General features: G+C 35.9%; 2 protein-coding genes across 8 annotated transcripts; one reads left to right on the top strand and one right to left on the bottom strand.

Annotated features, from left to right (window-relative positions):
• Window positions 1-6,092: 6,092 nt before the first annotated feature.
• LOC131149007 (probable ribosome biogenesis protein RLP24) lies at window positions 6,093-13,700 on the bottom strand. Of its 7 annotated transcripts, none has more exons than XM_058099038.1 (6): window positions 13,401-13,700; window positions 13,198-13,264; window positions 7,753-7,863; window positions 6,839-6,952; window positions 6,593-6,729; window positions 6,093-6,507 (listed from the first exon to the last, which is right to left on the bottom strand). In XM_058099038.1, exons 3-6 carry the CDS (start codon window positions 7,831-7,833, stop codon window positions 6,333-6,335), a joined length of 507 nt encoding a protein of 168 aa, XP_057955021.1. In that variant the 5' UTR covers window positions 7,834-7,863; window positions 13,198-13,264; window positions 13,401-13,700; the 3' UTR covers window positions 6,093-6,332. The 7 variants fall into 7 exon arrangements, with proteins under 7 accessions (XP_057955021.1, XP_057955018.1, XP_057955019.1 ...); XM_058099035.1 differs by having other exon boundaries at window positions 13,198-13,284; window positions 13,401-13,654; XM_058099036.1 differs by having other exon boundaries at window positions 13,237-13,284; window positions 13,401-13,634.
• An 11,764-nt stretch (window positions 13,701-25,464) lies between these two features.
• Window positions 25,465-67,479, top strand: LOC131148949 (nucleobase-ascorbate transporter 12). The gene is made up of 10 exons (XM_058098926.1): window positions 25,465-26,285; window positions 26,397-26,494; window positions 26,584-26,754; window positions 28,055-28,155; window positions 41,853-41,988; window positions 42,123-42,173; window positions 42,359-42,646; window positions 50,589-50,823; window positions 66,249-66,535; window positions 66,855-67,479. Exons 1-10 carry the CDS (start codon window positions 25,769-25,771, stop codon window positions 67,074-67,076), a joined length of 2,106 nt encoding a protein of 701 aa, XP_057954909.1. The 5' UTR covers window positions 25,465-25,768; the 3' UTR covers window positions 67,077-67,479.
• Window positions 67,480-72,089: the final 4,610 nt, after the last annotated feature.

Raw genomic sequence — 72,089 nt, 5'->3', positions numbered from 1 at the left:
GATATTTTTGAGATATTGTTTGGGTTCTTAAAGATATTTTGATAATACACTTAGTGAACATCATATCCTGAATCAAAGATCATATTCTCACACCCATATATATATACTTTGTTTGAGAGTTGTCATATAAACTACAAAATTTCTATTGAGCTTAATCTCTCATCATACTAGAGTGTATTGTGCTTATTGTTGTACATCATTTTCTTGTTGTGGAAGCACTTCATTTGTACACAAAACTTTTATCATCTTTGTATTCCCGACGTGTGGTCGGACGAGGAAGGCACTAACCTGTAAGGTGCACTAGTTTGGCTCTAGCCCGGTTAGGTGAGCTAGGAAGCACCATCATCTAAGTGAACCGAGGAGACTTCACCTCATAAGGAGTAGTGTAAACAGCGTCGCTCCACCCAGTTAGGTAAGCATTTAGTGAATCCTGTTACTGGTTAGCTTAAGGCGGGGACGTAGGCACTATGGCCGAACCTTGATAACAAACCATGTGTCACTCTTACCTTATACTCTTTACATTCCAGTATTTACATGCTTACATTTATCTGCTGATATTATCTCTAGTGCGTTTTGAATATTAATCAATGTCTGATTGGGAATATACTAAAAATTGTGTTAATTGTGTAAATTGTTTAAGCGATCATTTATCTACTAGATATATATATATGTACATATATTTGATTAGAAAGACCTTACATTGAGAAATACTTATTACTGTGGTATTTTAACCTAGGAATTTTAAAATATCCAATTCACCCTCCCCCCCTCCTCTTGGGATTACACCAAAAATTACATTTGGTATTAGAGTCTCGTTGCATAGACTTAAACATTTTTATAAAAGATCGCAATGACTCACACTGGTGTAACCCCTTTTGGTGAGGGACAGTCTTCCACAAGTCCTCCAATTTTCATTAGTGTTAACTACACCTTTTGGAAACAAAGGATGTGCATTTTTTTTCAAAATATTGATTGGAAGGTGTGGAGGGTTGTCTCCAAAGGAGATTTTATCCCAATGAAAACTGTAGAGGGTAAGAGAGAACCTAAAATGGAGGAAGAATATATCGATGATGATATAAAGGGAGTTAATGTAAATGCTACTGCAATGAATGCCCTGTACTGAGCTATAGATGTTAATGAATTTAATAAGATTATGGCATGTACATCTGGGAAAGAAATATGGGATAAACTAGAGGTTATGTATGAAGGCAGTAGAGATGTTAAGGATAGTTGCATTGACATGTAACTAGTGAATACGAGGTGTTGGAAGTCCCAACCCGAAGTATATAGTCTAGAGGGGGGTGAATAGACTCTTTTCGCGGAATACGTATTTTTCTACAAAATAAAAACTCTTGGCAAGATGCAAGAAATTATATCGCAATATAAATATAAATCATGCACAAGATATAAAATAAAGAGTGTAAGGGAGAGAAAGAATAACACCGGTATTTTTACGTGGTTCGGCACCAAGCCTACGTCCACGCCTTAGCACCAAGCCAAGGATTCCACAATCCACTAAAGATACTCCTTCACCGGTGGAGAAGTCTTACAACTCGAGAAAAAATCCCTACACTTGGGAACAAACCCCTACCGCGCTCACCAAGAGTCTTTGCTTCGGTTCACAAAGAACCTTACAACAATGGTTCACAAAGAACCTTACAAGAGATTGGAAATACAATTTAATGCTCCTTAAATGAGCCAATATGAAACATAACCAAATTCTCACTCTATTCTCTCAAGGAATGAATCTTACAAGATAAGTGAGCAAGAGAGGACTGAACACTTGTGAAGAATAACTAAAATGCAAAGTGCAAAGTGCTTAGGTTTTGGATAAAATGATATTTTTCACAAATATGATCAAAAATGCTCAAAACCATATTAATACAAGTCTAAAAGCTTGTATTTATAGCCCAAGAATCTTAGGAGCCATTGGGGGGAAGAAAAAATACTTTATTTGGCAAACTAGCCGTTTTCCGCCCGTTGGGGCGCTTCCCAGAATTCGTCGACGAGGTCCCTGAATCAGAAAAAGTCACCAAAATGAAAGTTGTGGAATTTTGTCTTAGCTTTCCAGGGACACCAAGATTGTCCCATTTGGACTTTTTTAGAAAAAGTTATGCCCAAAATACCGTAAGATATTCAGGACTCAAGACTGCACTACAACAGTGACGATTACTTTGTTTTTCCTTGTCAAAAAGTATTTTAACGACTCAAAACATTCTTGAACAAAATTATATGAAATATATTGAGTATAATGAAGATTAAAACTTGTCCGAATGAGTTTACTTTTGAATATAAGATATTTTAATTAATAAAGCACGTTTGAAAACCCAATATGCTTAGTATGTCCTTTTTTAAATATACTTGACTTTCTTTGAACCTTTAGGACATTAAACTTGTTTTAACACAATCGGGACTAAGTATAAAAATGTTCTTAAAATTAGGATGTTAAAAAACTTGTCCCTTTGAAAACATATTTGAGTTTTAGGATTCATTTGACAAACTCTTATTTTAACTTAGAAAGCCATGAAAGGTGAGTTTGTGTTTATGTCTTTAGTGCAATCCTATAAACTCATGTGTCCTAGTATGCTTATGCAATGGCTCAACTCTTACTCAGAAATCATGCAAGATACACACCGCAAGAGTTATAATACGCACTCACTCACACAACCCTTATTACAATTAATTTATACACAATAAAAACTTCAGGATGTGCTTTGGTGCTTCTGAGTTAGCGTCCTTCCGATCTTTTCTATTTGATGTCTACTAGGTCCGATCTTTGCTTCTGATTTGGTACCTCTGTGTATCTGACACTTTGTACCTATACGAGATAAGATCTGCAAGGATGGAAAATACTAGAAACAACAAATAGGTTAATATCATCAAAACATATGAACCAAGATAGTGTAGCTAACAGACCTAACATTCTCCCCCTTTTTGATGATGTCTAACCTATTAAGAATCTACTTAATCTTTGCATTTGTGTTTGTTCTTACTAAGGCTTATTGTGCAAAGATAATCCTACTTAGAACCACTAATGGGTTGTTATCATCAAAACAAGACAATTAAGCTTACGTAGCCTCTAAGGCTAACATGAGGCATTTAAGATGAATTCTAGTGAATCCATAGAAAGCATGTACACTCGGTTCACACATATCACCAACTCTCTACGTGCACTTGGTAAGACTTACCCAACATATGAAATGATTAGGAAAATACTTAGGGGTCTACCTCCAATTTGGGAGGCAAAAGCCACTGCCTTAGCTGAGGGGAGAAACCTAGAGGAAATAACCCTGGATGAGCTCATTGGACCGCTCATCACATATGAAATGGCAGTAGATGATAGGTTGAGCGAGCACAACAAAGCAAAGAAGATGACTGCTCTAAAAGAATTACTTCACCTGACTTCCACTTCCTTATCTATTAACTCATGCTTCTTTGAACATTCAGTTATATCCTTTGCAGCCTGGAGTTCAACTTTCCCAGAAGAATCCTTCTTATTATTACTTCCATCTTTTATAATCCATTTTTTGTGTTCATTACAACTTATGGTTGAATGACAGAAAAAAAAAAAAAAAAACCTTACAGCAATCACATTTGAGAATTAAGAGTCCAAGGATATTCAAGATCAACTGTTAGCAAATCACCATTTGGAATTCTAATGTCTATACATTGAGGGCAATCATCATTTAAATCTATCTCAACACAGATCTTGGCATAAGTTGGGTTTTCCATTTGTTAGGTAACAAAATCAAAGTATAAAGGATTTCCAATCACAAACATGTAATGGCTGTAACGCAAACCATCCTATGTCTAATACACAAGGAATTCTGAAATTTTGGGCCACAATGGGAATTTTATGAACCTTCAATTTGCTCATTTCAGATACAAGACTCCAACGCAAAAGAAATATAGGTTTATGACCAATAAAGTCCATTCTCAATAATCCAGTTCTTGTCTTCCATAATGGCAAATTTGAACAAAATATATCAAGAGGGAAGAGAGAATATTTCAACCTGATCAATCCTTCACCGAACTTTATTGATAAATGATCGAATATATGTAAATGAAGGGGCCTTTCCAATAAACTTCTCTATAATTGCATTGTTCCATTTAAAGAACCAATAGAAAACATATTGTTTGGAAGATCAACAAGAATTTGTCCATTTATAGTATTTAGCCTATAATATTGTAAGTCGTTAACGAAGAAATAATCAGAATAGAAGAATTAAAAAATGAAGACAAAAATCCTCAAATTGATCGAAAATCAAGAAATCTTGGGAATCCTTCAATTGAGGTGCACAATATTCAAAGGAGATAACTTGCGTCGAGAAAACAACTAGCTTTTCCTGTTTTCTCTAAACGATCTGGTTTTAAAATAGGAATATTTCTATTTCTATACTATAACATAGCATTGATAGCTTTTTGTGTTGTTACTTGCTTTATGGTAATAATATATATTTTTATTAGCTATCAAATGCTTTTGTGGCATCCACTTTTCCTAAGAATAGGCATTAAGCAAACCAAACTTTAGAAATTGCATTATTTCATTCAACATAAAATAAAATAGAAAGACATGGTGTGTCTTATGGTAAAATTTTGAAATAGCCAATCATTATCTATTCCATATTATGAAACAATATTTTTTTTTTTTTTTTTTTTTTTTTTTTGTCATCTGGCTTATAATGCCATATAATTATCAAATTCTTATATTATAATCACTATACTACCAAAAAGACATTTTATGAACCAAATACACCTTTAATAGCTATCTAACTCAACACAAATAATTATCTTAGGCATTTTTTACCATAATTTTTTAAGAAATTCCAAACAAATGTTAATGATTAACTTTAACCTTACATTTGGAAGCACAAATTTTGAACCTTAAATTTGAATTTATGTGAATTTACACAAAATATAGTATAACATATATTGAGTTTTTTCCAAATCCACACAAATCTAAATCTAAAACTTGAAATTCATACTTTCAAAAATTATCTAAGGCTCTTTTAAATCAAAAAATTTTAAAAATAAGAGTAAAAATTACTTTCCATTATATTTTCTCTCCATATCATATATTATTAAAATTAAAATTTTTAATTTTAATATAATTAAATTTAAAAAAATATTAAAATTTTATAAAATCAAATTTTCATCAATGATTTACCACATTTTTCCTCACTTTCTTTGAGAACCACAAACGAAAAAACAACCTTTGCTTTCCTTTTTTTTATTTGGAACTCCAAATGGGTGTAAATGTTGAAAAGGAGCCCAAGTTCAAGTTGGCAAGATTCTCAAAGGCATAATTCCAAAATAAAGTGTCGACCAAAGTTCACACTAAAGTCAGAAAACAACTTTTTCAAAATTATCTATAGAACTTCCAACTAATCTAACTTCAATGTTTTGATCGACTTGCCTCCACAACACCATCAGCTAGTTGAAGCCAAATGTCACTAATAATAATAATAATAATAATAATAAATGATGGCAAAAAATAATATGCAAAATAGTCTTTCATACGACACACTTTTATAAACAAAAATATCAAAATATAACAACAATAATAAGCATAAGGCTCAAGTCCCACTAGGTGAGATCGACTACATTAATCCTTTTCCGCCAATTCACTCGAAACGTTTTCCTCTTTTATTTTAAGAGTTACCAAATCCTTTCTCATTATCTCATTCCAAGTTATTTTGATCTACCCCAACCCCTTTTCAAGCTAAAAATAATTACCCACTCTTTCTCACAAATGCTCCACTAGGCCTATGTCTATTCAAATGTCCAAACCATCCAAGTCATCCCTTTCTTATCTTGTCATCAAACAATGCTATGCCTAAATTATTACATATATACTTGTTTCTTTGTCTTTTAATGTAATGTCACTCAACCACCTTAACATTCATATTTTAGAAATTACTACATGTTTTTTAATTGTCAAACACTCTGAATCATAAAACATAATGGCCTTATAATTGTCTTATAAAACTTTCCTTTTAATTTTTAAGGTATTCAACCTGTTTTAATTCCATGTACTATCTTCTTCAATTTCTCCTTCTACTTGCATAATTGATCCAAGATATCTAAATCTATTAGTGCAATTAATCTCTTTATTATCAAGTTTAATCTTCTCTCCACTGCTACATTACTGATAGCGCCAATTCTCAATGTGTCCACACAACACAAGCCGAAACATTGGTGTCACAAGACATACAAAAAGGAAAAACAGATGGAAGCTATTGTCCATGGAGATTACACTACAGCAAATAGTAAAAACATTTGTTTTGAAAAAATAGAAAATGGTGAGTCAACGGCTCTGCTGTGGAGAAAACTCACTCTTCCATTATACGAATACCCTCCGATTGCAGCTGGGAAACCTTGACTTTGATCTTCGGTAAAGTGAGAGATTGATCTTGTTGGAGTACAGGAGGAGCTTTTACCATGTGGATACTCTGCTCCAACTCCTTCACTGCCTCCCTGCGCTCCTTGGCCATCTTTCCTTTCATCCTGCACAAATAATTAAAATCAACATTACCATGCAAAAATTCATTACAATGCTCTATAACCCAAAGAGCAGTGGAGGAATAAGAACCTCAATTTGATGTGCCTGGCCTCCCTATCAGCTCTGACTTTAACTATCTTCTTCATGGCCTTCAGGGTGTTCTCTGCAACATTTCTGTCATATCTCTCTGGCCTATTCCTCTTCCTTTCAAATTCGAAAGTTGAATCCTTGGAAAGAGAAAAATTAAAACATTATCAGAAGTATACTGTGGCCTAATACAGTACTAATATATTTAAAATGACAAAAAGAAAATTTGCTTATAGCAACTTCACATACCTGTGTCATGTCCTTTCCGTGCAACCGCCTGTAGGCCTTGGTCCATTTTACTTTGCGTGGGTTTCTCTTCATCTTAAAGTTCTTGTGGCATTTGGATCTACAAAAACGGAAAATCTGCAACCACAATGTTGTCAGGGATCTTCCAATTGAAAATAGTTAATAACTATTGTACCTAATAGGTAAACCATACTTCAAATTGCTGCATAACAGACACCATCCTAGCCATGGACTGAAATCTAACTGGGCAATGATCACAAATTTTATTTTATTTTATTTAAAAAAAATTAAAATAAATGAAATTAAAAAAAAAAAACAAGTGGTTGCTCCTTGATATCTGGATTCAGGAGTACAAGTTAGCTTGTCAAAGAAAGACACAACTAGCCACACCAGCCAGACCGTTGATCAGTTTGGATTAAGCTTTTCCAGCTATATGGTTTTGCTTAGGAAAAGCAAAAACCAGTTTGAAAACAACAATCACTGAGTTGAGGCATCAAGGAAAAAGAATCCACCCCTAACCAACCAACATATAGGAATATACATTTTATTGCTATTGATGTACTCTTTTTTGGGACCACTTGTGCAGCCACAAAAAACTGACCTCTAATCCAAGCCAAAATTGATACAAACCAAAGGCGAAATCAGAAGAACAAAAACTTTTAAGGTGATTTGGGTTCTCGATAGGATAAAGAAGCTTAGTTTGGTTGAATCAGGTCAAAAGACTCAAAATGCACCAGCATTGAGACTTTGCTTGCAACAGTAAAACGCCTCCACAAACCAGAGTGTGTGAGAATATATATTGCAACAGTTCTCTGCTTAGTAAAAACTCCTTCAAAAACCAGGTAGTGTGTATCAAACCATGGCACGGCAGAGTATAATCTAAAGTAAAAAATAGCAAGCAAGGCATGAGCAGTAACCTTAGCATCGTTACGAACAAACTGAATACCGTGTCCAGGGTATATAGTTGATGAGCAGAACCAACATTTTTCCAATCTCATTGTACCGCAAGGTTAGAATAGAAATAGGCCCTAGTTTTTTGCAAGAAACAGTATGTCAAAATAACAACAACAACAACAACAACAATAATAATAATAATAATAATAATAAGCAAACATAACATTTAGCACTCATTACATCTATGAAATAATTCATTTAATACTGGCAAATATCACTCTTCATTTGACATATATTCACTCTTCATTTGACATATATTCCACCAAGTAAAAAAAAAAAAAGAACTACACCAAATTTCTAACACAAGGAACATTCAAAAGATTTTGTAGAAAAAAAAAAAGTAAGGTAAAGAGTAATATACTAAGCACAGGAGGAAAAAGTACAATCAAACACAAGATCAGCACTTAGAACAGCCCGCCATAACCAGAAAAATAGGCCAGCATAAGAGACAACATTCAACAACATAACAACAATTTTTGCATGCATGTTCATCTAAAAAAATGTCAGCAATGACCATCACTATAACATTCAGACAACTATCTTTGATGTTCTACAGCTCTGGCAAGAGATTAATAAAACAAATCAAATAGAAAACCTTAAGAAAGAGTTGCATCACACACTTGAACATGGGGGTCAGTAAAAACAACACAACAAAATAAGTGCTAACTTTTCATATCAAATCTTAATATTGTACGCCAATGAATTAACTTAGACAATCACGGAAGAAACCTTGTGAATTGGTGGCAGTTGAGTGGGAAAGACAAGTGGGCAGGAACTGGAAATGAGTTGACCGCAACCTTGTATCTAGGGGAAAGAGAATCTGGAGTTGCTCATTCTTAAAGCCCTCGAAGGCTAGCAGGTAAGTCGAAATACCTCAGAAATTGGATTTTATTTTGTTTTATAGTAAACAAAAAAGTGGTTTTGTGTGAGTAACAGAAATTTAATCAATTCCGCATGGGCAATTTTATTGCCACATCAACAACTTTCATGGCACCATCACACTGGTTTCCTGTGATCAATAGCTGGCATTGTAGGACTACGACTATGATGTAATCTTTGATTTGTGTGACACCCTTCACGGTGCTTGATTTACTGTAACATGGGCTGGCATCCCCTTGATGCCTCTTCAATAAAATTTCCTTTACTAATCTTAAAAAAAAAAACTAATAGTACTAGCAGTGCCTCGTGCTATGCACGAATTTTATATAATGGACAAGGTTTCTAGAATAATAAATCAATGATTTTTAGATACTGTCAATATTTGACAACATATCCTCTCTTGTTTTTTTTTTTTTTTTGGGTTATTGAATTCAACCTATAAAAATCCAGAAAAAATTCTTTGTACAAACTATAATATTAAGTATCATATCAAAATCAACAGTTTCTAAGCAGCCAATCAAGTCCTACCTAGTATCATAAGTACATACCAAAACAAAAGTACACCTACTTTTTATCACACAAACAAAAATTTCCTAACTGAAATCAACATATATAAACAAAAGAATATTCACAACTATTTAGATGCTATCAAAAATCCGGCAGCATCTCCTCTGTTTTTCAAACATTCTACATTTTTAACCTATAAAACGAAGGGGCGCACCCAGGCCACAAAGCTCCTTGCTTTGCAAGGATAAGGGAAGGTTCGTCACAGTGTACGCAGCCTTACCCCTGCTTTCATGCAGAGAAACTGTTTATTTGGCTTGAACTCATGACCAACCGGCCACAAAGGAGTAACCTTACTGTTGATCTAAGGCCCACCCTCATTTTTAACCTATAAAAATCCAAATAAAATCTCTATGAATGAACAACAATATTCCATCCACATCTATATCAACCAGTGTTCTAAAAGGCTCAACCAAGGCTCGCCTCAAGACGAGGCATGCCTAAAATGCCTTGAGGCTTAATCTAAAATACCAAATTTCAAAAAGGCTAATGCATTACATGCTGAGGCTTATGCATTTTTACAAAAGGCACACCTTTTTGCCCCTTTTTAGTTGAGGCTTACGCATTTTGGGTGTGATTCTTAAAAATTTTAACTACATGTTTATATAAAAGGAATGTCATAACATGAGTTGATTTCTAGAACTCTTGAACCTCAACCTTTCCAAAATAACTAAGAGTTGTATCTCAGATCGTGAAATGGACTTTGAAATGGTATAGCTATCTCTTGTCATGATTTATGTCATGTATTCAAGTTAGCAATTTTTGAATGGTGAACAAATAGTTTGCAAAGTATATTTAGTTTTTTTCTTTTTTACATTATATTTGTGATTTTATTAATTTTTTTATTTATTTTAAATATATATATAATTTATTTAACATATTTTTATCTTTAAAACAAATTCTAAAAATGCTTACGTCCCAATACTTTAAGGCTTAAGCCTTGCCTATTAAGGGTTAAAATGCCTCGTCTTACACCTTCGCCTTTTTTAAACATTGATATCAACAATCACTGAGCAATCAACCAAGTCCAAGTTTAGCAATAGGGCTTACATTATATTATCATTGATTCAACCTTAAAGCAATGTTTTTATATGAAAATTGACAGTGGAACCATACTACCCATGACTCAAATGCCTCAATATTCAAGGTCTTGATTTCTGATAACCAAATCATATTTGTTATACAAATTAGGTTATAATTTGATTTTCGAAGACATTGACCTGTCTAGAATATATTAGGCCTTCAGTCTATTCATTCACAACTGTTAACGAAGGTTGTTTGACACCCTTTTTCTCCTACCAATTTAGTAGTAGTAATTGAAGCCATTGAGCTTATTCCAGCAAAAGAATTATCTTAGTTTATTAAGGCAGCATGCAGCCTGCACATATTCTTTGTCAATGGGCATGTGCAGGTGTGTATAATTTTTGTGTCGTCATTTAGTAAAATGCTTCCTTTGGCTTGGTCACACACTTGTCCATGGCTATGCAACAAGCAGAAAATGAATCTTAACTTTGAGCACATGCCACAAAAGGTTGGGCTTTGGTTGTTTATTTCAGTAAGCGTTCCATTTCTCCATTGATGAAATGGAACATATTCATATTATTTTAATAAGGGTTCAGGTCACATATATGGAACACATTCTCTATGGATTTGTAAATGATGAAAATTAAGATTTATATGCATTTTTAGCTCAAACAGGGGTAAAATGTGGTTGAATATGTTCTCCCAGGGTATATAAGAAAAATCAAAATTTGAAGGGCCAAAAGTCTTGGTAAAAAATATTTAAAAAATCAGTGCATCCACTAAGAAGCACTGAGGTTGATAGCAATTTGTCAGAAGGAACAGAAATGCTAAAAATAGCTTTACCCCTCAGCGTCCTATCTGAAACAAAATATTGGTTTAACAAATTGTAAAAGTAAATTGAGAGCTTGGGTCAAACCATTGTTATCTAGCAGCCTGACAAGGTCTTTGGTTGGGGCATTTTCAATATTCATGGAGCTGTAGTGTCCATGCCATCTCATTCCTGGGATTTTTTAGGCTAGACTCAGATATGGCATATAACAGTCCCTAGGAATAAAAGATTCCAACTAAGCATGAAAATCCATTCCCATGCTCTCTCATGGGAAAGTTTCATATGAATCCCATTCCCATGGGAAATTGGAATCCTATTTTGGGACTAAATTATCCCCTCAGTTTTGGCTTGTTGGCCGTGAGAAAAAATTTTATTACACGTTATTATATTTATAATAATAAATTATTATAATTGAAGGAACAAGAGTATTATTTTTATAATGTTATAATAATATAAAATGACGGTTGAAATTTTTAGACTATTGCACCCTCTTATTTTGGTCAATTGGGTTATTGTTTTGTTGAATATTTTTATTTATAATGGTTGAAATTTTTAGGACATGGATTTAATTTATTACATACTCTCAGTAGGTTTCTCTTGCAGAGAAATGATTGTAATTCATATATTGTTTGTACATGCGTCAAGTGTATAAATGGCAATCAATTAAAATGCAATTCCCATGCTCAACCAAATACTAACATGACCATCTTATGTACATTCCTAAGAACCTTACAACATGAACCAAACAAACATATTCCAAGGCAGGCATCACATTCCCAAAAATGAGATTCCTAAGAATGTCATCATAATGTTGTGATTCCACGAACCAAAGCCACCTTAGTTGCCAAAATAGTTTTCGTTACTATGTAGTATGTTGTTGGGCTATTTTTGGAACTGTGCCTATAATTTATGCATGGAGTAATATAAATATGTGCATAACAGACACACTCAATGGATAAAATAATTGAGTCAACTGTCTTATGTGGTTTAGTTGTCAAAGGAATTTGATTCTCATTTGCACATGCATTTATGTATAAACACAGACATAAAGACTCCTAGGGCACAACAATTTATTGAACTATCTTATGTGTATCATTGGTGTCTTGCGCACAACTATTCATACAAGCCTAAAAGTTTAAAGAAACAGCAGAATACAGTAGCATAGAAAAATAAAAAAGTTGCCTACGGAATGCTTCGCTGACTCTATTTTTGGAAAACAGATCAATAAAATCATCCAAGAATTTCCATATTTTCTTAGCTATCCATCATTCTAAATTAAAATTAAACCATAAATATAAACAAAGAAAAACAATTATAAGTACATCACAAACTTCAGAAAAGCGTAGATGAAAAACATCAATTAATGCTTCTAAATCTTTAACTTCTTCCAAATTATGCTCACTTTATCTTTGTTCTCTTGCGGCGATAATATGCAGTTGTAGCATATAATTCACCACTCTTTTTCAATTTTTATTGCTTTTCTAGGTGTCCTTTTTAAGCCCATAACTTTGTCTGGACTGACTCCAGAGTTATAATTCCTTACCTTGAGTGACCGGCCCCACCTTCATTTGTCTTGAATGGCAGTTTTAACCCAACAAGAGCAATTCCAGATTAATTCGGGGTAGACCCGGAGTTGAGGCTCAGTCCAGAGCCAGTGCATACCCAAGGTTTGTTTGACGTAATTTCCTATTTGAGCCCAAGGCTGAATCCAAGTTCATCCATCTGTCAACTAGTGTCTACCCACATTCTTGTCCTCTACGCTTTTTTAGTCACATTTCCATTTGGACTTCCAATACATCATATAACAAAATCAAATTGGGGAAAAAAAAAACTTCATTCTAAGATTTAATCAAACATTTGATGTGTCAGTTTTAGTTCATTAAAATGTCTCGAGCAGCCACATCATCATAATACTAAAAAAAAATTTACTAATCATGCTTCGCAGGACGCAAAATACAATGGAATATATCACCATATAGAATAATTCAATGGAGTTGCAAAGCAATTCAATAGACATTTGTAACCCAACTAAGCAGTGAACACCTCTTGCTTCAATATGCCTTCCAATCATACTTAAGCAAAATATGGAATCAAGGAAAGTAGGTTGGAATACCCCAAAGGTATGTCACTATGGATTCCGCAATGCACCTACCCGACAGTCAAATCACGTCTTTATGCTTCTACAACATTTGGAGAAGTTCTGTGAGGAAATATTGAGAAGTACTAAAATTCCGACAGTGAATATCTTGCAACTCTGTTTGTGCGTGCATGAGAGAGAGAGAGAGAGACGCGGCTAAGAAAAAGAGGAGAGCTTGCCTGCACGTAAGGGAGGAATTGGACCCAAATGGAACAACGTCCGATTGTTGAGGCCAACGAGAAGCAATCGCCTATTGCAGCGGCATCTCCCAAAACGTTGTCGCCTGAGAATGGGAAAGCGTCGTCGATTTTGAGGCAGAACAGAGAGAGAGCTGGCGCCGGAGCAAAGGAAGGAAAGCGACGCATCCAACTTGAAATAATTTTTAGGGTTTTCGTTCGTGAAAGCGCCCTGTAGTCTGTAGATAGGGGTGTGGCAAAATAGGTTGACGGGTCGGATTCAGTGGGTCGTAAACGAATTCGGGTTCAGGTTGATTGGGTGAAGAAGGTATAAACCTAAATTGTCCGTTTAGGGCGTATGTATCACTAAAAAACAAAAATCTAAAATAAAAATAAAAATAAGAAATGAAAACAAAAATTAGAAACAAAAACTAAAAATTAGAAATCATTAACCTGTTTATTTAATATTTATAAAACTAACAAATATTTAAATTTTAATTAAGAAATATTTATTTTCATCTTTAAATTAAAATATGATAAAAATATAATTAACGTAATAAAATTGTAAATAATCTACATTAAAAAATTACTATAATAAAAATAAAATTTATTATAATTATTTTACTTAATTGTTCTACTTTTAAATTTTACTTTTTATTAAAAAATTTATTCAACATAACAATTGAAAAATAGTAAAAGTATTTTTTAATTGGCTTCATTATTATTTTAAAAAAATTTATGTATATTTTTCTTTTAATTATATTTAAATTTATATGATCATTTAATTTTGATTTTAATTTAAAAGTATATAAAATTAATAATTTAATCTAAAAAAGTTATTTCTTAATATTAAAATTTCTATCAACAAGTAGCCAAAACAACTAAAAATCAATATGATTTTCAGTTTTTTGGAAAATAATAAATAAAAAAAACAAGTAACAGAAATAGAAAACTGACAACAAAAACAAACGTATTTTTATAATATTTTTTTTTTACTGTGGAGAAATAGAAACAAAAATAGAAAATGGCAACGATACCAAACAGACCCTTAATAAACGGGTAGTCGTTAAAAATACATCATATTTTTATTGTAAATCTTTTTCATTAAATTTAACCAAAATTGAGTTAGAATGTATTAAAAAAAATAAATAAACAACAACAACACTCTTTTAAATTGATGAACATGAATTGTTTTCCCTAGAGTTAATTTTTTATGGAAAAATGAATTAAAGTGTTGATGTTCTCTCTAGTTTCCAAGCATTTGCACAAAAAAATTAAATATTCTCATTTTATGATTTCCAAATATTTGGTCTACAGATTAGACAATAATAAACTAATTTTTGTTCTACTAATATAGAGGGCAAAAGGCATTCACTTCCTTAGGATTTGGTAAAAAGACAGAAACTTCTTATAAGATTTTAAAAATTCCTTCGACCTCCCTTGAGATTTTAAAAGTGTTATAGACCCCACTTGAGATTTGTTAAAATTAGGAGAAAAAGTTAATTTTTCTTTATTGATTCTCCTATTACAAGGATTACAAGGGTATATATATACATGAGATAATTGAAAAAAAAAATGGGAAGTGTATATTTGTCTAAGATGGTAAGTATATATTTCTCTAATACTCTCCCTCAAGTTGGAGCATGAAGATCATGCCCAACTTGCGTGATAAGTTTTGGAAATGTTCACGACCCAAAGCTTTGGTGAAGATATCGGCAAGCTGACTGTGAGTAGGAATATGCTTAGTGAAGAAGAGGTCAACCTATAACTTTTCACAAACAATATGACAATCAATTTCTATATGTTTTGTACGTTCGTGGAAAACTGAATTCTGGGCAATGTGAAGAGTTGTTTGGTTGTCACAATATAAGAGCATAAGCTGGGAATGTGGTACTTCAAGATCATATAAAAGTGTTTTGAGTCATGTAAGTCCACAAGTAGTGGAAGCAAGTGCCCAGTACTCAACTTCGGCGGAGGAGCGAAACACTGTAGTTTGTTTCTTAGTGCGTCAGGAAATCGGACTAGTGCCCAACTGAATGAAAAAACCAGTGGTGAAGCGACGAGTGAGGGGACAACTAGCCCAATCTGAATCAGAATAGGCTGAGACTTGAAGAGTGTTGGCAATAGGAAAAAATAAGCCCTGTCCTAGAGAAGTCTTAATGTATTGAAGAACACGTACAGTAGGATCATAATGTGGCTGTCTAGGTTGGTGCATAAATTGATTGAGAATGTTAACCGGAAATACAATGTTGGGACAAGTGATGGTAAGATATGTCAAACGTCCAACAAGTCACCAAAATGATCTTAGATCGGAGAGAAGATCAACATCAGTATTATTGAGCTTGAGATTTTGTTCCATAGGAAAGTGGGTAGGACAAGCACCAAGATGACCGCTATAAGTGAGGATGTCAAGAGCATATTTGCGTTGATTAAGAAATATGCCAATGGGAGAGCAAGTAACTTCGAGGCCAAGGAAATATTTCAATTTGCCAAGATCCTTTAGTTTGATTTTCTGAGCAAGCATAACTTTCAAAGTGCTAATATCGGAGAGATCATTACCTGACATGAGAATGTCATCAACATAAACAAGCATGAGTATTAAAAGACTGACCTCGAGAATGGGTGAAAAGAGAATGATCGGCCTGAGATTGGGTGAAACCCGCAGCAAGTAAAGTAGAAGATAATTTAGAGAACCAATTGCGAGAGACTTGCTTAAGACCATAAAGGGATTTCTGAAGATGACAAACACGAGTCTCCCTCTATTTGCAATAACCCGGTGAAGGGAGCATATAAACCTCCTCATTGAGGTCACCATGGAGAAAAGCGTTGTTGACGTCCAATTGAAGGAGAAGTCAATTCCGAGCTGAAGCCACTACAAGAACACACCTAACAATAACGAGTTTAGCAATAGGAACAAAAGTGTCATGATAATCAAAACCTTCTACCTGAGTGTAGCCCTTGGTCACCAAGCGAGCTTTGTGTCGCTCTATGGATCCATCGGCCTAAAGTTTTGTTTTGAACACCCATTTACAGCCAGTTGGTTTTTTTTCCAGGTGGAAGGTGTTGAAGAACTCATGTATTATTAATTTCTAAGGCTTGAATTTCAGAAGTCATGGCATCACGCCAATGTGGGTGCAGCACAACCTGAGAATATAAGGTGGGTTCGAGATATTGGGACATGACAAATAGAAAAGCCAAATGTTGATTAGAGAAACGATGATAAGATAAAAAAAAAAAAAAAAATATTGAACCGTACCTGAGGAACATTTTGAAACTTGTGAAGTCATGGAAGACTTTGGTAAAGTAGGGCAGATATGATCAACTAAGTAAGAGGGACGTGTGACAGCTTGTTTGGGTCGTGATGAGGTGGGTGGAGGGGGTGGTGGGGAAGCGGGTGAGGGTGGGCGTGGCGAGGAGAAGACCAAGGGAGAAGGAGGGAGAGATGAGGGGCTAGGGTTAGGTGTGGTTGGTGCAGGAAGTAAAGTGTAGGAAGGATGTATATCAGGAATAGGAAGAGGAAGGACTGGAGAAGATGTAGGAGTTGGAAAGATGAGATGATAAGGCAAAACATTTTCTTCAAAAGTGACATCACGGGAGATGTCATAGACACGATAAGCCTTATGATGAGCAGGATAACCCAAGAAAACACATCGAAGAGCAACGAAAGAGAATTTATCGCAATGTTGACGAACAGTTTGGGTATAGCACAAGCACCCAAACACTAGCAAGTGTATATATGATGGTGATTTCTGAAAAGAAGTTCATAAGGGGACTTATGATTGAGGCTGGGTGAAGGAGTGTAGTTAATTAAATAAGTGGTTGTGAGAATGCATTCACCTCAAAAAGAGATGGGAAGATTAGCTTGAAAACATTAACACCGAGCCACATTAAGAAGATGGCGATATTTACGCTCGGCAACACCATTCTGTTGAGGTGTATCCACACATGTGCGATCATGAAAAATTCCTTGATCATGGAAAAAGGTTTGAAGTGGAGTGAATAGAAATTCTTGACCATTATCAGTGCTCACGTGCTTAACAGTGCAATTGAACTAATTTTTAACCATGACGCAAAAATTCTTAAGGCAAGTAAAAGTATCAGATTTCATGCGCATAAGATAGACCCATGTAGCATGCGAATAATCATCAACGATTGTTAAAAAATGATGTGTACCAGAAAATGAAGCTGTAGAATAATCACCCCATATATCACAATAAATTCGATTAAAATAAAATGTGCTCTTATTTGTGTTCGAAGAAAAAGGTAAACAAGTGTGCTTTGCTTTAGCACAAACAATCCAAGGCAAATGAGAAGAAGAAATATTTAAGGTTTTCGGAATACATGAAATAGAAGGGTGACCAAGATGTTGGTGCCAAAGAGTAGTGTCAAAAACACGCTGAGAGTGGAAAATTGAGGTGGAGGGAGGTTTATAGTGGTAAAGCCCATCTCGTACTTCACACGTTCCAATCGGCCTCCTAGTTGATAGGTCCTGAATGACACAAAAGGTAGGAAAAAATACAGCTACACAATTGAGATTAGTGGTAAGTTTGCTAATGGACAATAAATTAAATTTGAATGAAGGCACATAAAGAACATTAGAAAGAGATAAATTAGGAGAAAATTGCATAGTGTCGGTATGAGTTACAGGAACAATGTCACCATTGGGAAGCTTAATGGGGCACGACGGATTAAAATGTTGAATATTATCAAGAGAAGACGAATTTGAAGTCATATGATCGAATGCACCTGAATCAAAAATCCATTCAGTATTAGAAAGAGAAGCAGAATGGTAAGAGGCAAGGTTACCGGCAAAATTGGTAGAGTTGGTGTTCAAGGGCGATAAAAGATCTAAGAGTTGACGGTATTGTTCGCTGGTGAGACCAATGATAGCAATCTCAGAAGAGGTTGAAGAACCTGTGACAATATTTGAAGCCATTGAAGAATCAGATGCTTCCATAACGGTAGATCAGTTTAAGAGAATCAAACCACCGAATCAGGTCAAATCTGATTTTACGGCAATCAAAAATAAACCTTCGATTTGATAATTTCGCCATAAGAACTTGTAACTGAGAGATGAGAGAGAGCTAGAGGCTGGATATCTGCTGCACTGACTATTGATTTGCTGGACTGAGAAAGACAATTGAGATGATACTTCGCCGGACTGAGATAATGCCGGAGATGATGACGCCGGAGAACTGAACTAATACGGGATCGTCAGAGAAGACGGCTGGAGTAGTTGGTTGCAGAGATGGGCAGAGATGGAGGGATGGTTGCTGGAGATGATAGAGAGAACTAGTATGACGCCAAGGTGGGTGCAGATGGAGATTTAAGAATAAGAGGAGGGAGATCGAAGAGCCCTGAATCGTGTGCGTGTGTCTCCCTGTGTGTGGAACTAAAATGAAGAATCCCCTCTCTGCTTTCTACCTTGTGCAAGTGGCCATTTAGCTATGACTATTAGAAATAAAGAGCACTATTTAGCGATTCTTAACTATCTTTTAGAAATTATATAATGAATCCAAATAGACTTTTAACTAGATCGCCAGCAGGTCATCCATCATAAATCTGAAGGATTGCTTTTCCTTTTCTCAAGGATTGATGAGCTTGGCTGCAAAGGCTAGGCCTTGCTTTGATAAAGGAGTAGGCATGTATTGGATAATATAAAATGAATGCAAATTTTTTTTCATTCACTTATATAGCTTATTGCCTCCTTGACCATGTCAAATTAGTTCAAGATAAGGATGAATTGTTTGTAATTGAAGGTTATTTGTGAAAGTGCGGTATGTTTGGATACCACTTATCGGCTCAGGAGTATATAGAGTCAGAGGGAGGGTGAATGGACTCTTTCGCGTATTTACGACTTTCTCTACAAAATAAAAAATCTTAGCAAGATGCAAGCAATTATATCACAGTATATAAAATAAAATCATGCATAAGATAAATAATCAAGAGAAGGGTAGAGAAGCTTAACACTGGAGTTTTTATGTGATTCGGCACCAAGCATTTTCAAAGAATTATAAATTTATTTTTTCTAAATTCTTATTTTGAAAATATTTTGGTAAACTACAAATGACTTGATTCCTCTCTAGAAGATATATAGGTAGTCTACATTGGTAGATTTAGCTATGACTATTAGAAAACCAAAAAGTTTTTCTTTTTGTTCCTTCCTCTTTCTTATTCGTTTTTGTGTGAATGCTAGATGTCTTTGGAAAGGCTCTAAAGTAATAAGGTCTCCATGAGATTATTATTATTTTTTTTTTGTATGGACCTTATGAAAGTCTTTTCAAATGAGCTTTGGGTAATGAAATCATTTTTTGAAAGAAAAAATAATGATGTTTTCTACAGGCGGTTAATCGCCCCCCAGAAGATGGTAGACCAACCTTACTAGAGAGTAAGACAAGTTGATTAGCCTCCGAAGGTGGTTGAATGACCCCTTACTTCTCCATTTTTTCATGAATTTCAACATTTTTTTTATAGCAAAAAATTGGTTTTTCTTGAGGGAGAAACACACACACACAGACACAAGGTAAGCATAGTAACCATTTATAGATTGGGTTCTTTAGGGTGCTAGTCTTTTAATTCCATTGAAAAAGGAACATGGATTATCTTCCCTATTCACTATTGTACTCTCGAACCTTAAACTCTTTCATAAGGTTTTCCTTTATTTTGCCTTTTCTAAAACCAAAATAAAGTGGTGACTCCATTTTCTAAAATAAAAGCATAAATTAGATAATCATTGATATGATTATATGTACTTAATTTCAAATGGTCACCAAAGTTGTTAACAACCAAATGGGTTACTTGAGCCCCATGTCAATAGCTTTGGCGAATTTTGTGGGGATTTGTGAGAGTAAGGCTATCTCTTGTGTGTTTGTGTGCGTTTGTTTATATGCATGTTGTTCTTATGTTTGTGAGTCAAGTTGCCTTTTGTGTGCTTGTATGTGTTTGTTTATGTGTATGTTGTATGTTTACATCTTGTTCTTATGTTTGTGTTGTGTATGCATATTTGAAAGCTTATGTCATGCCATGCCTTGCATGCCTTTCTATGCTTATCCATCTTGTATTTCATTTTGCTCCAATTCACACACATTTCACTACATCACATACATCCAACACTTCAACTCCTATCTTTTTTGGATGTAGGATAGGGAAGAGGTAATGAGGCCTTCGTGGGGCTTTGTCTTCCATATGGGTCTCACGAAAATACATCACTCGATTTATTATTTTCAAAGACAATTCAAGAGGCTTTAGAAGTTATGTGTTGAATAGAGCTTTACTATGTACTAGAAAACTTTATCCTACACCCAATGATAGAGCCTTACTCATCATTTGGAGATGAACAACATAATAAGACACATGCAGTTGTAGACATGATCCTTAACTACATGCTAACCTTTCATATTACATGTATTTATTTTAACTTGTATTAGAATTCAATTACATAGGTATACAATATGACAATGAGAAAATTTAGAGTTATAGAGGAGGCATACCATTTAGAAAAGTGTTATGCAAATGAGAGAGATGCCACTCCTTTAGATTATTATAGTACATTACCATATTTAATAAAGCTTTGGGTAAAGAAGCAGAATATTGTTGGGGTTCTAAACTGTTGGAATTGTTTGTTTAAGGATGATTAGTGGAGATTTATAGTTGAGTATGGTTGTATTATAGATGTGTTGTGGATAAATGTTGACTGCTAGGTCTTAGACTTCACAATTCTACATTGGGTTCCTCTATACCGATGGTTTACCTTCAGATTGATTAACATGGTCTTACTTATTAAGAAGTATGATGAGTTGCTATAAATGCAAAAGTTAGCTCATGATCAATTCTTCACCTTTGGTCTAAGTCAAAGAGCTCATAATTGAGTCTTCACCTTTAGCTATTGGCTTTAGCTTTATATGGCTTTGTTATACTTTTTTCAGCTGCACATGTTGCGGACCATGGAGCTGCCATGGTATTTGCTAAGATAGAGCATAAGGGGTAAGCACTGGTTCTTGCTGTCATTGTCGAGACACTCCTTTTTCAACTTTTGTTGAGAGAAAAGGAAGGGTCATTGATATGCTGCACTCAATTGGTTTATGTTTGATTATTTGGGCACATGACACCTCACTTGTTCAAAAGTGCATTAACGGGAGGAAGAAATGCTTTGCTGGATTGTGTTATTGGGCATCAAAGGTTTGATTCAACTAAGTCACTACTTGGAAATCAAGATAGTTAGATGGTTGGCCAAATGGATGCCCATTCAGTCTATTTTGTTAAGATGTGGTGGCTTACCTTAGATTGTATGATTTGAAGCTAAGGAGTATATTAGCTATGCACAAATCTTAGTTCCATGTCGTCGACTTAGTTATTTCAATTTCATGCATAGTACTATGGATATTCATCAGTTTCAGTGCCATTATTAAGATGACACACCCTTTCAAATGATTTAGTAGACTAAGTTGGAATAGTTAAGTCTAGAGGTTTTTAAGAAAGAAGGAAGCACTACCTAAACTTCATTGGGATATCTGACTTGGCATTTAAGTAGTGGACATGGCTATAAGGTTCCACGTGTTCAAGGACCTGATAGAAATATGCCTCATTCCAATAAGCAAGAGGATTATTATTGTAACGCCCTGCCTATTTTACCATATATTTATTTTATATTTTTTTTCTACATAACAACATACATAATAACTCTGATATCCTACTAATTCTGATTTGATCATGATCAACCCAGACCCGTGGGTACCGAGGATATACTTGTCATACATCTCTGATACCTAAGCAGCAGAAAACATAAATTACATACATGCTATACAACAACGGGCACAATACCAGAGTTCTACTGAATCTATCATACATATATACAAACATCTACAAATGGACCCAAAAAATATCCTAGGGTCATAACCTAAAAACCAACCTGACCCCAACTCAACTACTTACCCCATTGACGGGGTAGTTCGGTTAACCTCTACTGCTGCGGAACTCTATCCGCCCTTCTACCTCGATTTCCTGAAATGTTTGTAATGTTGGGGTGAGACATCTCTCAATAAGGGAAATAAACTAATATTAGTGTGTGGCAATATGAGTATTATCGTGCTTAACATGAACTATACATAATATGTATATCTGATAAAAACTGGCCGTATAAACTCTGAACAAAACATGATTCACCAAATCATAATAAATATCATAATAAATATCGTACTAATTTCTGTAATCATGTAAAACATCTTTTATATTTGTACAATATTAAAATAATACCCAGGATAGATAGTTAGCTAATGCCATGTCTTACCCCCTATATGACAGGGTTGTGCGGCCCAAATGCAGGACCTAGCAATGGCTGACCAACCATGCTAAGTCAAACATATGTTTGTAAGTATGATGGGCTTGCCCCACTTGGTCCGGACTGCTAGGGGAACACCTACACTACACTGAAGCTACATCGACTGCCATTTCCACACTCTATCTGAGATGTGTAGTAGCACTAACATAAACTTGAACTTATATGTATAGCTACGGTACCGTGCTCTGAAAGACTAAACTAAGTTATCCTGGTTCTGATAACATATAGTACATTTCATATTACTGATACATAATTGTTTCGTATTTCTGAGTAATATTTGACATGAACATATTTTCATGGATTCTGACATAACATACATAATTACGACATTTACACCGACTATAAATCACGACATCTACGCCGACCATATCATAACATATAAATCACGACATCTACACCGGCCATATCATAGCATATAAATCACGGCATTTACGCCGGCCATATCATAACATACTCAACATGAATTTTCTGCACTGTTTAACATAATATTCTAAACCATAGTTTCTGTACTATTTTTATGGTTTTTTTGAAAACGGTTATAACATGCTTATTCTGGAAAATCATAATATTCTAGTATAACATAATTTTCATGAAAATTTATACTCATGACACACAAATATGAATAATACTCTAAACATAAAATCTGATATGAAATCATATTTTCTGATAAAATGTATTAAATCTATTTTCCTGTTCAATAGCGGTATTTTCAAACACTGTACTATACACATATATTTTTTGAAAATAAATGTTGTATATTAATATATAATTTCATGAAAAGTGTTGACTTAATTTATCCCCTTACTTGGCTTACTAAGAAGCCTACAAATTTAAAAAAACCCTACTCCTGTGTGTGTTCCCAGTTCAACACCCTGAAATTCATATTTCCCAACAAATCATCATATACCAATATAACACCTTCCAAAACATTCCCTTCGTCCACAAATACCCAATAACTTATAAAACTTAAAATAACAAACTTATCCAAATTTTTGGGATGGTGCCCAAATGCTCAAAATCAAAATTTTGATCTAGTAATATTGTGGAGAATCTTCCTAGGAGTAATGTGGTAGCTTCCGATCGTCGAATCAACGAGAATCGAAGCCGGAATTCTAGAGAAAAGGCGAGAAAGACGAATTCTAGAGAGAGAGAGAGGGCTTTGCATGCAAATTTCTCACTGAATCCCGACTTTAGGATATTTATAGAACACTGCCTTGTTGACGAACCCCAAGAAGGGGGTTCGTCTCTTGGGGTTCGTCGCCGATATTATAACCTTTGTCGACAAACTTCAGGTCTTGAAATGAGCCCTCTCGGTTTCTTTTCGTCGACGAGACACGTGTCCTCGTCGACGTTCCCAAAAAGCCACTCGTCGATGAGTCCCTACTGAGCCCCCTTGGAAAAATCCTTTTTCTCTCTTTTCCTTTATTATTTAATTGCTTTAATTCTCGGGGTTTCTACAATTATGAGGAGTTTCGGGCAAGGTAGTAGTTTTATCATCAAGAGTGGAAGAGAAAGGTAGCCAAGTTGAAGATTCAAATAGGAAGTTGATTGGTATGTTAAGGAAGGAAGTAGAGGATAGTGAACTTGAGAGCTCGAATCTTTTAATTGGATATTCTTCCTCATGACTTAGAGAAGGAATAGGGAGAAGCTACAAAGAAGAAGTTGAAGTACAAGGCAATAAATAAGAGACTTTAGATTGAGGTAAATGAGTTGACTGAGGCAAATAAGGAGCTGAAGAGGCACATGGTTGAGGTAGAAGGTGAGAGCTGAGTTGGCAAAGAAGGCATCGTAGGTAGATAATTTAAAGAGATAGGTACAAAGGCTTTTAGCTATGAACCAAGAGTTGGGAGCAAAGCTATGGGAGTCTAAAGTGTAGGTTGATAGACAACAAGAAGAGATGATAATGAGCTTCAATTTGTAGAGTTGTTGACACATAAGGAGAAGTCATTAGACGAGCTACAAATTATCATATATGTCTTCCACACTATGTAGGAGAGGCTCGTAGCCTTGAATCGCATTTTATAGTAGGATGACATATCACTTAGGCATTGTGGCCTTTGGTTTGAGATGTTGACCACATGATCCCATCCAAGTCTATTAATTTGTATAATTTGATGTCTCATGTTTTAGCCTACTTTGAGAAGACTATTTTTTTAATTATAATACAACACACAATTAAATGTATCAATAACATTTCACCAGTCAAAAAATTATCCAATCAAAATTTAGTTATACATTTAAAAGACTAAAAAAATTAAGAAAATTAAAATTGACATTTGGATGCATTGAGTGATATTTTCTAAATGCAAAAACAATTGAGAGATCAATTTTTATACATTTGTTTACTCATTTATTTAATTACACAAATATAAATAATTAGAATCTTATTTAGGTGAGTTTGATTCCATCTACCTCATTTCATCTCTCATTAGTTTGCCTTAATTGTAATAATAAAAACTAAAAATAAAATAAAATGTAAAATTTGCAGGCAAATGCATTTCATGCATTACTACTCTAATTACATAAAAAAAAGATTCCCATAAGAATTTGCTCAATGATTTTTAAAATTGGGGTGGCAATCATTGAACCCCAACTCATTAATCATGTTCTATAAAATAAAAAATTGCATTTGGTCCCCACTAAGTTTCCGTTACATTACATTTTCGGACTATTAAGGAAATGTAATATAAAATATAAAAAAGGAATTATAATAAATTAAAATAAAAAAATAACGCGGTTTCCTCTCGTCCACCCTTCCTTCCCCAGTCCTCAGTCCTCAGTCTCTGAGTTAGCTCTCGCGAGGCGTCGTCTTTCAAAACTCTCTCTCTTCGGTATCCAACACTCACTACTCGCGACTCAAAACGCACTGACTCACTGCTCACAACTCAGATCTCTCTCTCTCTCCAGTAGCGAACCTAGGACTCCATTTCTTCTTCGTCTGCCAGTTCAGAAACCCTAACTGGAGATCAGATCTATGCGAGTTTGTGTACGTGTGAACCAGTGATGATATACTTCTAGAGTTCCGCCGCAGGGAATGACGAGCTCCGATGAGACGAAGCGTTCGCGGCCCCCGGCACGGCCGGGTCCGTGGCCGCCGGCGCAGGAATCTGGTTCAGTGCCGCCGTCGTCATGGGCGAAGAGGACTGGATTCAAGCCGAAGTTTTCTGGTGAGGCCAATGCCAGCGACTCCGGGCAGATTGTTCCAGCGCCGAAACCGAAAGAGGCTGATTCTCAGCCGGATCTTGAAGCCGGGCGTGCTAGAGTGCCTTCGGCTGCACCTGCAAATGGTTTGCAGGAAGGGGAGAAGGTCTTGGTCCCGTCGGACAAAGATCAGACGGTGAAGAGGAGGCGGGACTCGGATGGGGGAGCACCGAAGGGTTCAACTCCCGGCGTGAATGGGCAAGCCCCGGCTGCACCAGCAGAGCCACATCCAAGGAGACCGGTGCGGACTGAGGAGGTTGTTGATGTTTTGCCCCAAACAGTTGTCGATGATGGGTTTGTGGGTCGACACTCGCATATGAAGTACGAGCTTAGAGATACTCCTGGGCTTGGTGAGATTTATGCTTATGTTGTTGAGAATTTAAATGTTACGAGTGAATAATTTGTGAGTTTTGGTATAAAATTCTTCAAGTGGGTTTATTTTTGTTCGTGAAATGTTGCAGTGCCTATTGGTCTATATGGGTTGCAGCATTATATTTCGATGTTGGGTTCGTTGATTCTCATTCCGCTTGTCATAGTTCCAGCAATGGGGGGCACTTATGTAAGAATTCACAACTCTTTTTTATTCCTTTAAAGTATGCACTTGTTACCCTATGGGTTAATTGATCTGATGGGAGTTAGTGGGTGTAGGAGGATACTGCGATGTTGGTCTCTACGGTGCTGTTTGTGTCGGGAGTGACAACACTATTACACACGTCCTTCGGATCAAGGTTACCCCTGATACAGGGTCCATCTTTTGTTTATCTGGCACCGGCACTTGCAATAATCAACTCCACCGAGTTCCAAGGACTGAATGGAAATGTATGCTTTTGAGTCTCATATGTGATATGTGTGTGTGTGTGTCTATATATATATATATATATACACACACACATACATATGCATATATTTGTTTTATTTAAATTATTTTACTACATTTAGAACCTGGGGTTTCATCTTTTCTCATCGCTGGCCTTTCTTCCATTTAGTATTTCATAATCCAAACAATCTGTTGGCGTAATCCAAACAATCTGTTGGCGTAACATTGCATGACATATCTCCGCAGCATTTATTTTATCTGCTGTCTATACCATTTACTGATTTCACAATATGGATCATGCATTCTCTTGGTTGGCATATCATTCTGTAAACTTCCATGGAGACAGTAACTTCCCTTCCATCCTATGGAAATAGTTCTCTTGGATAAGCTTTTGTCTGGGTAAAGTTAAAAAAGGTTATGGCAGTCATGTAATTATCTTCTCTGTTTTTATTTGTTCTTCTTCATTGTCAAATCTTAGAATGATCTACTTGGTCACTAGAAAGTGCAGTATCTAGACGTGGATTTCTGATTTATTGATTCTGAAGACAAAAACCATTAGGATAATTTTTTATGGCATTTATATGTCACAAATCTTGAAATCAGGAGCTATTGTTCAATGCAGTGAACTACTATACATATGATTATTTTTTGATTAAAAAGAAGACACACTAAGGAGATAGAAATTACATTCTTGGACTTTGGGGAGGACACAAGATCCTCAAAAGAATAAAATAAAATACCAAGAAGAATAATAGAAAAAATAAAAATAAAAACTAACAGTAATCATCCAAGAAGACCCCTTTTAAACCTTTTCCACCATAATTCACCAAACACTTAAGTTGGAGAATGTCCTCTTACCCTTTTCTCCACTTAGTTTTATCAACATCTAACAGAATTTTGTTTCCTTCACAATCGGACTTGTGTAAACCCAACCAACAAATGCAGGGTCCCAGAAAGTTGTACAGGGATGGGAAAGCTACCCTCCCTATCCATTTGCTTTGAACCCAAACAATCATTTTCAAAAATGTTAATCTCGTCCAATCTTTTCATTGGAGGTGGTGGCACATACGTCAAATCTCCAAGCATATATATGAATAGAAATCATACCCCTTACTGGTCTTGAATCTTGTCCAAAAGAAAACCCCCATGATAATGAAAATAACTAAAGTCAATACTATTATTGTTCCGAGATGTCCCCGAATGAAAATTTACTAATTTAGTTATTTGATCTCATGTACTCCTTTAGTTTTAATTGTTTTTTTTTGGTTCTTAGCATAACTTGTGAGAAATAATAAATTGTAGAATTTCAAGCATATTATGAAGGAGCTGCAAGGTGCTATTATCATAGCTTCAGCTTTTCAAGCAATACTAGGATACAGTGGACTGATGTCAGTACTTTTGAGGTATGGATTTGGCATCCTCACCTCTCTTTCTGTTTAAGAGTAATTACTTTATCATCATTTTTTTCTTCTGTTTTCATGTGGGAATTAAAACAATGCTTGGATGGGTTGGTGGAATATTAAGTTCGTGGGTGTGTTGTATTGTTGCAGAGTTGAGTGCTTAAAGATATTGGAGTCAACTGTTTGTTGATGCATGCCATTAAGAACTTAAATGTTTATATTCTGCGATCTTGTTTATCACTTTTATAGTATAGATACTTGGATTTTTTATTTTTTATTTTAAATGTGAGCATACTTCTTTCAGACAATCATGATCTCCTTAACAACCCTTCCATTCCATTTTATTGCATTCCAATCTTAAATGTTCCTTTATGCTGGTGCATGAAGTGTTCACAAGAATTGTTTTCTTATTTAATACTAGGCTTGCGACTAGGATGAATTCCAGGCTATCCATATATCTAATTGAGAAATCCATTCATGTCATTACTTAAGATTTTTATCTTGGTTTGGTGTCATGGGGTCTGGTTTTAGTTAGTTAATGGGTCATGTCACACTTCTGAATGGTTTTCGTTGTTTTATTTTTTTGATTTTAGTATATATGGAATTCATTTAGGTTTACCTGTGTATCTATATTAATTTATGGATAACTTCTTTACTTCTCCAAATCATGGCTTCTCATGGTTGAAAGGATGCGATGAATGTCAAATTTATTAAAGTATTTTTAGGTTACTGAAATTGCTTTGTTGCAAAGCTGCTTTGGATGCTTTAGGCTTGCAAAGCTGCTTTGGTTAGATCTTATTGATTCTAAATTAGTGGGTTTGTTCAACTTAAAATTTTGATTGTTAGTGGGTGAAGCTTAAATTTTTAGTCATTGTATTTTTCATGTTGACCTGAAAGTTAAATTTACCCAGCAGACTTTCTTCACTTAAGTTTGGTTCCATGTCTCAGATTGAGTTTACTGTCTGGGCCTGAAATGATGAGATGGCTTGGTCATCTCAGTTTTGATCAAATGAGCTGAGTGGGGTTTAATTTAGTGTGTTAACTAGTGAGAACTTCAAGAAATCTGAAGTGGTTGATAAACTCAGTCTAGTGCTAACTGATCTATGAGTCTACATGGAAGTTGGATTAAGCGGCCTTGGTTTTGATCAGGTGCAATTCCTTGGAGTTTGAGTAGCTACTTGTTTGTCAAACGCTCAAACTAGTTAGCTGATGAAATCAGCTTTGCCTAATGCCCATTTTGTCAAGTTATTGATTTAATTTGCTTAATAGCTCTTACTTTGTTCTGGTGACTGACTCAATCACATTTGGCTTTAATTTAGTGGCTTCACTCGGATTAGACTTTGATATTCTTAATAGCTAGTTCCCTTGAAAGTTATGGCTTGTAAATCCAGCTGTCATAGTGAACCATTAGATAACTGCTATCGTATTATTTTTAAATACATCTTGTACTCTGAAATGAAATTAAAACTGAAACTGTGGTGTTGGTTGGTGGTTAGATCACCAGTTAGATCCTTGGAGTTTGAGTAGCTACTTGTTTGTCAAACGCTCAAGCTAGTTAGCTGATGAATTCAGCTTTGCCTAATGGCCATTTTGTCAAGTTATTGATTTAATTTGCTTAATAGCTCTTACTTTGTTCTGGTGACTGACTCAATCACATTTGGCTTTAATTTAGTGGCTTCACTCGGATTAGGCTTTGATATTCTTGATGGCCAGTTCCCTTGAAAGTTATGGGTTGTAAATCCAGCTGTCGTAGTGGACCATTAGATAACTGCTATCTTGATATTTTTAAATACATCTTGTACTCTGAAATGAAATTAAAACTGAAACTGTGGTGTTGGTTGGTGGTTAGATCACCAGTTAGATCCTTGGAGTTTGAGTAGCTACTTGTTTGTCAAACGCTCAAACTAGTTAGCTGATGAATGCAGCTTTGCCTAATGCCCATTTTGTCAAGTTATTGATTTAATTTGCTTAATAGCTCTTACTTTCATCTGGTGACTGACTCAATCTCATTTGGCTTTAATTTAGTAGCTTCACTCGGATTAGACTTTGATATTCTTAATAGCTAGTTCCCTTGAAAGTTATGGGTTGTAAATCCAGCTGTCATAGTGGACCATTAGATAACTGCTATCTTGATATTTTTAAATACATCTTGTACTCTGAAATGAAACTAAAACTGAAACTGTGGTGTTGGTTGATGGTTAGATCACCAGTTGGATGAGTTGAAGCAGCATTTATATGTAATTGGGCTTGAGGGAGTTTCAACCACCCTTCACATAAAGGCCCAAACAACACTTGTAGCTTAGTCAGTTTATATTGGGTCCACTCTTATCATTTAACTCGATGAGTAATGCTTGAAATGTTGGAGTTGAACTGACTGTTTTTATTGTCTGTTCAAGCCCATAATTCTTATGAATAGCATACTTCTCAATTCTGGATAAAATGAAGGCATTTGTATTGATGATTGTGGTGTAGATTGTGTCTAATTAGATCGTGTGCTAAAACCAAAAAATTTCAATCTGGTGGAAATGGTGAATTAATCGTCTTAGGCTATGTAAGGAGTAGGGATTATATGGTAACATGATTTGCCACCCGTAAGCAGATTGGGTTAGTTAGATAAGGTGTTTGACGGTAATTGTGACCAACAAAAATTTTATTCCCAAATCCCAAGTCTTTGAGTGAGAGTCTCATGCTAGTATTTATTTATTTATTTATTTTTCTGCTGTTGGGCTCAAGTCTGTTATGTGATTATATCCCACGTTGTTAATGTGTTTAGAATGAAGTTTGTTGGGGTGATTAGATGTTTGGCAAGAGTACTGTAAGCACATTCAAAAGGTCACATCCACATTGAGCAGATTAAAGGCTTATTGTTATTTTCTGTGGTGGCTGATTTCACATTGCTTCGCCAAGAGGTTTGAATAGAACTTCCATTCTCAATTTCGACTGAAGTCTTTCCTCATTTTTCCCATTTTTAAAATTTGATTTTTTATTTTTCTTTATTTTCATTTAGGGCAAAAGACACCCACCTCTCTTGAGGTTTAGCAAAAAAGAGAGACCTCCCCTGAGGTTTCAAAAATGACACAAACCTCCCCTAAGGTTTTAAAAATATTACATACCTCCCTTGAGATTTTCCAAAAAGACATATTCCTCCCTTTAAAGAACTTGTCTTTTTGCAAAATACAAGTGGAGGTTTGTGTCTTTTCGACAAATCTCAGGGGAGGTTTTAGAAATTTGTGAAACCTTAGGGGAGATCATTGTCATTTTGCCAAGTCTCAGGGGAGGTTAGTGTCTTTTGCCCTTTCATTTATAGTTTTGAGGACTTCTTGTCCTCCTTTTGCTGGTGATTCTGTCTTTTTTTTCCTTTTTTTCTTTTTTTTCTTTTTAAATTTTCTTTAGCTATCATAAAAGAGAAATGATTGGAATGATTTTTGTTAGATTCTTGTGGAGCCTAGCTCAATTAAGTGTTAGGCTGATCAAGCTTGACTTGGTTATACTGGATTGAGCTTGATCTTGAACTTTTCCTTGTGCTAATTTATGTTGTTAAAAGGTTCATATTGTTTGGCAAAGATTCAGCTTGGTCATGGGCCTAACCAAGTAGGAATCACAATGGGGTGGGTCTGGAATGGAGGCTTCTTAAGTGTCTATGCCGTACTATGTGTGGCTCCATGGGGAGGCTTTTTAGTCTGTTTCACAGCCAAAACATGAATTTTCACTTGAAGTTTGAGATTTTTCATTCTTGCCAACAATTTGACATGAATTTTTCAATATGCTAAGTTTCTGGCAAAATTCTCTTTCCACTTGCTAAAGTATTCGTAAAATTTCATAGTGCCCTCTGGAACTTTCAGTTGTTTCAATGTCTCTTAATTTTTTTCATTGTCAGTTGACCATCAGTTCTGTTAATAGAACATGTAATTACATTGAGGTTGCAATTTGTAAGATAATCATTTTTTGTCCTATATTTACCCACATGCTTCTCAAATTTGATTTGTGAGATAAATTAACTATTTGATGAGAATATTGCAGTTTGATAATTGTATATCCAATTTCTAGAATTAAAAGTCACAGAAAACAAATGCAGTTATCAAAGACAAAAAAATTGAATCCATTATTTAGGGATTCTATTATTGGAGATTGATGTTGGAGAGAGACTGAATCAAATTAAAAAGTTGAGACGGGACACTGAAATGTTTGAAAATCCAGGGGTGAAAGGTGTATTTTGTGCAAATTTTTTTTGCTTGAATAAAATATTTCCCTCTTCTTGAGCATTCCTAACCCAACCTTTTTTCCGCTACACTTGCCCAAAAGTGGTGTGTTTTTAATTGCTTTTAATTTTCTGGGATGTTTAAGCTTTTGAAACATGTTTGGCTTGTAATGCAAATGGATCCTTGTGATGGCGAGCCTTGTTAACTAATCAAAAGCACCCTATTATGTAGTTTATATTTTAAATATTTTTTCCCCTCATTTTAGTTACGGGGACACAGATACTTCTATTGGAAAAGTTGTTGCTTTGCATTCTTGGGATTTGTATTTCAAAGTTTTATTTTTTTGAAACTAAATTTTCCTAAAAGTTTTGGGATAGCTGCTTGTGCAGTTCAATTTTGACCTTTGCTTTCCCTTGGTTTTTGTTTTGTGTATAGTCTTAAATTTTAGTTTAATTTAATTTATTTTTGTTTTAATAAATGATTGGATACCAAGAGAGTGGGTGGTGTTTAGACTTTAGAGGGTTGGAAGAGAGCCTATATCTACTGGGGGGTGTGGGACTCATGTTGCTATTTCTTTCTTCTTGCTGTTTGTGTATTCTTTATCTATGTTCTTATTTAGGATTCTTGTTGCTGCTGTGGAGAAAATTGAGAAAATGATAATGAATTTTTTTTTAAATAAATTTTTTGTTGTTTATTATGGTAACTGTTGATGAGTGAAGAAGTCATTTTTTGGATTGGGAGATAGTTAGCAGGCCTAAAACCAAGGTTTGGGGGGGGGGGGGGTTGTTTAGCAAATAGGTCTTCGTAATTTGGTTTCCATAGAATTTCCCTTTTTCTGTAAATGGTTGTGGGGATGGGAGATATCTATTAAGAGTCGGATTCCTTGTGGGAGAAGGTTGAGGAGTAATTTTGGTGCTTAGTTGAATGTGCGGGATATTAAAGGAGCTGCCTATGCCTTGCATATGTGCCATTTGAAGCATAGTAGTCAAAGGCGCAAGGCGCAAAGTGTACTTGGGGCTGAGGCGCAAGGTGTGAGACGAAGGTGTGTGCCTCACATTTATTAAAATTGTGTACAATGCCTTTTTGATGGGTAATTGATATATGAACACATCAATAGTAATCTTAATTTTAAAATGCCAAAATATTCAATACCAAAACATAAATGCATAGAAATTATGACAACCAAAAGATTAAATATTAATTATAAACTTGCATTAAACTACATAATTAATTGCATATTATATAATATTAACTTAGTGGCTTAATGCAATTTAGTCTATAACTTGCCTAGGGCAGGGCGGCCTGCCAGCCACCAGCAGCAGGCAGCTGCAAAATACTGATGACTTGAAGACTTGAAGATGAAGGGCTCCTGCTCATTTCGTGCTGGTTCGAAGGCTTGAAGGGCTCCTTCTGGTTCGAGTCGAAGGCTTGAAGACGAAGGGCTAGGGCTGGTTTGAAAGCTTGGCTCTGAAGTCTAGCTACGTTTTCTTTCTTTTAACAGGTTTTAAAAAAAAAAGTTGAAAGGTAAAAAATTTCAATGTTTGACTCACTGGGCCTGGAGCCTCAGTGCGCCTAGCCGCGCCTCTTGAAGGTTGCCTTGCCTCAACCCTGATGAGGCATTTGCCTTGTTGTCCCACTGCGCCTCGCGCCTATGCGCACTTTTGACTACCATGCTTTGAAGTATATATATTATGTTTGACTCACTACGCCTGGAGCCTCAGTGCGCCTAGCTGCGCCTCTTGAAGGTTGCCTGGTTCGAAAGCTTGGCTCTAGAGTCTCTGGCTACATTTTCTTTCTTAACAGGTTTTAAAAAAAAGAAAAAGTTAAGAGGTAAAAAATTTCAATGTTCGACTCACTGCACCTGGAGCCTCAGTGCGCTTCAGTGTGCCTAGCTGCGCCTCTTGAAGGTTGCCTGTTGAGGCATCAGCCTCGTCGTCCCACTGCGCCTCGCGCCTAGGTGCGCTTTTGACTACTATGCTTTGAAGTATACATATTATGTTTGACTCACTGCGCCTAGAGCCTCAGTCCGCGTAGCTGCGCCTCTTGAAGGTTGCCTCGCCTCAACCCTGATGAGGCATTAGCCTCGTCGTCCCACTGCGCCTCGTGCCTAGGCGTGCTTTTGACTACTATGCTTTGAAGTATATATATTAGATCTCCATTCTTTTTTCCACTTACTATTTATGGATCATTGTCTGTTTTCAGTATGATATTTGGGTCGGGACTTGGGGATGCTCCTTTGAGTTCTTTCTCCTCTTCTATTTCCTCAGCTTTGTAGATTTTTGTTTCTTTATAATGATCCTATTTGATCTTTTTGCCTATTCGAGGAGGGGATCTATTTCATGGGATTTCTACTTCTTTAGTGGCCGTTTTTATCACTGTCAAAAATTTGAATATGAAAATTAGAAACAAAAACTAGCAGCTGGAAATAGAAACTGAAAACTGGTGGCCAGCCTGGTCTTTTTCTTGAAATTGAAACAAAAAACCCAAAACATCATTAAACACATGCTCATTTTTTTTTTCTTTGATAAAATTACAGTTCATCTTCATACCCCCCTTTAGTCACCATAAAATTATTTGCGCTCAGATCCTAAACAATTTAGTGGTACCATGGGTAAAATTTTGGAAGTGCAGTATTTAGGAATACATCTGAAGCCCTGAGTCAATTAAAATTTAATTAGAATGATGAAAAGGAAAACAAAGATGCTTTTTTTTTTGGTTGTAAAAGAAGTATATTAAGAGAAAATGTGCAAGGAGGATAAGAAATCCAAAGAAAAATAACAGAAAAAAGTATGAATTAACAATAAAGCTAATACTATAGGAAAGTTAAGAAAAAAAGAAGCTAATAAAACCAATCAATTGAACGATGAATATCCAAAAAATCATGCTGAAAACTGTTCTGTCCCATAACAGATCAAGTGTTGAGGCAGGGTCTCCTAATATCTGAGCATCTCTCTCCAGCCAAAGTCCCCAGTTAACAGTGAAAATTGCATTCCTTAACAAAATCTTTGCAGTCTTTTGCTTCCTGAAAGGCTAACAGCTGTAAAACCAGTCAACGACAATGCCCCCAAAGAATGAGGTCATACCCTTCACTCTCCCACCAAACTGAAAAGTTTGCTCCATCAAGACCAGTCCATGGAGCAGTGAAGAAATAGATTAGCATTGTCCTGACTATTAGCATAGCACATAATTCACATCAGGAGAAAAGAGTCATAAATGGGCCTTCTACTCTGCAGCAGCTTGGTAGTGTCAACTGTTTACTCTATATAGAGTACAGAGGCCTTTAAATTAAAGGATGTTTTATCTTTTCCGAATCAATTAGAAAAAGGAAAAGAGTAAGAAGTTTGGAAAGGTGAGAATGAATAAATTTTGCAAGAGAAAGGCCAGAAATATCCAAACACTACATACTAACATCTTCACAATAAGAATACTGATGAGGCCTCAGGACTGAAGAGAGTTCCTCACAAAAATTCAAATCAAAATAGATTATAATGATATAATATAAATTGCACGATTTATGCCTTTGACTTTGCCCTCTAGGGAGGATTTTTTGGAAGATTTGTGTTATTATAAAGAGATTTTTGGAAAGATTTTTGCATGTGGTCACATTGGATGATGTGTATGTGTGTGTATATGGGCCTTATTAGACCTCAAGTCCTCAAGTGCCATCTGCTGTCAGGTGGTGTTTGGTGGTGCACTATTCAACAGTTCAATGCGTAGCCCAGAAGTATCTCACTGTCACATGATATGTCACTGTACAATTGTACGCGGTCTTGCAATTTTATTTTAATTTTCCTTGATAAAAAATTATGCGCACAACATATCTATAGTCTACTGAATTTTTAGAAATGAATGTATTATGGAAGTAGATTGTCACAACAATTCAGAACAATTGAAGCTTGCAACAGATACAAAAATTGGCAATGCAAACAAAAGTGTTGTGGTTATCTCTTGCAACAGATACCAAAAATTGGCAATGCAAACAAATGTTGTGGTGACCTATTCTTCTACTGTACAGCAATGAAACTGAAAATCAGAAATAGAAATGATACCAATCAATACCTTAAAAATAGATGGAAGTATATAAGCATTGCTGTTAAAGGTGTAACCAGTACTATGGAGCAAAAAACACTTTCCAAGGCACAAAGCCTGATGAAAGGTTTACACAAATTCTTAAAAATGCGTATAAAATTCTCATAGCCTCATATGATAAATAGTTAGTTTGTAGATAAATTATCACTAATATCTATATAAATGGTAAATGTGAACTTTGCTAGATACTCTAGTAAAATTTCTTTACTTGATGTGGCACAATTTCATGGTTTTTTAGTATGAAGGTATGCATTATGGGGTTGTCCAGGTGTTTTAATTTTGTTATTGTTTGTGTAGTCCATATACTTGGCCATACTTTGACCAAGACTTTCTGTGGATTTTTCATTTTAGAACTTGTTGATATTTTGATTTCTTATTATTTCTAGGCTAAATTAATTTTTTTAGAGCCTGTATTGTGTGGGGGATATCTTCAATCTTGAAATTGGGGGAGCCAAGGACTGTTCAGTTGTGGAAATCATTTTTCATTTTTATTTCCAGTTTTCCAACATTTACATGGGCAGCTTGGATTCTTGGAAAACAATGAACAGACTTTTACTATGTTTCCTATACAAATATTGGAAAACAGGAAAATGAACTGGCATTTTTGTAATTATTTGGCAAAGTAAAAATGAAACAGGAACTGTTTGGTTGATTGTTCCTTTGTTCATTTTGTATCATTTTTCTTCTCATCATAATGATTAGATGTCCTCCCTAATTTCGACTCCTTTTCTTGGAATTTTCCTTACTTTATGGGGTTTGAATGATAGGGAGTTGGAGGAGCTTTCATCTTTGCTTCTTGTGCTGGAGAGTAGTCATGATCATATCTCTAGTAGGAGTGATGGAAGTAGGTAGTGGGTTTTGTATTCTTCAGGGCATTATTTCTGTTAGTCCTTTTTTGTCTCACCTGGTTATTGCTGATCTGTTGTTTCTTCTCCATCGGTGCATATGGGAGGCTATAGTTCCTTCTAAGATAAAGGCATTTGTTTGAGGAGGATGCCTTTTTTGGTGGCTTTGTCTCCAGATGTGTCCTTTTTGTCTTGGAGTAGCTCAAAGAATGTTCCCATTTGTTTTTCCACTTGTTCATTTTCTTGGGGTTTGTGGAATATATTAGTTTGAGACTTTGGTGAAGTTTGGGCATGTACAAGTGTTGGAGGAGATCTAAAGTATTTCTTTTGTTGGTTTTGGCTTTGAAAAGGAAAAGGATGTTCGGAAGTTGTGGAGGTGTCCTCTTTTTGCTGTTTCATGTGGAATTTGGTTGGAACAAAACACTCAAAATTTTTCTGAAAAGTGAATGACTTTGTAATTACTTTGGGACAGTGTGCAGTTTTTGGCATCTCTTTTGGCTTATAGCGCAGTTGTCTTGAGGGCTGTTGCTTTGAGGAGGTCAACTGCAATTGTGTGGCACTATTGCTGATCGTGATTATTCTTCTCTCTCTTTATTTTTTGAGCACTCCTTGTCCTCCTTTTTGTCATCCTTTTTCCTTGCTGTTTCTCATAAAGTTTCTTTTTCTGTAAAAAATAAATTAATAAAAAAGGACTGTTTTCCCCAACTAAACTGGCTTCAAGCTTATAATTTTGTTTTTGGGAGTGAGAGCTGACTTTTTCTTCTCTGGGAATTTGATTTTTCAGGTGTTCTCATTGAATTTGATTGAGACATTTCCTTCATTTCAATTAAATGGAAAACAAAAATGACTTTTACTGGAACAATTTTCGCTGTAAATATGTTGTTGATGTCATGTAAAAAGGTCATTAGGTGTTGCTTCTGTTGAAAAGAAGACAATATGCACCATATCCCAAGGTGCATGCCTGGGCGCCTAGGGTGTGCCTAGTGTAGTCACTGTTCCTGATGCTAGGTGCAAATCTTGTGCCTGAGTGAGCCTTGTGTATAGACATGCCTGAGATGTTCCTTTAACAAATATGCTTGTGATTGATGTGAACTTGCCGTTTTTGGCAGAGGCTCTGCCGCTCTAGCAACCTTTACCTTGATTAAATAAAGCCTTGGAAAAAAGGGCCAACTCAAGTTATTTTCTTATAAATATTTCTTATTACACTTGTTGAAAGGCTCTCATTTTCCTTTCTTTTGGAAAAATTTACTTGGAATGTTACTTTGGACTTTGGTGGAGGGGTTGGTTTGCTTTTCTAAAGGTTCTGTGGAATGGAAGAAACCAGGAATTTTAGAATTAGTTAGTTCCTCCACCTTTTCTATGGATAAGGGTGCTTTCTAAGCTTTGCTTTGGATTTTTTCCCAAGTGTTTCTTGGGATATTTATTTGAGAGATTTGCAACACAATTGCATGGCCTTTTGCCATTTCTCTATAGAGAGGAAGTTGCATCATCCCTTTTTAGCTGCATTTTTCTCTTTAAGAAAGTATTATTATTTTTATATCTAGGAAGGAAAAAAAAACATTTTCTTATAAATTTTTCTGGTCTAGGCTATTGCATATTAGTTGCCTAACTAAATCTAATGCAAAAATAGGTTAGGCATAGGCTTTAAACAACCATTTTTGAGACCTTTCTCTGGATAAAGGAGTGATCTGATTTGACTGACTTAAGCTTTGACGTGGCTACTTTTATAGTTTGCATGAATCTGCTATGTGGGCTTGGCACTGAACAACGTGGGGCAGGCCCATTTAAGTTTCTTCTTCGAAGACCATATCCGCAATTCACATATTTGACATATTATGGTTTCTCTACCATGTAAGAACTATATTTTTAATGGGGTCATGCTTTGATTTTTTTTTTTTTGGGATGTAAAAGAAGATATATTAAGAAAGGAAGAGAATACAAGCAATAGAAGGCAAGGGGGTCCCCTAGAAAGAAAGCTAAAAACAAAGAAAGAAAAACAACCCCAAAGCCTTACTGCCCACCAACCCGAAGACCTCACAAGCACTTCCGAAGAAATCCTCCTCTTGGATCCTTTCCATCGTAATAGAGCATTGCAAATTTGCCAATTCCCTTGGACCCTTCTTAGCCTTGCTCTTACCGCCATCCAAGCAGATTTCCTGCTCCTTTGAATTAGCTAACCCAGACCCATTTTATCCAGCAAATGCTGAAATTAAGAGCCAGGAACAGGCTCAGTCTGCTCATCCTTGCCTGTTCCATCCTTCTCTGAATCTGGAAGTCCCTCAGAAAAATTTGACCTGAACAAAGTTGTTCATGAACCTCATTGATAAGTAGCCCCTCCATCATAATCAAAATCATCGTCCAGCTCACCCTCCTCGTCTGAAATATCATCCATTACAACTTAAAATGTCCAGTTTGGATGCTTTGCTTGAGGCAGTTTAAAGTTCTTACTGATGACGGCCAGGAAGATTGATAGCCTCAGAAAAAGCTTTAATGAGTGACCATAGCAGTCAAAGGTGCAAGGGGCAGTGAGGTGCATAAGGTACCTGGCACCTAGGCACAATTCAAAAGCACATATATTAAAATTGTCTTTGAAATTCTCTATATAATGGATTCTTGATTGCAAACACATTAGCACTGATAATTGAATTTTAAATATCAAAATATTCAATACTAAGTACATAACTGATTACTATAATACAAATTTTCAATAATATTCAACGTTCATGCCATAAATTCCCCAAAGTAGAAGCAGGATTTAAAAAAAAAAAAAAAGCAGAAGCAGCCACAGAGCAGCTCTGATAAAAAAATTCCACAAAACAGCCCTCAGTGTTCATGCCAGATATTGCAGATGACAGAAGCAGAAATGCAAAGAAGAGGCAGCATTTCCAGAAAGAAAATAGCAGAGTTTCCATTTTCCAAATAAAACAGTGAAAAAGAGAGAAGGAAAAAGAGAGAACATCAAAAGGGGACTCAGAGAAGTTTTGACTGAGAGCAGCAGAGCAGTCCAGAAGAAGAGGAAGGAGAAGAAAGATGAAGACTGAGAGCAGTAGAGCAGAAGTTTCGGGAAAAAGGAGCAGAAATTTCAAAAAAAAAAAGCAGGAAAATGAAAGAAAAAATCAGAAAGGGGGTCACATCTCTGACTGAGGGCAGCAGAGTAGGCCAGAAGAAGAAAAGAAAGAAGTCCAAGAGCAGCAGGGCAGAAATGTCAGTAAAAAGTAGCAAAATTCCATAAAACAGCAAAAGAATAAAGAAAAATAAAAGGGAGTCTCAGCAGCTCTAACTGAGAGCAACAGGGCAACAGAGTCACTTATTTTTCGTCAATGAAGGAGCAGAAGGAAACAATAACCGAGAGCATGAGAGTATCACTGATTTTGGTGGCCTTCAAATCAAAGCTTGAAAGTTGGCCTTGGGAATTTAGGGTTCCTTTATCTCTTTTGTTTTGTTTTTTCTTTTTCTGTTGAGAGAATGCTGACTTTCTGAGAGTTTAAAGACAGTGGATGCAAGATACAGTAACATATTGTCTTGTGTGTTTCACCTTTCTTTATAATCATGCACACAAATCAGATGACTGTTATTAAAAGCGCAGGTAAAAAAAATAAAGAAAGAATAAGTCAAATATTTATGGCATGAGCCTCAGAGCACCTCACACCTCAGTGCGCCTCTTGAAGGTTGCCTTGCCTTGACACTTAGGTGTAAGCCTCATCGCTGCAGTGTGCCTTGCGCCTAGGTGTGCCTTTGAACACTACATAGGTGATGATTGATAATACTGTCTCTTGTTTGCTTTTAAGTGCATTATTTGGTATGTGCAATGCTATTAATTGTAATGCTTTTAGTAAGTCCGTTTCTGTGAGGCAATGGATTTATATGATGAGATGCGATCTTCTTTGGACTTATGGCATCCAAGATGATAACATTGTTGATTAGTATAGGTAGGTGTACAATAAAAATAGCAGTGTGCCAGTGTGGCTAACCTTTGAAGAAACATGCCTGCTTGGAACAAGGCTGAAACTTTTTAAGGAAACAGTCTCTTTCTCTCTCTCTCTCTCTCTCTCTCTCTTATTGTGACTGACAGTTTGCTTGTATGCTGGTGATGTCCTTCCAAGTTCACTAGCTGTTTTCTCTGTTCCTACCCCAATATGAGAGTATGTTGTCTTGGGTAGAATTAATTTTAAAATATGTAGCAGTGGGGCGGTGATTATTAAAAGTTCAATTGATGTCTCCTTGGTTTTACTTTATTTCATAAGTGTGTGCAAGTTTCAGATGCCAACCCTTCTCTATGAAGATTTGGATGCATTCTGTTTCTTAAGTCTGTATCTGAGTTTGCATTTGAGAATGTACAAACAAATTTCAGTCTTCTTCTCAATAACGAATTTTTTCATGGAATGCTTGCTCCTTCCTGATCCAAGCTATTATGTTTATTGAGAAAGGGAGTAAGATATTTCATTAGTATAATTTGTTTCTGCAGCATTTGCCTGATGGTACATTTTATTATAGCTGCAAAAAAAAGTGGTGCTCATGAAAAATTATGCATTAATTCACCCCCTGTTCATTTGCCTTTCCTTTTCAGGTTGATTAATCCTGTGGTTGTAGCCCCCACAATTGCTGCAGTTGGACTTTCCTTTTATAGTTATGGCTTCCCACGGGTGGGCACTTGTCTTGAGATTGGTGCAGTGCAGATATTATTGGTTATAATTTTTTCTCTTGTAAGTCTGATGAATTTAGAGCAGAATTATTTCAGTCATACGTGGATTTCTTTTGCAATCAATTTTAACTGTTGAAAATGTGTTATGTATTGTGTACCAGAATGTCTAACACATTTGCTTCCTACATTCTGCAGTACCTTCGTAAGATATCTCTTTTTGGTCATCGTATATTTTTAATTTATGCGGTGAGTCCTAATTTACAGATTCCTTTTTTTATTTTTTTGCTGTGGGCTGTGACCTGTGTTAGTCCTAGTTTACTAATTCCTGTTCATTGTGGTTGATTTTCTAATGTCCACTGTATATTTTGTTGTGCTAGATCACAAATACCTTCTAGGATTGTAATTTTTTCTGTTTTTTGTTCAACTTCCAGGTTCCATTGGGTCTGGCAATCACTTGGGCTGCTGCTTTCCTTCTGACCGAAGCAGGTGCCTACAGCTACAAAGGTTGTGATGTAAATGTGCCTGCCTCAAATATAATATCTGAGCACTGCAGAAAGAACATTCCGAGGATGAAACACTGTCGGGTTGATACTTCTCATGCATTAAAAAGTTCTCCGTGGTTTAGATTTCCTTATCCATTGCAATGGGGCACTCCTGTTTTTCACTGGAAAATGGCTGTTGTGATGTGTGTGGTATCCATAGTCTCTTCAGTGGATTCGGTGAGTTTCATGTCATTTAGTATTCACTTTTCCTCAGACTTATAAAAAATTGTTCATGATCCCAGAAATATATATATATTTTTATTTACTTTCTTTGATATTCATATTTTTCCTTTAATTTAGACCTTTATTATGTTTGAAAGGTATGAAGTTTGATTTATTGTGAAAAACTAGGTTTCTTCATATTAATGGAGTGCTATGGTACGAACTAGGTCTCTTCATATTAATGAAGTGCTATGGTCTTGTTGAAATAGATAGTAACCTTGTTGGACATTTCTCAAAATGGACACCGGCACATACATGTGACGGCACAAATATTTTTAAGGCACAAACGGTGAGACTATCAAATTTCGAGTTTGTGGAGGTCCTTGCAATTTTGTCTAATTGCTTGAATGATGAATATGAAGCATACAGGAGATGCAAACACCTTGATTATGCTGAGTATATTGTTTTACATTTTCCCAAAGAGATGTTATTGCACTGAAGAAAGACTCAGACTACTTCTGCAAGATTGAAGAGATTGTTGAAAAAATAGTTAATCATTGGGAGAATGAAGATCAATTTCCAATTAGGGAAGTGAATAAATATGTAATTTAAGTGAAAATTTCAAGTATTAGTGATTCTTTGACTCTAAATAATTACAGTAACAAAAAATTCTTGTGGAATGCACTACATTGAAAAAAGAGCTAGGCTTGGCTAGTATTCATTATTATTTCTACAAGTCATTTAATTTAAAATTCCTATTTAATTTGACCTAGAAGTTAATTATCAGAAAAATATAAGTTTAAAATGTGATTTTTTGATTCAAAAGAAGAATAATAAAAAATCTTGTGAAATGCACTATACTGAGAAATGCTAGGCTTGGGTTATTTATTTAATATCCTTCTTACGGGTTATTTATTTTAAAATCCTGTTTAAGTTGACCTATAAGTTAAAAATCTATCATGGACGTAAATTCAGTCATTATATGCATATACTTACATGCATAGTCATTATATGTGACATGCATGCATGTGTATATATATATTGTATTATACTTTCTTAATTGCCTCTACATGGTCTCAACAATTTTTTTTTTTTTGGAGTTATTGGAGGCCCAAACTGGGCCTGGGCTACACAATGGGAGGCAGCCCATTCTATGCTCCTTTGCATCCCTCCCAAGTCCTAGGTTTCGAACTTGAGACCTCCAACATGGATGTTTAAAGTTTTGACTACTGGGATGTCTTATTAGATATCAGTTAAAGTGAAACAAATCCCCTGGGGTTGGGATGATATGGTATGCTACTATGTTTCCTTTTTTCCCCAGTCATTAATGTTGGGCTGTTACTGGACCTCTCCTTTGTCGGCAAACTCCTATTAATCATCATCGAATCGTCCGTCTCTTTGCTTTTATTTATTTATTTATTGTTTTTGAATGGAGAGGAATGCTACAATATTTATGAACTATTTTTTGCCTGAATCTTCATCATTTCATTGCCTCAAGGAGTGTTTTAGAGTTTTTTTATGGTGTTTTCTTCTGGAGTTCCCAGAGCTCTTTCATTGGCTCTAAAGCTAAGTGGGTATGGAAGGCTAACATGTTCTTACATATCCTGCTTTTATTGTTTCTTTGTTTTTTCAGATGGGGATGCCTTATTATCTCCGTACTCTTTTTCTTCTCTCTTCCAGTGAAAGTCCATATTTTATCAGAAAGATAGTTTGGGTCATGACACTAAAATTGCTTCCCAGTTTAGTCTCTCTGTCTTATGCTATCTCTTGAAGATGCTTTTTCTTATTTTTCATCCAACACCATATTTAGCCTTACTATAGTTTGGGATCGTCGGCTGCATCAAAGTACTTGCCACTGTGTCATTGATTTCTATCTCTCATCAAACCCTATTAATTTATCTTAAGAACCTCATGGTACGACCAGTAGCGTCTGTTCTTAATGGGAACTCTTTTCTTTTGGTCACTGCAACATTTCTTGCACTTTGTTGCTTGTCTTGACTACTTTGTTCTTTGAAAAGACCAGCATCACTGTCTTTTGCAAAATTCTGTTAATTTATTTAAAAGGAAAGAATCCATTTTAGCTGAGGCCAAGTAGTTGATATGAAGGTTCTACCTTTTTTTTTTTGTATCTGTGTGCATTGTTAGCAGCAGAGAGTACATACTGTCAGGCTAGCACTGCAGTATGAAATAATGATTGCATATGAGCTCACATATATAATTTTATGTCCAAAGCTGGCCTATTTTCTCCTTGCAGGAGTTTAGCAGGTTTCTTTTGTGTATCTCCGAATTTTGAAGCCCCAATCATTGTTATATTCAATGTATAGTCTTTGTGGATGTCATCTCAAATGTTACAGCTTTAACAATCTGTTTTGTTGTTATTTTTATATTTGCATTTAATCCTCTGGCATGGATCATCTGTAAACGACATGCATGCTTGAGTCTACTCTTGTATATGGACAAGTGTCCTTTTGATGAATTTGATCCTTCATGAATTGGACTGGTATTCCTTCAAGACCTTCACCCATTTTATTTGAGCTAGTTCTTTTTTCTCTTTTGGACTTAAATTCCCTTATCTTGTGTTCATTTCCATGTGCAGCCATTTGCTCTCCCAATTCTCTTTATTTTTTCTCCTGAAATGATGGTGTCCGAGAGGTCCTTTGGACACTCGACTAATCCACCGGGATAATGGGTCCACCCCTCTACCCCTCTTCACTTAAATACTAAGGTATTAATCTCAAATGGAAAGCCATAGTTCCGAAGACTCGAACCTTGGCATTTTAACTAGGAGTGCCTTGAGTTTACCACCTAACCCACCCTTAGGGAGCAATTCTCTTTAATTTTTTAGGACACTCATTCTTGTTTCTCTGTGTTTGTGGAAATAAAGTTTGTATAAACGGGCGAATTGTACACTTCTTGCGTCTTATTAAAGCTTTGGGTCCTCCATTAAATGTAGTCTCATCTAAGGGTGTGCTATCGGTTAGTTTGGCCAATTCGGCCAATTAACCGAATTAACCAAATTATTTCGGTTAACTCCACCCCATAACTGAACCGACTGAATTGGTCTATTTAACTGAACCGTACCCGACCGAACCGAATTGTTGGGTAATTCGGTTAATTGAATTTAACTGAATAAAAATAAAGTTAATTATGAGTAATTCTCCCTTAAAACAACTAAGTAATTCTCAAAAAAATTTCATCCTCCATCCTTTTTATCTTCTTTTGGTCTTTTATTTTATGCTTTTGTACTCGTAGAGAAATTTGCATCCACTAATGAAGACAACTCATCAGACAAATTCTCAACACCAAAAAACTTTTCCATGATACCCAAACAAGGGTTATTGGTAAGAGCAGGGAAGAAATGAAGAAGAAGAGAACTGGGCACTGGACTTTGGGTACAACAAAAGTAAGAAAACACAATAAAAAATTTTAAAAGGAATAAAACTCAAATTCAAAGAACATTCAAACAAATATAAACAAATAACACAAAGAAACCCATTTTAAAGAGGGAGACTGATCAACATGAATATAATAATTTGGAGGAAATATTCTCTCATACATTTAATCAAACGCATTGTGCTCATCGTAGGGTATTGTAAAATTTCAATAAACATCAAACTGCAAAGACTTTTGAGTTTTGAACACAACGGAAAAATGAAAAACCTGAAGGACGGAAGGTTTGAAGGAGTACTGGGAGTCTGCGAGAGTGCGAGCTGTGAAGTTGGGAAGGTGGAAGCCGAAGTCCGAAGGGGAAGACTGGATTTGCCGATTTGGAGCAGGAGGTTCGAACTCGCCGTCGCCGACTGTGTGCGAACTGAGAAGTGGGAAGGGAAGGTGAAGCTGAAGGGAATTGGGACTGGGAGTCGGGGAGTGCCGGCTGCCGGCGAAGTTGCGACTTGCGAACTGCTAACTTGGGAAGGGAAGAGCTGAAGAGGGTAGAGAAGAGGGAAGACTGTAAGAGGCAAATGGAAATTTGGGATTTAGGAATGGCTGAATCCTGAATGCAACCCTAGCGGCCAACCTAGCCTAAAAATTAAAATCATAAATAAAATAATTTAATAATTTATATTTAATTATTTATTAATTAAAAATTTGGGTAAGTTAGTTAACTGAAATACAAATTACCCATAACTGAACCGAAAACCGACTACCTGAAATTACCCTATTCTAAAACCGAACCAAACCGAACTATAAATTACCCGAACCGAACCGACCGAGTTCGGTCGGTTAATTCAGTTAAAACCAAATTATGTTCACTCCTAGTCTCATCTCTCTTGCTTCTTTTGTTATTAAAATAACACTCTTGATTTATAAAAGGACAAAAGAATACTATGGAATAGATTCTTATTCCTACTAGTGACAGAACTTGTCATTTATCAAAGGATGGTTGCCTTGGGGTATGTTAACATCATATTGGATCAGCCTCTTAATAACAGCTGCCTTCCAAATTTAATCAAGGGTCTCGATCCTATATAGTTTGTCATTTGATCGAGAGGTTTGCCTCACCTTATTGGTGGTTTCCAGCACTTTAGAAGGCTGCCTAATAGATTCATCTATCCCTTTATCAATAGGATGTACGTGTTTTAGTATTAAGGAGATCTTGGCCATATAATAATGGTTTAGGCTTCAACCTTGTGAGGCGCTTTTTGTGGGACAAAACTGTGAGGCCCAATTGGTCAAAGCAGACAGTATCTCACGAGAGTTGGGCCTACACCATTAAAAGACAGTTTTCAAAAAAATTTAGGACTTCGGCAATTTGTTCATTGAGTTGCTCAAATTTTTGGTCTATCATATCCAAGTGAAGTTGGGCCTGCATCAATTTGTTCATTAAGTTGCTCAAATTTTTGGTTTATCATATCCGAGAGTCTGGGTGTCAGATGGTGACATCTCATGTGCAGCGGAGTCCATATTTTTGTTGTTGGCCATGATGCAGAAAGAGGAAAATAAAGGGCAAACGTGGGGGACTACTGTGATGCTTACACAAAAGCTATCAAATTTAATGCAAACAAAGAGTCAAAGCTCTACTAGGCACAACCGGGAAAATGCAAGAAAAGAAAATATAAAAATATTGAGCAATTTTTTATATATATATATATATATTGTTTTATTAGTTTTTTCAATGGGTAATCAAGAAAATTTTGGAATTACACAAGTTTACTGATTTCTTATGCAAATAAGCGATAGTCAAGCTTCAGTGTAATTAGTTCTACCTTACCAAGTGCCTGCAAGCTTGCTTTGACTCGAGAACAACTTATTCTGCAATATCTCAGAATTCCAATCAATTTCTTATATAAAAGTTATATCTTATAGTTAGACTCCAAAATATCACAGTGGAAAGTTAGAAACCTGAAAAATGCTGGCAGGAACAATTTCTCTTTTGAATTCTGAATATGTCTCAAGAGTAAACAGTAAATTTCTTGCAGTACAATGCTGTTTCTATTCATTTTCTTCAAAATCTTGCACTAGTATTCAAAATCTTGCTGCAACAATCAGTTTTGCACAGGGCGTTCTCTTCATTTTCTTCAAAATCTGGCACTAGCAGCAACATTTGCAGCAAATCAGTTTCTTTTCACTTGGGTTTGACTGAAGTATATATGGGATGAAGGCTTCAGGCTCCTTCAGGTAGCAGAGATTAGATGGCTACAGTGGTGGGGAGTTGTGGCGATGTGAAGGATCTGCAACAACTCTAGAAGGACTGTGATGATGGAGGGGTTGTGTTGGTGAAAGGATTCTGGTAAGATATATTACAATGTGGCAAAGGAGTGTGATTACAGGTTTATAAGCAGTGAGAATTGGTTTGGACAACAGTCAAGAGTGGATTCTGGTGAGAGTTCCAGTAGCATTTTGATGAAGAAAATCCTTTTTGGCAACAAAACTTTGACGGAGAGGCAAATTAGTTTTTTTATTTTATTTTGATTTTAATGTTCTCCTCTTGCCGCTTCCTCTATGTTTTGGCTGCAGCATTGGTTTTTTGTTTTCTAATCAAAGGGGCTTTGCTGAGTTTGGGGGATTTTCTGGAGGGAGAAAAATAATTATGGGGCTGTTTTCATATCATTTCCGCATACAATTTTCTGTCTTCATCACTGTACAGTCAAGAAAGACAGCACGTATATATATTTTGGTTTTGGTTTTTAGCTGTTGTGGCAAAAACTAAAAACCAGATTTTATGATTTTCAGGTGTTGTGACAGCCTATTACCATAGTATAACATCCAGAAATCACTTTTGTGTCAAATCATTCTATACACAATTTTAATGAAAAACTAAATAAAATGACCATGTGAATTGAAAATATAATTAATATACAATAATCTTAAGATTTCTTAAAATTAGAAAAAACAATAAAAGCCAATCCTAAAAATATTTTTTGATCATTTTCAATTGTCATATTCAAGAGGATTGTTCTTGGTGCACCAAAAAGTGAGTTTGAAATTATAATAATTAAGTAAAATAATTATAACTAATTTTAATTTTTGTTATAATATTTTCTAATCTGCATTTTGTTGATTCAACTTCTTTATCTCAACTTGTCTATTAGAATCATATATTCTGGATACTAACTAATCACATAATATCCTCTTTTTTATCTCTTTAGTAACTGATTTCATAAATCGATGGCGTTCCTGAAATAATTTTTTTATCTCTATTTGAGAGAATCTTGAGGAAAAAAATTGTTTCTACCAAACTAAAACCATATGTCGATGTTTCTAGTACACCAAAGTCATCATTTAATAGCTATTTTGTTTCAATCTCATCTATACAAATCAAGAATTGAAGATTTAGTTACGATTAGAAATCCAATTTTCTATCTTCATCCATGTGTCCTTTACTCATACTCATTCAATTGAAAGTATGATCTAGTTCAAAAAAAATTATGTTTTGTTTTTTTGTTTGTTATTTGATTAAGGAGAAAAATAAATATGCGATGAATTAAGTTTTTAATCTGTTGTAGTTTTAAAAATATGAACCAAACTTTTTGGTTAAAATGAAAGTTCACTAGAATACAGATTAGAAAATATTATTACAAAAATGAAAATTAGTTATAATTATTTTTAGTTTGGATGTACATTTCTCAAAATTTTTGACGATGACACCAAATGGCTCCTAAGGGATTTGGGAGTTTTGTGGATGGCTCAGCTACCGTTCTACACTTTATGGACGTGTGGGGTTGAACATTACTGGTAGATGGTTGGTTGATTGATGCGGTGGTTTTATACCAATTGATGTAGGAGAGGAAGAGCAGAGGTCAATTTAAGGAGATAGAGATATAGAGGAAGAAAGGAAGAGAAGAGAGAGAAGGAAAGGGAGAAAAAGGGGAAGTGGGGAGAGAGAGAGAGATTAAATGTGTCATCCAAATTGGTTCCTTAAATTCTTAATCCTTTTAGGCAAATAAGAAACCGTAAAGAGAAAATATTCAAAAATCATAAAATAAGCCTTAAATAATCAAAATTAATAAATTAATCTGAAATGATTAAATTTCCTAAAATATGCTAATGTCCCAAATGAAATATAAAATGCCTAAATTTCTAGACATGTGCTTCTTACAATAATTTTTAAAATGCTGCAACAGCTGTACTCTGTCAACCAAAATTTCATTTTGCAGTGTATTGTGCTGCAGAAAGCTCTGTTTATTTTTGATTTATATGAGGCAACTGTGAGTCATTGGTGAATTCCTGATTGTGCTTACAGTGGCAAAACCCAAGCATCATCTTCGTGGTGACTGTCTCGTTGTGCTTTTCTCTGTTTGGGTATGCGTGATGCTATGGACAGAAATGCTGAGGGAAAAATGTGTCTGTCTAGGCCTGCTTGATTTGACATGCTGTGGACAGAAAAATTTCATTTCTAGTTGCGTTGTGTTGCATAAAGCCTGCTTATTTAAGTTATTAATTAATGTTGTAATGTTGAATGATTGGCCAAGTCTTGATTGTATTAACTATTAAGTAATGTTGTTCGTGAACTTAGGTCGGCTCATACCATGCATCAGCATTATTGGTGGCATCCAGACCTCCAACGCCAGGTGTTCTCAGCCGAGGTATTGGCCTTGAAGGTCTTTCCGGTGTCTTGGCTGGTCTGTGGGGAACAGGAACCGGTTCCGCGACTCTGACTGAAAATGTGCACACTATTGCTGTGACTAAAATGGGGAGCCGCAGAGCAGTTGAATTAGGAGCATGCATTTTAATTGTGTTGTCCCTTGTAGGTAAGTGTTTACCAAGTGTGTATTTTCAATTTTATTTGCATGAATTCTTACCAATTTAGAGGTGGATTTTTATAAATTGTTGGTTTAAGAGTGATGCTGTGTCTTCTTCTCATATGTGCTATGCTATAGACCAGTGCCTGATGTTGTCCCTGCAAATCTTGGGAGGGATGAGTTGAACTGACCTGCAAGCATTTCTGCACTAGGTTTTTACTATCAAGACTTGGACTTGGGCCTTCAAACTTTACATTTAAAATGCCTATTTTGCCATTGACCTTGAAGATGGTTTCTTTGGTATATTCCCAATAGTCCCTCCTTATTTTTAAGCATAGCTCAAATAACTAAATGGTGTTTTATTTTGTTTTTCTGCACTCGGTTGAAATGAAAAGAAGAATGGACTTCTAGTGGCCGTTGGGGGACTCAATAGCTTTTCTAGGGTCTGTCTTCTCTGAAACTATTTTTCTATGATTCTAGCAATTGCTATCTATGCTTTTGCAATTCTTTGGACTGCACCTTAGTGGTAGCTTCCTCCCAAGGTATTTTGGGTTCGAATGGGCTGTCTATAGTTGCCCTTCTTTTTCAGTGAATTCAATGTAGCTCTTCTGTTAGGGGATAATGACTCTTCCCCCTTATATCTTTTGCTTTACCTCTATAAATAACTCTTTGGCATGAATTTTGCGCACTTTTTTGCCCATCTGCAAATCCTATAAACATTTCCCATTCTCATGGAAACATGTCCTACGAAAGACAGGAGTGTCAAGCTGCAAGGGATTTGAAGCAGACAAGGAAATTTGTTGGTCCATCTGTTAGGTTTAGCTGTCCAATCCTTAATAACTGATCTTGCATTCTGTACTGGTCAACCAGTTCATCTAGAACTGTGATTTTTTCACCTGCACAGGGTAAACAAAAGTCATTACCAATTGTTGTAATTTCTTCCATATTCATGGAGATTCTGAGGGGACTAAGAAGTGTATATTAAAGATTCCTTCAATGGTCTACCAATGATAAAGAGGAAAAAAGGCATTATGAAAGTATTTCCTTCTCCTCTAGAATGGAATTCATGGCCTCAGTCGTCAGTTCCTTTTTGCATGTTAAACTTCATATCTGAATAGGTTTAGACGTGCTTCTCTTTTGAACCTCTTGCCGTGCATATTGGGTTGAGCGTATTGACACAATGCAATGATTCTAAAGCTCTCGTCTCGCTAATCTGAATTTGAGAATGTCTGTAAATTATTACGAAGAGAGGGGAGAGAATATTGCTCTGGAGATGTCGGTGTCCACCATTACTGCTGTAGTTCCATGCCATAGCATGCCATTCTGTGAGTGATGATAGGGGGAGAGAGCAAAAAGAGTGAATTGATTCAGCAGTGGGTGTTTAGGGTTGGCTTGTAATTTTTTGTGTTTCTGTGCATGTACGTGAAATATGTTATATTTTTCATTACACATCCAGGCCAGGTTAGGCTTAGTTTTTTAAATAATCCTAGCCTGGCCTTGAAATTTTTTTGGCCAGCTGAGACCTGGGCATGAGCCTACCAGACAAGATATCATGATCGTGCCTGTTCAACTATGGGACTCAGGTCTTTCAATCTGCAGCCTGCTTAATCCAAGCAAGACCCCAACCATTATGCTGATGAAGCTCACTGACTTTTTTGGGGAAGACCTCGAAACAAATTTAACCCAGTAGGAATTCTCCTAACTCATGTCTGAAATTGAAATTCCAAAACACACTGTGCATGTCAATTCCAGCAAAGAAACATTGAGGTTTCAAGTTTCAACCAACTAGGCCAGTTCAGGTAACCTTACTATTCTTTTTATCATAATCTTTTACCCATCGACATGTGGTTTCCTCGGCTTACTCAAGATTAAACTCCACGATTCCCCATCCTAGGACATTGTCACACCACCTAAAAAACTATGTACTATAATAGTCAATGCAAACATTCAGCTCAAAGAAGAGTATCATTCTCTATAGAAGGGAGGACATGTCCGCGGTATTTATGCTTCTTCCCTCCTAAGATCATTATTATGTCTATTGGCTTTAAATCTTTCATTGAATAAAAAATCGGTCCAAACTTTGTGGAAGTGCCAGTATAACAACTACAACTAGGAATTACTACATTGCAACCAGAGCCCATTGGAACTTACTTTCTTGTGTATTCACGATCTCAAGAAAACTCTAATTAAACCAACATGCTTAGTATTCCAGCTCTAGTACTGCACCATAACCGTTCTTCTGTGAAAGGCCTGCCCCATTAAGAGTTGTGCCTCACTAGGAGAGTTACAGTCATATTGCTGAATCAAGCGTTGCATGATTCATCACTCTCATGCTAAAATGTCCATCTGACTGCACCTTGAAACCATATTCTTGTTGGTTGTGCACTAACCAAAGTTAGAGATTCTACTCTACTGTAACTAAATCTAACCATTTGGGAGTGACCCCACTCTAGTCAACCACTAGGCAATGCAAGTCACTATCACAACCATATTTGATGTAACAGATGTGTCACTGCCTGCTCTTGTTGAACTTTAAACATGACCTTGTTATGCAAGACGAAGCTATAATGATGCCTATTGCTCTGTTCTGAACATCAGACAATGTTTTGGTTTAGAGAATGAAATCACATTGTCAGTGACAAGACAATAAACATATACACAACTACACAAGATGTTTAACATGGTTTGTTGCAACTTACGTTCATCCATGGAGAGGAAACTTGTTTTTTTCAGTATGTGGGATCCGCGGTACAAGAACTATGAGTAAAAATAATCAGAATCCATGCGTCGAATCCCTTTCTACACCCTCTCTAATAACTTCAAGAAAACTTAGGGTGTTTGGTGTCATTGTCAAAATTTATAAGAAAGAAAACTAGAAACAAAAACTAAAAACCAAAAAAATAAAATAAAAACCTAAAACTAGTATTTGTGAAACTAACACAAATTAGAAACTTGATTGAACAAATGCTCTTATTTTTGTCCTTGAACCAAAATTAAAAAGGCATGGTTTAAATAATAAAAGTACAAAAGACAATATAGTTTAAAGATATAACAGTAAAAACTACAAATTATTACAATTATTTTATTTAATTATTATATTTCAAAACTCACTTTATTGTGCTACAAGAAAACAATATTATTAAAAATTGAAAAAGAGAGAATGCTTTAAAAATAATTTATTATTTTTGAAAAAAAATTAGAAGTTTTATGGATGCTTTTATTTTAATTATATTTTAAATTTGTTGAAATTTTTGATTAAATGAATGGCCTAACTCAAAGATACGTCTCTCCTATTTATAATACATATCGAAGACATTCTACTGACTATAATACTGTTACTAATTATCACTAATTGACATAACACTAACACACTCAATAATACTAAAAGACTAAAATAACCATTAACACTTCCCCTCAAGCTAGAGCATAGATATCATATGCTCTTAGCTTGTTATTAATAAATTTAACATGAGCACCCCCAAAGCTTTGGTGAACAGATCAACAAACTATGTATCAGACTTCACATAAGTGGTAGTAATGAGCTTCTGCACAAGTTTCTCTCGAACAAAATGGCAACCAACTTCAATGTGTTATGTTCAATCATGTAAGATCGGTTTGGAGGCAATATGAAAGCATCTTGATTATCACACATCAACTCTATAGATTGAGAATGTGGAAAAAACCTAATTCTTCCAACATGTTTCTCAACAATACAAGTTCACTATTAGTGTGAGCCATAACCCTATATTCTGATTCAACACTTGATTTGGTCAGTGGCCACTATAGATTCTTATTGTTCCAAGAAACTAATTTGCACCATCCAAGATTTAGCACCCAGTTGTGGATCTTCAGTCTGAAGGTGACTTGGCCCAATCTCCACCTGTATATCTCCTTATTATAAGTGACCCTGATTTTGATATAAGAGATCTCTCTTAGGTGTACCTTTGGGATATCTCAAGATGCTAATTATCGCATCCCAATGACTTGTCCTTGGAGAATGCAGGAATTGATTCACAACACTTGTTGTGAAAGATATGTTTGGTTGAGTGACTGTGATATAATTCAACTTTCCAACAAATCTCCAGTATTATCCATGATTAGGCAACAAATCACCCATATCCGACACTCACTTGCTATTAGGATTCTTGGGTGTCTTAACCAGTTTGGATCCCAACGGCCCAATTTCATCCAACAAATCAAGAACATACTTCCTTGTGACAAAGTAGTTCCCATACAAGACCTAGATACTTCTATACCTAAGAAGTATTTCAATGGTCCCAAATCTTTGGTTTGAAACTTAGTCTATAGAAAATGTTTAAGGCTTTGAATACCTTGATCACCATCACCTGTAATTATAATATCATCCACATACACAATAAGAAGGATACTATCTGATGAAGTATGACGATTAAACACAGAGTGATCCACTGCACACCATTGGAGGCCAAACTCAAGTACTACAACACTGAATTGACCAAATCATGCTCTAGGAGATTGTTTTAAACCATATAGCGCTTTCTTGAGCTGACACACTAAGCGTGACTCCCCCTAAGTAGCAAACCCAGGTGGTTGCTTCCATATAGACCTCGTCCTCATGATCACCATGCATTGTAGAAGTATTTGAACTGGCAAACCAAATTGAATCTTTATTTTATAACAAAAGGCACAAAATATATGAAATAACTGAAAACGGTCTTTCATTAGATATAGCCAAGTCATCCTTGAATAATCATCCACAAAGGTTACAAAGTACCGGAAACCCAACTTGGACACAACTCTATAGGATCCCAACATCAAAATGAACTAACATGAAAGGTCTTGCAAACCGTTTATTGACTCAAGAACATGGTTTTAAACCACGGTCACGGTAATGTTGTGTAATGGTTGGGGGTGCCGAGGGACATAGGAGAAGTGGACTTTACGTAATTGGAAGTGGTTGTAGCGGTCATGAATTTTATAAGCAAAAACTATTAAGAGATTCGGATATTTAAAAAATAAGAAATTAAGTAACTAAGTTAAATAAACAAATTTTAGAACCTAGTTAACTTGAATTTTATATTAGTTATCTTAAAAACGTAATTTTATAAAATAAATAAAATTAATCTTTGGTATTAAGCTTCAGTTTTCAGCTGCTTAACTTGCTTAAGCAAAAAAAAAAAAAAAAAAAAAAAAAGAGGAAGAAGAAGGGGCAGGGTTTGTTGGATTAAATAAATTATGCATGCTGACAGTGGAGGGGGTGGGGTTAAATCAATTATACATGTTGGCAGTGGACACTGGAATTAAATGGAGGAACCCACAAACTGATGAAAAGCAGTGGCAGTACTTGCAGCAGCCAAAAAAAGGAGGTTTTTGGCCACCTCTTCAAACCCACTTTGGATCCGCCCAAATCCCAAGCTTCCAACTTGATTTCCTACTCAGATCTACCCAAATCACTTCCAAACAACGACAAAAAATTTCTTCTCAAATGGATAAAATTTCTGAAAAAAGGAAAGGGGAAGCATGCACTTGACCTTCAGACAGCAATTCCAATTTCAAAATTCTACTTTGCAGATGTAGATCACTAGACCTAAGTTGGATGAGCTAGAGGAAAGGGAGAAATGCAGTGGAAGGCATAAAAATTGGGAAGAAATGAGGTATTTTCGAGTATAAAGGCTGTTGGAAGGTGCATCTGGTGTAACGGGGTGTAATGGCTCGTTACAGCCTGTTGCAAAAGCGTAATGCCCGTTATGGCTCGTTACGGAAGGGTAATGGTCGTTACAGAAGGGTAATGGCCGTTACGGCCGTGAATTTTCTCCGCACCACAATATCAGCGCCTGGATTTTCCATTACGTAATGGTCATTATTCTATGTAACAGCTGTTATTTAAAACCATGCTCGGGAAGCAAAAGGGACCTGATGATGCTTTCCCAACTAACAAGACACAATCAATACTAGATATAGAACTCAAATCAGGAACTAGACGTTTCAACTTTTCCAATGAAAGATGACTTAAGGCAACAATGAATTTGGAGAGGTGCGGTAGCACCGGTGCAGTGGTAGAAGGAGATAGTGGCTCAAAGTGATAAAAGTCAACTAGCTTCAAGCCCTCCACCAATTGTTTTCCTCATCTTCAAATCTTGAACGACCACAGAATTGGGGAAGAATGCTATTGAACAATTTATGGATTTGGTAATCTTATTAATTGACATGATATTGAGAGGAAGCTTGGGAATGTACAAACTGAAGGAAGAGAAATAGAAGAAGTGAGATATATAGTCCCAATTCCCTTAATGACGATGGTGGATCCATTAGCAAGAGTAGTACAAGGTAAGTTTTTAGGATGCTGGAGAGTAAAGAAGAAATTAGATATACCTATGATATGATTAGTGGCAGCGGAGTATATGACCCAAGTACTAGGACAAGAAGTATTGGAGGATAGGCATGCTATGAGATTACCTGTTTGGGCAAGAGATGCAATGAGAAGAGAATCTTGTTGTGATGTTTGATACTGCTGGAACTTGAAATTTCCTCAAACATATATATAGTATGTTGCCCCACACTTGGCCCCAAAGGTGTGGAGTTGGTGGTGATTGCATTGGGAACACGTAAAGGTTTACTATGGAGATCCCAACACTACTCAATTGTAAGATTACCTCGTCCACAATGAGCGTACTTGCGAGGAGTGCCTCTACCTTGCCCATCTCTACCACCACGATTGCTCGGACTATCTTGATTACTTCTGCAATTGGTTGGTTGAAAACTGGAATCATCATGTGTGGCAAAGGCTGTCCTATTAGTGCTAAATGCAAGAAGTAGGAGAATGTGTGTTGAAGGAAGCACGAAGGATGTGGGAATAAACATCGACAAATGATGGCAACTTTGCACTACTAAGTATCAGGGACCGGACTGCCTCAAACTTGGGTGTCAAGCCCGCTAGAACTTGAAGAACTGTCTTATGCTCCCTTAGCTTCTACATCTCATGAACATCTACAATTTTTAGGTTGCACGATGTTAAGCTCCTTATGAATACATTTCATCTCTCCAAAATAATCTATAATGCTCCTATATCCTTCTTGTAATTGAAAGTACTTTTGGGATAAATCATACATATGTGTAATGATACTAGAGTATAGAAAATCTCCTTGCATGTATCTAGATGCATGCACATTCGTGTAATCTAGGGCTCCATCAAATTCCACAAGAGGAAACAATCAAAGCATCTTCCTGAATCTACACTTTGTTTCTCTTCTCAACAAAAGGACCAAATTGGAGCAATTGGTCTGATTTTCCTAATCCTGCTAAATAAATCCCAACAACTATGGACCACTGAATATAATTCTTTCCATCCAACTTTTTAGTTGTTATTTGTGGGAGTGATGAAGGAAACATGTTTTTTGGATTCATAGACTCCATTCCAACACTCACGAGCTAGTAGCCACACCATTGTCAGACAAGAAAAACAATCAAAACTAACCGGGACAACCACAAACAAGGTGGACCATTGAACAACCATGGATGAGGTGAACCACCTACGAATTGATATAACACTACCACAACCTCACAGATCAAATTATGAACATTGCTATTGCTCCAAGAGACTAACAAATAGCCTTTACCAACACTGAACAACAACTAACGGATTACCACGAGTGCATGGTTGAAGAAGGTTGGATCTTTGAGCAAAAAACATGTTCAATAGCTTGATAATATGATCTAGGGAAGGGATTAGAACATGCTGGAGGAAAAAAGTAGAAAAATTGGCTTGAAACACTCGTGCATTGGCTCATGGGGTTGAGACTTCCAGCAGTTAGCTGGCGTGTGGGGAGGTTTCCGACGATGGGATTTTGTAGGGTTATGGTTCAAAGGGTTTTGTTCTTGAGTATTTGGTTGTTTGTGAAATAATGAATGGTTGTGGTGGTCCTAAGAAGGGCAATGACGAGAAGTATTTTCTGGCGGTGGCTGAGTTTGGGTTGGTGATAGGGTTTAGGTTGTATCATGCTTTTATACCATGTTGAAATTTTTGATTAAATGAATGATCTAACTTAAAGATAGGTCTCTCCCTCTATTAATAATTCATTTCAAATACATTTTAGTGACCATAATATCCTTATTCTTATTGATTAGTAATTAACATAACAATAATACATTCAATAATACTAAAAGACTAAAATAACCATTCACAAAATCCAAACTTTGCTTGTGATGCACTCAATGTCTTAAATTTTTTCACACATAGTTGGTGCCAAGCTTGGGGAAAGGAAGAAGGTTGCAGTGGATAGTTGACAGATAGCGTAAAACATGGTTAGATCTCTATGATATGAATCCATATCGATTATGTGTTGGGGCATCTCCTATGAGCGATGTGTCGCATTTGTACCACTTACGTGTAGTGAAAAATGGACGAGGGTGGGTTAGGTTGTCATCTTGAAGCAATACATCATTTCACACCTAGGTTCGATGTTGAATATGCGAGGGTTCTCGCATCATTTTGGACGCAGTGAGTAAAGAAATTAGTTCCAGAGACTAGTGTGAGCTTTGGCAATATAGAATATAGGGACACTTATGTGTAAAAGCATGGAGATAGTTGATAAAATGATTAGAAGAAAAATTAATGTAATTTGTTTTCTAGAAACTAAGTGAGTAGGGGAGAAGCTACAGAAATTGAAAATTCAACATTTAAACTTTGGTACACTAGAAAAGAAAATCATAGGAACGAGGTAGAAATCATTGTAGACAAAAACTTAAAAGATAGTGTTGTGATGTTAAAAGAGTAGGGTAGTATATAATCATAAAAATCAAAATGATCTTAGGACGAGATAATAAATGTCATTTGTGCCTATGTTCCTCAAATAGGCTTAGTAGAAAACCTTTAAAGACAATTTTAGGAAGGTACCGTATGGGTAGTTATACAAGGTAGGGACTGAGAAAATGTTCATAGGAGCTGATTCGAGTGAACACATTGGAAATGATAAGAAAGGTTATGGATACATGGAAGACATTGTTATGGAGATAAAAATGAGTCTAGAGATACGATCTTTGGTTTTGGAATGTCATATGGTCTTATTATAATGGATACATGTTTTAAGAAGAAAGAAGAATGCTTAATAACCTTTAAGAGTGAACAAAATAAAAGTCAAGTAGATTTTTTTGCAAGTGTTGGAAAGTTTCTAAATTTATCCAGTCAACTCTCCTTGGTTATAGGAGAAATTTCTGTAATTATGTAAATATTCTTAGGAGATATTCTAGGATATATTCTTAGGAGATATTCTAGGTGATTTGTTAGCAATTGTCATTCTTTCCTTTTGTTTTTCTTTCCTTATTATTCTTTCCTTTTGTTATTCTTTCCTTTATTATTCTTTCCTTTTTGATTATCCTTGTAGTCTATAAGACATTTAGATTGTTCCTTATTTTAAAATAATAAGAAATACTATTTCAATTCTTCTCCATTTCTAGATGGTATCAAAGCCTGGTTTTCTTTCCCTTTTGGCAGTCATAGCCTCTAAAACCTAGGCCTTATTGCCTTAATCCTGTTCAACCTCCATTATGTCTGAAAGGTAGCATGGCCATACCTGATCCTGTAGTCAACACCAAAACTGAAACCAAAGTAGCCCATACCGAACACCATTCAGTCCAAATCACAAATATCCGTCTCAATGAAGCCAACTTCTTGAGATGGTCTCAGTTAGTTTTGTATATTCACGGGAGAGGTAAGATTGGGTACTTTACTGGTGAAACCAAGGTCCTTGACAGAGCAGACCCATCATATGCTATATGGGATGCTGAAAATTCCATGATTATGGCTTGGTTTGTGAATGCAATGGATGAAGATATTAGTGCTAATTACGTGTGCTATCCTACTGCAAAATAACTTTGGGATAATGCTAGTCAGATGTATTTTGACCTTGGAAATTATTCTGAGATTTATGAATTGCAGCAAAAAATTGGCAAGACCCAACAAGGGGAAGATAGTGTGACTGAGTGTTTTAATGTCCTTAAGGGACTGTGGTAGGACTTAGATCTATTCAATGATTATGAATGGAAGAGCCCTGATGATTGCAACTACAACAAGAAGTTGGTGGAAAATGCAAGAACTTTTAAATTCTTGGCGAAACTCAATGATGAGTTTGATGAGGTCAGGGAGGATTCTTCGTAGACAACCTCCACCTCCAATTGGAGAGGTATTTTCAGAAGTGAGATGTAAAGATTGTTGTCAGAATGTTATGCTAAAGATAAAAGGGGCCGATGGAACAGTGGAGAACTCACCTTTAGTTGCTGCTAATCCTATTGTAAATGCTGCTGCTAATGCCTTTATACAACGGTCGTATCCCAATAAAAAATCTCGAGTGTGGTGTTACTATTGTAATAAGCCACGTCATACTTGAGAAACCTGCTGGAAACTACATGGAAAACCAACAAATTGGAAGAGCACTTGGACCTGGAAACAACCAAGTGATTCCTAGAGCAAATGAAGCCCAGACCAATGTTCTAAGTTCAGAGCAGATGAATCAACTTATGTAATTGCTGAAATCCAATCCGATATCTGTATCTGGTACTTCTATTGGTTCCTTGGCCCAAACACGTAATATACCGAGTGCCTATTCCAATTTTTAGCCTTTGCACATGGATTATTTATTTAGGTGCATTCGACCATATGATTAGTATATCTCAATTGTTTCAATCTTATTATCCTTGTTCGGGTAATAAAAGGGTGAGGATTGCATGTGGGAGTCTTTCATCCATTGCAGAAGCAGTTTCAATTAGAATTTTTGGGAAAATAGAATTAAAATCTGTCCTTTATATTCCTAAACTTGCAATCTCCTGTCTGTTAGTAGATTATCTCGTGATTCTAACTGTCATATCATATTCTTTGATTCTCATTGTGAATTTAGGACCAGAACTTGGGGGCGATGATTGGTAGTGCTAGGATGATCAATGGCCTTTATTATTTTGATGATACCCTATTCAGCAATAGACAAGCCCAGGGCTTGATTTGTAGTACTAGTTCAATCCTTGGGTGTGATCAAATAATGCTTTGGCATTGTAGATTAGGGCATCCTAGTTTTTCTTATTTAAAATATTTGTTGCCTAGTCTGTTTAAAAATTTGGATTGTACTTGTGTTCCTTGTGATGTTTGTCATTTATCAAAAGGTCATCTTATTCCTTATAATTCAAAAGGCTACCCTTCATCAAAACCTTTTTATTTGATTCATAATGTTGTTTAGGGTCCCTCTAAGGTTACTACCTTATCCAGGGAAAAAATGGCTTGTGACTTTTATAGATGATCATACTTGGATTTGTTGGGTATATTTGATGAATGGAAAATCTAAAGTTGAAATATTATTCAAGAATTTTTATAGTATGATCGAAAATAACTTTCACACAAAAATATGCCTACTTTGTACGGAAAATGGTACAAAATATTTCAACCAAGTTTTGGGAAATTTTTTGAGAGAAAGATGGATCCAACATCAATCCATGTGTCATGACACCCCACAACAAAATGGCATCGCTAAAAGAAAAAAAATTGTCATTTACTTGAGGTTGCATGGACTATAATGTTCTCTATGCATTTTCCAAAATATTTGTGGGGAATGCTATTCTAACTGCTTGTTACCTTATTAATAGAATGCCTACCCATGTGCTGCAGTATATCACTCCTTTGGCATGCATAAAAAAAATCCTTTCCTGATAATAGGATAATTTCTAATCTGCATCTAAAAGTATTTGGATGCACTGTTTTTGTTCATATTCCAGCTCATCTTAAATCTAAGCTTGATCCTAGGGCTGAAAAATGTGGGTTTCTTGGATATGCTCCAAATAAAGAGGGTACAAATGTTTGAATCCAAAAACAAAAAAAATTCACATCAGTATGGATGTCGTTTTTGTAGAAAATCGGTCTTTACTTTAACCAAACTAATCGGCAAGGGGAGAAAGTAGTGGAGAAAAAGAGTAGTGAAGATCAGTTTTGGCAAACTTCTATACCAATGCCTAATGTTTTCCTTGACATTGACATTCCTTTACAAAACATTCAAGGAACTGAAATTTTAAATAGTGAAAAAAATGGAAATCCCAATATGCCTGTTCAAAGCATAAGGGAATCACAAACAGGGGGAGAATTGCTACAGAATAATCCCTCTTCTGGGCTTTGTGTTTATACTAGAGGCAGGTATCGTTCTAAATCCGAGTGTTACTCTCCTTAGCTGTACATTCTAACTGGTCCTTACACCAGTTGGATGTAAAGAATGCTTTTTTAAATGGAGATCTAGAGGATGAAGTGTTTATGGAATTACCACCAGGTTTTGAAGGTAATCTTGGCAGAGATAAGGTGTGTAAATTTAAAAAATCATTGTATGGGCTCAAGCAATCTCTGAGAGCTTGGTTTGAACGCTTTGGAAAGGCTGTAAAGGGTCACGATTACAGCCAAGGTCAAGCTGATCACACCATGTTCTATAACCACTCAAGTGAAGGGAAGGTTGCTATTCTAATTGTATATGTTGACGATATTATTTTGACAGGTAATGACAGCAAGGAACTTGAGAAATTAAAACGGATGCTTGCTAATGAATTTGACATTAAAGACTTGGGTGACTTTTCGAATGATATCTCTTATTGTGAAAGCATCCAAATTGGCTCAATTACTTGCTTCTAGACATGAACCTTGCTTTTAGTCAACTTCTGATGGCCAGAATAGAACTCAATAGATGAACCAATAAAGTTAAAGACTAAATTGGCTACAGTATCTAAGAAGGAAGCATATAGACAACAACAGTTAAAAATTTTCTCGAGTGGTACGAAAATCAAGCCTGTGAAAGCTATTCTTTAAGTATTTTCTCGGTATGGTATTTGCAAGGTCAAGAAAAGGTATTTTTGTTTCACAAAGAAAATATGTGCTTGACTTGCTTGGAGAAACAGGTTTACTAGTGTGTAAAGCAGCTGAGACACCTATAGAGCCTAATCTTAAACTACAACTTGCCAAGCCTGAAGAAGTAACCAATAGAGACCAGTACCAAAGATTGGTTGGAAGGCTACTTTATCTATCACATGCACATCCTGACATAGCCTTTGCTGTCAGTATGGTAAGCCAATGCATGTACTCACCAGGGTCTGACCACTTTGATGCAGTTTATAGAATCCTGAGATATTTAAAGGGCACTCCAGTAAAAGGTCTATTGTTTGAAGACCGTAGAAATCTACAAGTTGAGGTATACACCGATGCAGATTGGGCTGGGAGTATAACTGATAGAAGATCAACTTCTAGTTATTGTGCCTTTGTTGGTGGAAATTTGGTTACATGACGAAGCAGAAAACAAAATGGGGTAGCTAGGAGTAGTGCAGAGGCAGAATTTAGAGCAGTTGCTCATGGAATTTGTGAAGTGTTGTGGATTAAAAAATTATTGGAAGAATTGAAAGTTACTAATCCACTACCTATGAGACTGTATTGCGATAACAAATCTGCCATGGTCATTGCTCACAATCCAGTGCTTCATGATAAAACAAAACATGTAGAGGCTGACAAGCTTTTTATAAAGGAGAAGCTGGACAGTGGACTGATTTGTTTACCCTATATCTATACTATTGAACAAGTAGCAGATATACTTACAAAATGACTACCAAAGAAGCAATTTGAAAATTTGATTGGCAAGCTGGCTATGGAAGACATCTTCAAACCAGCTTGAGGGGGAGTGTTGGAAAGTTTCCAAATTTATCCAGTCAACTCTCCTTGATTATAGGAGAAATTTTTTTAATTATGTAAATATTCTTAGGAAATATTCTAGGATATATTCTTAGGAGATATTCTAGGAGTTTTGTTAGCAATTGTCATTCTTTCCTTTTGTTGTTTTTTCCTTTTAGATTATCCTTGTATAGTCTATAAGACATTCAGATTGTACCTTATTTTAAAATGATAAGAAATACTATTTCAGTTCTTCTCCACTTCTAGAGTAAGTTAGAAGGTCGATTATTTATCATTTATGGTTGTAAAGTTATCCCACGTGAAAGTTTAACCATACAAATAGAGTTCTAGTGTTAGATATATGTATTAAAAAATGTAAAGAGTGGAGAATGATCAAAGATGTTGGTGGAACCTAAATGGATAGACTGTAATACATTTTAAACATAAAATGATCAAATAGGATGATTGGACAATAAAAGGGTCGTGTAGATGCAAATGCTTTATGGAGCAGGATAGGTACATTTATTAAAATGATAGAAAAGAGATTTAGGTGAATAAGATTCTCAGCTGGCAAAGAAAGTTGGTAGTGAGATAGAAATGTCCAAAAAGCTGTAAAGACAAAAAAGAATTTGGCATAGGACATGGAAAAAATATAGAAACATGGAAAAATTCAAAAAGTATAAGAGGAAAGATTCAAAAAAGGCCATTGGTGAATTTTGTTATGGGATAGGGTTGTGTTTTTTTGATTAATTTTTGGCTCATTTTTTGGGGTTCTCTTGGGAATTTTGCTGTTCGACCTGCAAAGGGATTGGATGGCAGCTTTTTCCTAACTGTTTATAACTTTTTTGTATCATTTGTTTTGTTCCTGAGGAGAGCAGGGCATCTTATTCTCCTCTTTTTGTACTTTGTTATTATGTTAATATATTTTCTGTTATCCAAAAAAAAAAAAAAAAAACAATCAAAGTTTATAAACCCAGCCTGCATTTCCAGTGGTCATGGATTTAGGAACTTGGTTTGTCTATCAGTTGGCCCTGTCAGATTACTACTCTACCTAAAAGCTTAAGCTAAGTTTAGGTTGTGGGCCGTCAATGTATATCAAGCTTTAACACTCCCCTGCACATGCAGCGGCCCAATTGCATGTATAGAGATGAACAAACGATAAATAACACCATTAGAGTGAATAAAATGATATTTGACCACTTCACAATGAACCAGCTCTGTTTTGATGTCATATTACATTACCACTTTAACTAGAAGTTTAGGCTCTTAGAGTGTCAGCCGACAGTGTATGTCAAGCTTTAATAGTATCAAACCTCACACACCAAGGGTTTGGATTGAGTTTTAGCTGATGCTAAACCTGTTTGTTTCTAGTCTCATTGCAGCTGACACTTGGGAGTACCTTCAATAGCATGCAAAAATGAAAACAATTGGACATTCTATTGCATGCGTTGCTAAAGTTATTCAATTTGTGTAACTAGTGTAGTTTCAGTGGACAACTGCCATCAGACCAGAGTCTATTATTTAGCCGTCGGAGTTCTTGACCTTTATTATTGTGTGCATTTGGGGTGGAGAGGACAAAATGGGGATGTGTTCTTTCACATATCTCACTCTTTCACAAGTTTGACCATGTTTACAGGCCTTATTAAATGATAACTTTAGTAAGGTGATCTGCCAAGAGAAGGTTACAACAGCACATAGCAAAACATTCTGTAGAAAGGGACAACTTATGTTTTCTGTTAATTATTGTTATTTAAATGCACATAATTGTCTTCCATCCTTACAGGTAAAGTTGGAGGTTTTATTGCTTCGATTCCTGAAGTCATGGTTGCTGCTCTCCTATGCTTCATGTGGGCAATGCTTGCAGCATTAGGATTATCAAATTTACGTTACAGTGAGGCAGGAAGCTCCAGAAACATCATCATAGTTGGACTATCTCTGTTTTTCTCCCTTTCAATACCGGCCTACTTTCAGCAGTATGGCATTTCTCCAAATACCAACTTGTCTGTTCCGAGTTATTTTCAACCATATATTGTGGCATCTCATGGACCTTTCCACAGCACATTTGGAGGGGTATGCATCTTCTTGCCCTCTCCGTAATCTGGAGCATAGTGTGGTTGTTTTCTTAATCTATGTCATGTGCATGCAGGTCCTTTTCTGATCAATTTTAATTTATCTTTTCAGATTATACTGGTTTTTTATTTTTTATTTTTTATTTTATTTTTGTTTTATATGGGGTGGGTGTGGGTGTGGGATAGAATCTTGAGGATCAGCTGTGTACGAACTGTTGGGTAGTTAATGTTCCAGTTGACATGGGTTTTTTCTCTTTCTTTGTTAGTGAAGCATATTTCTCTGACAACATGGAGTCCTCTAACTAAGCTCAAATTTGCAGGTCAACTATGTTTTGAACACATTACTGTCACTTCACATGGTAATTGCATTCCTTGTAGCTGTTATCTTGGACAATACTGTACCTGGTAGTCGGCAAGAACGTGGGGTGTACGTGTGGTCTGAACCTGAGGCCGCAAGGAGGGAGCCTGCTGTTGTTAAGGACTATGGATTGCCTTTCAGAGTCGGGCGAGTTTTCAGATGGGTGAAATGGGTTGGGCTTTGAGAACTACAGGTTTTTTTGTTGATTCAGCTAGCCATCATCAAGTTGTCAAGCTTATCACCCACGACATTCCCAAGGGAAGTGGGTTGTGATTTTGAATGCATGTCCCCTGGGTTCAATATTGGTTCTGAGAACAGTTTCTAAAATTATTTTTTGAAATACACGGGCGGGACATTTTGGGAAGCATAGGTCTCATGGAGGGAGGAGTTATTTGTGTACATGAGGATCCAGGAGGGATCTGCTTGTGTTGTAATTTTATATTATGAACAGCGTATCTAGTTTTGAGTCATTTGACAATGTTCAGACGGCCTTTTGTCATTTGTATGTATTCTTTCCTAACTAGCTTCTTGACAGTCTTTCATGAGCAAGAGGATAATTTATATTGATATGGAAATTATATTCTTTACGTGGGTATGTGTTGAATTGTACTCTGTCAACGTTGTATTTTTCAGGAACCTAAGCATTTTAAAAATTCAGAATTCATGTAGGTGATGATTTGATGTGGTATGTTTGTTTTCCAAGTGTGAGGGGGAATTAACTTTGAATTTGTATAAATTAAAATAAATGTAACGCATAAATGTAGTGTAAAATTGTATTTAATTTTTTTTTCTCTAAAGTTTATATTAAAATTCAAGCTGGTGAAGTTTATTTTTCTGAAAGTCAAATTCTCTCTCTCTCTATCTCTCTCTCTCTCTCTTCTTGTATATTTGTGGAGTAATCATTTTTGATCTTGCTAGTCTCTTTTATCCTTTTATGTATGGGTTGTATACATCAAAAGCTCTCCAATGTATGGGTCGTATTCGCCAACCTCTCCAATCTTTATTTTTTATTTTTTGGATTCGTCCGGGTGTCCACGACCGTCAACGATGTCCGTTTTACGGTCCGTCGCACCGGTCGTGACTAATCCCACGCCTCGTGGATCTGGCTCCACATCACCACGAGGAAGGTAAACCAGGAGCCTAGGGGAGGAATCGAACCTGGGTGGCACAATGGCTGACCTCGTGAGAGGCACACCCAGTATCCGACCACCTGAGCTACGCCCTGGGGGCGCCAACCTCTCCAATCTTAATCTTGTACCTGATTGCAAGTCTTTTGAGAGTGGGTTGGGATTTTAAATGTACAGTGGACACTGACTTGATTGCAAGTCTTTGTGTCTTTTTAAATGTACAGTAAACCCTGACTTGATTGCAAGTCTTTGTGAGCGGGTTGGGATTTTAACACAATATAAGAAAGTGTTAATAATCGTTTTTTTGGTAAAAAATAACTGATTGAAATAATAAAGCGCGAGAACTCCTTCAAAATCTCATAATAAATTGTTAATGTCAACCTACTATGGTTCGGTTGATATGATGTGTTTGCCCTATTTTTGGAGAGATCGTGAATTTGAGTGTGTGAATTTAGATAAAATGTACTACAAAATTGTATTAAATTTTATCTAAATCGATCCAAACTTTAAATTCAAAGTTTGAAATTTGTATTTCCAACCGTATGATGTTTTTCAATGTTATATTAGATTTTGTTGGGTAAGATATTTCACGTTGGTGCGCGGACGAGAGGTATTAGGGGCTCATTTTGTAAGAACCCAAACCGTGAGAAATGGAATTCTGCGGACTTCGTCGACGAAGGTAGAAGGCTTTTCGTCGACGAAATTTAGAGCTTCGTCAACGAGGAGAAGCTGAGAGGTTTGGGAAATTGGAAATATCAGACTTCGTCGACGAAATTGGGTCGGGTCAAAGGGCTATAAAAGGAAATTTCCTTTACTTCTTCATTAAGTTACTTCAAGTTTATCTCTCTCTCTCTCTCTAAACTCTCTCTACTCTCTCCTTCTCTCTAGAATTCTTCACCGATCGTTGTTAGAATCGGGAAACAGAAGTTACCACGAGGATCGTGGAAGGATTCTCTACAACTTTTGTGGATCGGAATCTTGTTTCGGAGGTTTTCGAGTTTTGGCGAAAAATCGAGGTAAGGCTCGGTTTTCATTTATGATCTAGTAGTTTTGTAGAGGATGGTCTTGTGAGTATATTCTGTACTGTGATTTGTAGGTTTTGGAACTCGGTTCGCTGTTTAGGAACTTTGGAGTTTGGGATTTGTTATACGGGGTTAAGGTAAGGGGAAACTGTGTTATATTAGTTACTTTTGAAATCGAACTAAGTGGAATTGTGGTCCACAGTCTTGTGTGTGTTTTGGCTACTCTTTTGGAGGGATCTAACGGGTAAAACTATGAGTTTTTCATTATTGCAATTTTGGGAAAAAGGGGGCGACGGGATGAATCCCGGGTTTTGTTGAAAACCGAGTATATGTGTGATTTATATTGTGATATTGGGATAGTCGTGCCTTGACTTTGTTTAAACTGTATTTGTTTGAAAAACCATGTTTTAGATTACCAAATGGGTGTGGTTTGTTTGGTTATATGAGCATGCATGTGTGTGTGATATGCGAAATTGCTGATGGGACTGTGATTCCAATGATTCCAGGGATTGAGAGTGACCGGCTCTATATCTGAGGGCGTGTGTTTATCTCCTACCATGTAGGCAAGAGTGATCGGCTCTATATCCAAGGGCGTGAGACTTTTCCGGAAGATCAGGCCGAAGGGTGTGGATCCACCAGTTAGCACCGGTACGATGCCATGGGAGTCGAGGACTAGCCATGTGCTGGTGGCGCTGTGCTTCGCGGGTTGGCTACGGGCCAATGTCGGAATGCCGGACCGACTTCGGGCCGATGGGTGTGACGACACCGGGTTACTAATCATGTGTGTGTATTGTGATGGGGCTGCGAATAAATGCCCGCCGTATATGTGCGTGAACGCACTGTGTAAATTAGTACTGGATTTGCATTTAACTGCGTGTATGTTGCATCATGATAACACTCAAATACCACACACCGATATAACTTGTGTTCTTCCTTACTGAGAGGTGTCTCACCCCTACTGTGCGTACATTTTTAAAGGTCCTTCGAGTAACCGGAACTAACGTTCTGGTGTAGGGAGCGTAGTGGCCGGTGTACTGCGGTAGCGCTTGGGTAAGTGCTAGGACTATAGTTTGTTGGGTTGCCATTTTGTGTTGTATTTGGGCACCCAGTTTGTACGTTTGGATAGAGCTGTGTTTGGCTCGTGTATAGACTCTAGTATGGTACTGCATATGTTGATATAGAATGACTTTTCTTCCGCTGCGTATATGTTTGTGATTGGATGTGTTGAGGGTGTCTGGGAACCCCATAGGGTCAGACCCTCATCCAGTGTACTGTATCTGTGATGATTTATATGATACAGAGACAGGTTAGGTTACATTCTCATCTTTGGGTCCCACGTCGGGGTTCGAGGTGTGACACATTTAGTCATGGAAAACAATTTTTATAATATTCAAGTTTAATTTTTTAATTTTCCATGATTCATATGAAAATGATAAAAATAAAGTGTTTGTTTGGTATTGCAAAATGGTTTTTCATTTTTTACTTTCATATTTCAAAATAATTACAAAAAATAAAATTTTTTTTTTCTGAAAATTATATAAGACAGTGTTTAGGAGTATGGACTTTGGGACTAAGATTAATGGATTTGGATTTGGATTTGGATTTTGATGAATTTTGTTTTATATTTTGTCTATACATATAAAAATCCAAATCCAAGCTTCCAATCATTGGGTAAGAAATAAAAAATCTACAAAACAATAAAATGATGCTTTCCAATGTTCCTATCTAAATAAAAAATCCAAGCTTCCAATCTTGCAGTGTTATACTACTCATCCATCTAAGCATTCTCATATTGACAACTTATCTTTTAGATGTTCTGTTTTTTTGTCACTTAATATTTTGATCCATATAGTATAGCTAGTCTAATAGTCGTCTTATAAAACTTCCCTTTTAATTTTAAAGATATTCTACGATCACAAAACACACTCGTAGCACTTCTCCATATTACCTAACGTGCTGCTTTCACTCTATGCATTACATTTTCTTCAATTTCTCCTTCAACTTGCATAATAGATCAAATGTATCAAAATCTACAAGTGCTATTTATTTCATCATCATCAAGTTTAACTTTGCCTAAAATATTTCTCCTACTATTACTGAAATTACATTTCATATATTCTGTCTTATTTCTACTTATCCATAATTCTAACTTAGCCTGTACTTTGCCCCTAGTTTCATCAATCAATGCAATATCATCTGCAAACAACATATACCATGGAACATCATTTTGGATACTCTTAGTCATTTGATCTATCACAAAAGTAAAAAGATAAGGGCTCAAAGTAGATCCTTGATGTACACCTATGGTGATTGGAAATTTTCTAACCTCTCTATCTATAGTCCTTACACTACTCATTACTCCGTATATATATATATCCTTAATGACATCAATATACTTACTACAAATACCATTTTTTTAAAAATCAATCACAGAACTTCCCTAGGTACCGCATTATATGTCTTATTTAAATCAATAAATACCATATGCAAGTTCCTCTTCTTTTTCCTCAATTTTTCAATTAATCTTCTTAACATATACATAACTTCTATAGCAAATCTCTTAAGCATAAAACCAAATTGATTTTCTGAGACCTTTGTTTCTTACCTTAATCTTTGTTCAACTATCCTTTCCCATAGTTTCATTATATGACTCTTAAGTTTAATTCTATGATAGTTATTATAATTTTGAATATCTCCTTTATTTTTGTATATAGGTATTAAAGGTTTTTTTTTCCTCCATTCATCTAATATTTTTTTCATCTAACTTTTTCATAGTTTTTATAATTGTATTAAATAAATAAATTAACCATATAATTTCATCATCACCTAAGCATTTCCAAACTTCAATTGGGATGTTATCCGATCCTATAATTTTTCTGAACAAATATCATATTTTTAGTCTTTTCCTGATTTTAAAAAGAAGAGTGAAAGGGGCTTTTCTATGAATTTTGGCAAAGTGATTGTTTTAGGTTGCATTGTACAAACATTCATGCATTTCATGCATAGTCATGCATACACATGAATTGCTAGTGTGGGCTTGATCACAAT

This window comes from Malania oleifera, chromosome 2, assembly GCF_029873635.1.
Source record: "Malania oleifera isolate guangnan ecotype guangnan chromosome 2, ASM2987363v1, whole genome shotgun sequence".
Classification (NCBI taxonomy): Eukaryota; Viridiplantae; Streptophyta; class Magnoliopsida; order Santalales; family Ximeniaceae; genus Malania; species Malania oleifera.
Note: the sequence above shows the minus strand (reverse complement) of the source record. Positions and strands in the feature narration are given on the sequence as shown.

Bases quoted from the DNA above. Each gene is read 5' to 3' on its own strand.
- LOC131149007 (XM_058099040.1), bottom strand. From the start codon at position 7,833: ATGAGATTGGAAAAATGTTGGTTCTGCTCATCAACTATATACCCTGGA. The intron at 6,730-6,838 runs GTATGTGAAGTT...TCTCTTTCCAAG, and splicing joins ACGGAAAGGACATGACACAG to GATTCAACTTTCGAATTTGA. The intron at 6,508-6,592 runs GTTCTTATTCCT...TTATTTGTGCAG, and splicing joins GCCAGGCACATCAAATTGAG to GATGAAAGGAAAGATGGCCA.
- LOC131148949 (XM_058098926.1), top strand. From the start codon at position 25,769: ATGACGAGCTCCGATGAGACGAAGCGTTCGCGGCCCCCGGCACGGCCG. The intron at 26,755-28,054 runs GTATGCTTTTGA...AATAAATTGTAG, and splicing joins TCCAAGGACTGAATGGAAAT to AATTTCAAGCATATTATGAA. The intron at 28,156-41,852 runs GTATGGATTTGG...TTTCCTTTTCAG, and splicing joins CTGATGTCAGTACTTTTGAG to GTTGATTAATCCTGTGGTTG.